This window comes from Lepus europaeus, chromosome 12 (assembly GCF_033115175.1).
Source record: "Lepus europaeus isolate LE1 chromosome 12, mLepTim1.pri, whole genome shotgun sequence".
In the NCBI taxonomy this organism is placed as follows: Eukaryota; Metazoa; Chordata; class Mammalia; order Lagomorpha; family Leporidae; genus Lepus; species Lepus europaeus.
In genome coordinates, this window is record NC_084838.1 from 85,386,636 (window position 1) to 85,457,502 (window position 70,867).

A 70,867-nucleotide genomic window follows, 5' to 3' on the forward strand; every position below is an offset into this window, starting at 1 on the left:
CCCAAGTCCTCTGACAGTGCTCTGGGAATGGCTTTATGTTGATTTACAGTGGAGTCTCGTATTTCCTCCCCACTGCCCCAGGACAATGTTGGGAGAGATTGGCTCTCAGGATGTGTGGGCAGCTGATTCTAGGTGACATTCCATAATTCCTTCCAGCTCTGTGAGTTTGGGACACAAACATACCCTATGCCTGGGCCTGGGCCTGCAACTATTTCTTCTTACCAATGCAGAATATATCCCTTTAGCAACATGCACCTTGCCAAAGTCTGTGGTGGACTTTTGAGTGGTTTTGCAAATATAGGGAAGTGGATCCAATGCAGATTGAATAGAAGTGAATGATGTAGCAATCTTCCATGTGCAGTGTCACTCATCACTGAAAACCTTGGCCTAGAATTGTCATCGCATAGTGACATGTTAGTACCCGACAAGGCGTTCAGCCTCAGCAGAAGGAGCTTGGAGGTAGACAGGCTGTGGCAGCCACAGGCTCTCAAAGTTTGCAAAGTGGCTTCCTAGCATCTTCCCCGGGCTTCAGGATCATCTGACCCCATCCCACTCCCATTCTGTTATTGACATTACCAACTTTTCAAAAGATGATTAGCAAGTTTTAAGTGCTCATTATTGGAAAAACTGAAGAAATAATCAGTACATTCTCCCCAAGCAACAAAGACTGTCGCATTTTCATTTATTTTCTTCTCTCTGCCTTGTCTGTTCATGAGACTATTTGTTCTATATTTGTGTGGTTCTGGGGCTACAGCAATGAGCAAGGCAGAGGTGGTCTCAGCTCCTCCAACAACTTACCTTCTAACGCGGGAGTGGGCAATTACGAAGTAGTACTGCAGAGACTGGTCAGTCATGAGAGAAAGAGGTAATGGTTGAATTAATAGGTAATGGAGAACCCAGTCTGGTATGGTCTTGTGGTGCTGTTATGAATTTGGGGTTTTTTCTGGATGTAGAGAGAAGCTGACAGATGGCTTGAATCAGGAGAGTTACAAGTTCCACTTTACGTTTTAAAAAGTTGACTGTGGGGGCCAGCGCTGTGGCATACTGGGCTAAGCCTCCGCCTGCAGTACTGGCATCCCATATGGGCGCCGGTCATGGCAGCTCCTCTTCTTATCCAGCTCTCTGCTGTGGCCTGGGAAAGCACTAGAGGATGGCCCAAAGCCTTGGGCCCCTGCCCCGGCATGGGAGACTGGGATGAAGCTTCTGGCTCCTGGCTTCAGATTGGCCCAGCTCCGGCTGTTGCAGCCATTTAGGGAGTGAACCAGATGATGGAAGACCTCTCTCTATCTTTCCTTTCCTCTGTTTGTAACTCTGCCTTTCAAAAAAAGAAATAATTTTTTTAAAAGAATGCATCTGTACTGAACATGCACAGACTTGTTTTTAAAAAACAAAGTCGACTGTGGTTGCTGTTTGGAGAATGGCTTCTTGGTGGGGCAAGGTCAGTACAAGTAGACTAGCCCCAACGTCTGGAAATCATGGAAGCAGGGACTGGGCAAACAGTATGGAGACAGAATTGGATGGATGCAGAATGGAGGTAGAATAGATTGGAATGAAGAAGGAGACAAGATAAAACCTCCCTTGAAATTGCTGAATGGGCTGGGAGATAATTTTAAATAATGGCAAGCAGTTTTCTGTCTCACAAGCAGAAAGCTTCAACTTTGAAACAAACCACTAGACTGTAAGAAAATCACAATAGCCCAGTATTTGTAAGTTCATTCTTTTTTTAACAAGCCTCTACTGTGCGCTTACACTGGCTAGGCACTATGTTTTGCATATCAACAAACCCAGGAAGAAAAAAGTTTGGCTGTCACAGAATTCGTATGCTACCAGAAAGGCAACAGATGTAATGGATGAAGTAAATATACGGGTATAGCCTGTTAGAAGGTGACTCATGCTTTGGCAAAAAGAGAAATGTTTTTCAGGGTAAGAGGAACCGGAGGCACATGTATGGAGGGGGAAGTCACGGTACTAGATGGGAGATGGGGCAGGCCTCATTGAAAAGAAAATGTTTGTAAGAAAACGATTCCACTCAAACACACCAAACACCAGAACCTTTTTTCCCTCCTATGTGGCAAGAATGCAATATTGGTTGAATGAATGACTGAATGTTGATGAATGAATCTGAGTGCATCTGGTAGTGGTCTGGTTTGGGACTATATATTGTCTAAGTTGGAGCAAGAATGCTGACTCCAAGGAAATGGGCTTTTAAAAAATTATTAATTTTGCTACTGGGGATATCTTTGTTATTTCTGGTGGTATGCAAATAGAGATGATTAGTTCTTGAGGTGATGGGAAGTAGCTTTTATTTTCATTTGTTATTTCACACAGAGCATACAAGGGTGTTTCAAAACGTTGATGCAAGGTGCGGTGCTGTGGCATAGCAGGTGAAGCTGCCGCCTGCAGCACCGGCATCCCATATGGGCACCGGTTCAAGTCCCAGCTGCTCCACTTCCAATCCAGCTCTCTGCTATGGCCTGCGAAGGCAGTGGAAGATAGCCCAGACCCCTGGGCCCCTGCACCTGCATGGGAGACTCAGAGGAGGCTCCTGGCTCCTGGGTTTGAATTGGCCCAGCTCCAGCTGTTGCGGCCATTTGGGGAGTGAACCAGTGGATAGAAGACTTCTTTCTCTCTCTGCCTCTGCCTCTCTGTAATTCTGACTTTCAAGTAAATAAATAGAGGCACCCCACCTCAGCCAACCTTCTGGGACCTAGAAGTAGTACAGAGCTAATTGAGGGAGGCCATGAAAACCTAGAGAATGGTGACAACTCAGTCATGTTTTCAGCAGATAGAGGACTAGTGGTCCCTACACCCAGCCTACCCCCTGGGACTGTGGGAGTACCTGGGGTTAGGGATTCCAGCAGTTGTGAAGGCAACTCCCTTACTCCCCTGGGGGGTTGGCTGCTATGGGTCTACAACTAAGATTTTTAAAATTTGTTTGAAAGGCAGAGTTACAGAGACAGAGAGCGAGTGAGCAAGAGAGCACTTCCATCTGCTGGTTCACTTCTCAAAATGGCCACAATGGTCAGGGCTGGGCCAGGCGGAAGCCAAGAGCCAGGAGCTTTCTCCCGTCTTTCGCATGGGTCCAGGGACCCAAGGACCTGGACTATTTTCTGCTGCTTTCCCAGGTACATTAGCAGGGAGCTGGATTGGAAGTGGAGCAGCAGTGGGGCGCTGGAACTTGTGCCCATATGGGATGTCAGGGCTACAGGCAGAGGCCTAACCTGTTATGACACAAGGCCAGGCCCTCCTCATTCAATTTTGCAAGGTGCTAAGGAAGGCAGTGACCTTGTACATTTCAGCTTTTTCTAGAAACTTCGCCCTCCAGTCCTCTAGCCCAGAGCAGCGTCTCTGCTCCTGGCTCATCCCAGCTCACCAAGCCCCAGCAAGGACACAATGCCAGAACCCCCAAAGGCACATTACAAACTTTCTCTGACTGGGGTAGCTGACGCTGTGGCTGGTCAAAGTCCTGGAACGGGTAACAATTTTACTCAGAGACCTGAAGAAATATATTTTTTTTTATGTCGAAACGAACTACGTTCACTTGAGAAGTAGAACACAAAGCGCACGTGAAAGAACTGAGGAGGCTCCAGACTTCAAAGCGACTTCCTTCCTGCAGGGAAGGGGGTTCCCTGCGCTCGGGAACCCACGTGAGGCTCCGCGAAGGGAGCTGGGGTGGGAAAGCTGGAGCAGCTCTGGCCCTGCGCCCAGCGGGTGTCGCGTTGCCGAGAGCGTCTCCTCGCGTCTCTAAAACTCACAGCTTATCAGCGGCTCCCTCGGTTCACCAAGAAGGAAATAAAGAGTCAGCGACTTTGCAGCACTCGCCGGGGTGGGGGTGGGGGTGGGGGTGGGAGTGGGGCGTCCACAGTGCCCCTCCCCCGTTTTCTTGACTTGCAGAAACTCGGGGTCCCTGTGCAAGCACAAAGGGCCGTCTCCACCCGCCACCCTCCGGGCCCGTCTTCAGTAGCTGCAATTCCACCCTGGGGGCCCCACCTCTCCACTGGGGTAGCTGGCTCGCGTGCTTAGAAACGTTTCGTGCATTAATTACTAATGGGTCTGGGACAAAAGTATCAGATGCCAGTCCCGGGACTGATGGAGGAGAGGTGGGTGGATAGGGCCAGGGGAGCTCACGTTACTGGGCAGCTCCGGGTCCCGTCCAGAGGGGCAGGGGGCTGGCGTGGAGGAAGCGAGACCGCCGGAGGGAGGATCGCAGGCCGGCAGGGGCAGCCTCTTCCCCACCCCACTCATGATCTCTGGGTGGGCGTTCCGCCGAGCAAGGAAGCTGGTGCAATCTCCCCCGCGCCTTGCATTGATTGAAAAGGGGTTGGAATACAAAAGGCGAGGAGTGACTGCTCCCGGACTCGGCTCGTGAGCGTGGCCAACGGGGACGCGAGCTCCCCGCTGCGAACCAATCAGCGCGGGGCCAGCTACAGTGGGCCAATGGACGCCGACGCGGCGTGGGGAGAAGGCAGGCTGCCAGCGCCCGCCGCACACTTGGCGCGGCGCGGCCCGGGGGCACCCGCTGGACACGCCGGGGCTCCTCAGTAGCTCACTCGCCGCCCGCACCGCCACGCCACGCCACGCCACGCCACGCCACGCCATGGACTCTCCGAGGCAGACTGTCAACTTCGGGCCGGGGCCCGCCAAGCTTCCGCACTCGGTGAGACCCCCACGAGCGCGTGCCGGCGGTGTGGCCTGAGGGAAAGCGCGCGCGCGGGGTTGCGCTCCTGCTCTGGGCGCCGCGAGTGGCCCCGCGCGCTTGGCCCCGACGTGGACGCCGGCTCCAGGAGCTCTGGCGCGGGAGCTCCTGGAAGTTTGCAGCCGGCGAGGGAAGCTCGGCGACGCGGGCCCGTGCTTCTGCCCCTGGAACCTGCTGCCTGTGCGGGACGTGCACCGTTCGGGCCTCCGGGGCTTGTGCCAGTGCCTCGCACCTGCGGACTCCCGGGCTGTGTCTTCTCCGGGGCCACGGCGGGGCCCCGGGCGCGGCGGGCGGGAAGGAAGTGCCTCGCGCAGCGGTGCTGCGAGCCGGGACAGTGCGGAGTGAGTGGATGTATGAGTGGGTTGATACTTGGGACTGAGTGGATGATGGATTTGTGTACCACCATGGAGCACGTTACCCGAAGGGGATTGCAAATGAGGGCCCGCGCGTGTGGTTGGGAACGTGGTGTTTAGAAATGTAGCTTCGAAAGTCTGCAGTTAAGTTTTGCCCTCCAGAACCTAAGCTTCCCTAAAGTCTTCGTCTCCTCTGGTTTGTCTTTGTTTTGAACCTGTCCGTCCCTTGGAGTCATCGGAGTATTCAAATTGGTAGATACCGGGCTGCTTAGGCCAGTTTTGTTCACTGTATGCTGGAGCGGATAGAGTGAGTGAGCGTGACCAGAGAATGCAAACGCAAGTGCGGGAGAAACTCAATCCCCGCCTTCCAGACCCCGGCCAGGTTCCAGCTCCTCTCCTGCCCCCACCAGCTGTGTGAAAGGCAAATTCCGGGGTCGGCCTTGACCCCTTTGCCGTACAAGCGGCCGCCCTTGCTGTCGTGTTTGTGTTTTGCTAACCGGGATAAAGCCGATAGTATGTTGTAGCAGTGTGGGTCACAGCCAAGGACTTCACAATTGTCTATTGTTGGACGGAGGAGAAATCTCTCCGGACAGAGCCTCCCCTGTGTTGCAGAGCAGAGAATGTTAGCACAGCAGAGGGGAGAGGACGCGCGCTTTCGGGGCGCTGCGCCCGGAACTGGGAGAGCAGGGCCTACTTTTCTCTCCGTTATTACAGTTCATTTTAGGGGACATTCCCTGACAGAACTGTGGACCGCCCCTCCCCGCTGCCGTGGTTTGGAATCTTCTAAGTATTTGGTGCCTGTGCATTTTGTCACGAATTTATTAGAATAGAGGTTGAGGTGGATGATATAGTCATTTACTTATTATTTATTTTCCTGGGGAGAATTTTTCCCCTCAGACTGAGTGTAATCCCAGGGAGGGAAGGTGCAGATGTTGCTTTCTGCGTGTCTTTTTGATGTAGTTGAATTGTAATTTTGAGAGCAGCTTTCAAACTTTATTTTTTGGGGGGAGGGATGCAACCTATAGGGAAAAATGTATCTTTAAAAATGACAAACTACAGGTGTATAATTATACTAGTAGCCTTATGAAGTAATGTTTGGTCTAATTACCTGTAACATACTCTTTTTTTCTACCTCTCTCTGGTCTGTTTATGTTATGAAAAAAATTTATAAGGAGGTACCAAAGCGGTTGCCTTGTGCAGTTTGAAAAAAACCCACTATATGGTGGGGAGGTGTGTTTTTTTGGGTAGATGTCTTTAAATCTCTTTGCAATGGTTTTGGTTATAAACTTTCACAGATGGATTTCTGTCTGTAAGACAGTCTTAAAATGAGCGCTGAGAGGATTCAGTCACAGGTGAAAGAATTCTCTCATTTATTTGATCAGCCAGTGTTAATAGCATTCAGCAGTTAAAGAAAAACCACATTCTTGAACCATCTTGTTAAGACATATTTTGTCTAATTTATTAATAAATACTTTTCAAAATAAAGATTTATTTGTTTGAAAGGCAGAGACACACACACACACAGAGATCTTCCATTTGCCATTTTAATCCCCAAATGGTGGCAACTGCTAGGGCTGGGCCAGGCCAAAGCCCGGAGCTGGGAACTCCATCCAGGGACCTAGGAACTTGGGCTACCTTCTGCTGCTTTCCCAGGCACATCAGGAGGGAGCTGGATCAGAGGCAGAGGGGCAGGAACTTGGATATGGGATGCAGGTGTCCCGAGCTTTGCTTACCCTGCAGCCCCACAGTGCCCACTCCTGAAATCCTGTGCTTTCAAACAAGTGGCAGGCATGCTGAGGTTGTGTTTCAGGGTCGTCCTCTCCTCCTTAGCTACTGTGTTTTTTAAGGAAAAAGATCTCCCATTTGTCAGCTTTCTCTGGTGCGATGCTGGCACCGAGGGTCTTTTGACTTGTTTAATATTCAATTTTATAGCTTTTCTTTTTTCTCTTATTAACATGGAAATCCTCACAATCACAAAGGACAGACAGCATAATGCAATATATAACGAACCTCCTCGGGTCTGTCTCCAGCCCAGCTCTCAGGGTTTGGCCGTCCTTGTTTCAGCACCCGGGGACAGATCTTAATGCACAGCCAGCTCTTCCTTCTGCCTGTACACCACAGCTGTACCACTCCAGCTTCCGAGACCAACAGAGGGGCAGAAGTTGAAGTTATCTATATCATTTGGACCTGACTGATTATTGTATTGTTTCTTCAGCCCAGAACGTTATGCTTTCTCTACTGACAGGTGGGGTTTGTAGAGGGGATATTTTCTAGGGAATCAGTGAATTTATGTCTTTGGAAACCGTGTTTCTTGGCACCAATCTGGTTGTCTAAGTTCTTGCTCAACTTGTGTGTAAGTTGCATCAGTGAGGCTCTGTGGGAAGGGGGAGGAGGGGACTGGAATGCGGTGGAGGGGACAGAACCTGGAACTTAATGGGCTCCTGGGTGGACTTCCCTTCTCCCTCCCTGGTTTGTAGGTCCAGAGGGAAGCGTGCATGACATACTGAAATCATCTCTTCTTTCTTTCCTAGGTATTGTTAGAAATACAGAAAGAATTACTAGACTACAAGGGACTTGGCATTAGTGTCCTTGGTAAGATTTACTTTTGGATTCTGTGAGTGTTTGAGTTTCAAAGGGAACTGATTTAAATGCATCAAGCCCAGGATTTCTGCAGGCTCTTCCGGTAGGCCTTTGTAGATACGAGTGTGTTTTTAAACTTTAATAACTTTGTGGTTGCATGGTAGATAGAAACGGTTTGGAAACAGCACCAATGCTGGTGAGCAGTTTAGATAGCTCCGCTTGCCGTTTCATAATTACTTTCTGCTTTCTTCTAAGCACAGCGTCTGGGACCAGAAGATACTGTACATTGCCTAGCGGTGGCCCCCAACATTTACAATATTGCTTCACATTCAGTTTGCAGTTTTTATTATACTTAAATACAAGCTTATACTAAATACTAGCTTCTTTTACAATTTTTTTATTTATTGGAAAGGCAGAGGGACAGAGACAGAGAAATCGTCCATATGCTGGTTCATCCTCAGAATGTCCACAATAGCCAGGGGTGGGCCAGGCTGAAGTCAGGAGCCCTGAACTCACACTGGGTGCCCCTCATGGATGGTAGGGACCCAAGTATTTGGGACATACCTGCTGCCTTCCAGGATATGAAATTATGAGAGAACTGGAATTAGAAGTAGAGTTGGGACTGAATCCACTGTAACCACAGCTGGCCCAGGCTGAAGCCAGGAGCCCAGAACTGAGTCTGAATCTCCTGTGTGGGTGGTAGGGATCCAAGTATCTGGCCATTACTTGCTGTCCTCCAGGAACAAGCTGGAGGGAAGCTGAAATTGGAAGCCAAGCTGGGACTTGAACCCACGCACTCTGACATGGGCTGCAGGTGTTCTGAGCATTGTGCCAAATGCCCGCCTCACAGGCTTTTTAAAAAGCACACAGGCTTTCTATGAAGAGCTTACATATTAATGATTTTATTGCTAAGTTTCTTTCCCTTACATGGTTGGCGAAGAGGACCTTAGAGAGCCTTTTGAGTTTTTTTTTTTTTTTTTTTTTTTTTGACAGGCAGAGAGGACAGTGAGAGAGAGACACAGAGAGAGAAAGGTCTTCCTTTTGCCGTTGGTTCACCCTCCAATGGCCGCCGTGGTTGTCGCGCTGCGGCCGGCGCACCGTGCTGATCCAATGGCAGGAGCCAGGTGCTTCTCCTGGTCTCCTGTGGGGTGCAGGGCCCAAGCACTTGGGCCATCCTCCACTGCACTCCCGGGCCACAGCAGAGAGCTGGCCTGGAAGAGGGGCAACCGGGACAGAATCTGGTGCCCCAACCAGGACTAGAACCTGGTGTGCCGGCGCCGCAAGGCGGAGGATTAGCCTAGTGTGCCGCGGCACCGGCCGGCCTTTTGAGTTTTAAAATTTACCTTCTTTGGCATTTTTTTTAAGTTTCAAAATCTGTATTTTTTTTAAAAAAAATTTATTTATTTGAAAGGCAGAGTTACAGGGAGAGAGAAATAGACAGAGAGCGAGATCTTATATCTCAAAATGGCTGCAACTGCCAGGGCTGGACTAGGCCAAAGCCAGGAGTCAGGAGCCAGGAGCCAGGAGCATCATCCAGGTCTCCCATATGGGTGGCAGGGGCCCAAGTGCTTGGGCCATCTTCTGCTGCTTTACCAGGCACATTAGCAGGGAGCTGTACTGGAAGTGGAGCAGCTGGGACTCGAACCAGAATCTTTTTGGGATGCTAGCTTTGCAGGTGGCAGCTTAACCTGTTGCTGCACAGCACCAGCCCCAGGCTACTTGATGTTAAGAGCCCATATAGGGTTAACTGCTAAATCTTGTCCTATGGGTTTGGGACATGCACTTAGGTTTCTGTGAAGTGAGGTCATAGCTTGGGATTTTGTGCTTTTGTCCCAAAGGGTAACATTGTGTCTAGATCACTGTCAGAAAGAGGTAGTACAGAGAGTCACAGTGAACCTGAAGTCGAGTTAATAAGTGGCTTGTTCAATGAATATACCACTTGAAAAATCACTGTGCCATAACCGTTGGCTCATATGTTTGCATTGTGAAAATCCATTTGGTTCATCCCCTTAACCCAGTGAACTGTGGCCTGTAATTTGAATGCAAAACAACTACAAGTTCCCTTTGCTGTTTGCTTACACATTTTTGTAGTTATTTCTGTTTGTTTGGTTCTGAACTGTTGTTGTTTATTTGTTCTTCTGCAGAAATGAGTCATAGGTCCTCAGATTTTGCGAAGATTGTTAACAACACAGAGAATCTTGTGCGGGAATTGTTGTAAGTTTGAAAAAAGACCTTATTTCATTACTTTTGCTTGATAATCCATAAACTTGTGTCTGTTACATTCTCTGCTACACTCTGCTGTTTGTTCGCAATACTTCAGAATTAAAACTCATCGTTTACTCTTAGTACATGTTTTTTTACTTGTTCCCTAGCCTGTATATTTGTATGTATGTGTGAGTGTGTGTGTGTGTTATGACTTTTCCAAAGAGTGGAAATCACTATATCTTGTTTCAGTACTGTGGTATTTAAACTGGCTTGAAAGGGATTTAAGTGACAAAAAATATTCTTTGTCAGCACAATTAACTGTGAGCACTCAGAGTTTCTTAAGTATGGGCCTCAAACCACCTATGGAGCCTTCTGGCTGGGGTGGTGGATTATTGAATCAGTGCTGGGCTGCGGTCAGTCCTGCCGTATTGGACACTGAAGACATTTCAGGTTAACGGTTCCTGTGAGAAGGCGTTCTGAATTCCAGCGATGGCTGCTGAAATGCAGCCTCCTACTTTATCTGCCCTGCCTGTCTACCCAGAACTACCTTACTCTTAAAAGTTTGCTATTCAGAAGAGAGCTTTTATGTGTTGTTATATATTCAGACACACATATGAATAGGGTCACCCTGAGAACCACTGTTCTCCATTCCAAAATGTAATGCATATTCATGGTAGAATGCTTAGGAAAAATAATCTTATGAACTAGAATAAACTGTAACCCCACCATCAAGGATAATCATTAATGTTTTAAATGCTTACTAGTAGAGTCCAGCCTTGCATTATTGCATTGACAAAGTTGGAATTGTGCTGATTACTTCATTACCTAGCTTTTTAAGTACCCTGATAAAAATGATCAGATGGAGGGACTTAAGATTTTTGTAAGGAGCAGTAGGCATCCACAGGTGTCTGTAGAGAGGCGAGAGTGCAGAAGCGGTGATTATCTGCTTGACATCACACACCCAAGTCTGCCTTGCAGGTCCCATGTCACAGGCACAGCAAGAATCCTGTAGATGTGGCATTGGACCACATGGCTCTGAGCCTCTTCAGATGGGCCCACCCTTATTCTTTCTTCTCTTAACCAAATTCCTACCTTGTCCCCTATGTCTGTGCCTCTGGTTTTTCCCTCCCATCCACTTCATGGCCTTGTTACAGTCTTCTGCTGCTGCTAAGAACTGTGTGGTTGGGTCTCCTTACACATCTATTCCCCAAGACCCTACCCCTTTGCCCTGCCCTTTAAAAATTTCACTTGTGTGTCTATGCTGGTGCTCTGTCTGTCTGGCCATCTGCCTTCTTATACCTAATCCTGAGCTCTGGTCTTACCCAGAGGCTTGTGTCGAGTTTCCCTGGGTGCATCCCTTCTATTGCCTGTAGCCATTCTAATCATCATCTGAATTTTGACTCCATATCTGGAGTTAAAGAACTTTACAAGAATCTCGATGTTCACCAGGCATGTGATTACATGACCAGGCCTGAAACATTATCAGAGATCCCTTCCCTGAAGGGTTCTCCTAATCTACCTTGTTCGTGGTGTGATGTTAAACATGCAGGACTTTTGGTTGTAAATGGCAGAAGCCCAAGTCACTGGCACAGGCGACACAGGGAATGTGCTGTCTTGTAGAGCAGCAAAGTGCAGGAGTGATTTAGGAGCTCAGGTGATGTCAGGAAGGCCTTTCCATTTCTGGGCTCTGCTTTCTCTTGTCTTGGCTTCACCTTGTGGCCCCCAGTGATATTTCCATTTGTAGGATGAGCTGCTACAAGGTTTTTCTTTCCCTCAGTAGAAACAGCTTCTCTTACCCAGAAGTTTGAGCAGAGGGCTTAGAACCACACTCCGTTGACCAGCTTGGGTCATCTGTTTGAGCTGGGGTTGGCTGTGGTTGAACCATGTGGACTAGGAGTAGCAGAGGGATGGTGCTTTAAAGGCCTAAGAAAAGGAGGAAGAGTTCCTGTCTAAAAGTAAACGTAGGCTCCCAGCATAGTCTCCAGGAATTAATTGACCAAGGAGTGCATAGAAACGGGGTTGAATTAGAGAAGACAAAGCAGTAGTGGGGCATTACCATGTTTGCTGCAGTACATCTAGCGAGGGGGAAGCACTTGGAGAAGCAGCACTGATTCCCAGTCTTTGACCTTGCGGGTCTGGGTATTCACTGTACCCCTTTTATCCGCCCAGAGCTGTTCCAGACAACTACAAGGTGATTTTTCTGCAAGGAGGTGGCTGTGGCCAATTCAGTGCTGTCCCGTTAAACCTGATTGGCCTGAAACCAGGAAGGTGTGCTGACTATGTTGTGACAGGAGCTTGGTCAGCAAAGGCTGCAGAAGAAGCTAAGAAGTTTGGGACCGTGAATATTGTCCACCCTAAACTGGGGAGTTACACGAGTAAGTGCTTGGAGCTCAGCTGGACAGTGAAATGCTGGCAACGGAGTCCCCCCTCCTTCCTCCCCTTGTCAGTAGTTAGAATGGGTGGCTGTACTGGTTAAGACTACTAACTAGCTTCTGCAAAAGGAGTACTCACAGGCTCACTTAGCAGAAAAACCCAGGGGCTGGGTTGGCTTTAGGTACGGCTTGATCAAGGGCTCTCCTAATGTCCTCAGTTCCTGCTGTCCTTCCCAATCTCCTCCCTGGGGGCTCCACAGTCCAGGAAAAGATGCCCCCTCTTTCTTGGGAGATGATTGATGCAGCTTCTGACCTTAAGATACCCCAAGTTGCAGTGCCTTTGCTGGAGCAAAAACTCGTAGATCCCTTTGGCATCAGTCACAGTAGCTGTGCCTCAGTCACATTCTCCCTCTGGGAGTTGGATTACATGGGCTGAGGGTGAGGGCTGAGGTCCTCAGAGGGAACTGCAGGACCGTCACTGGACATAGGGTTAATGGATGCAAAGTGACAAGAAAAAATCCCCGATATCCACTGTGCCATGTTTGCACCCAGTAACGGTCAACAGGCAGGATCAGTCGTCCTTGTAGGATGCTGGTGGTGATGATGGCCGTGGAGTACTGGTCAGCTGCTTTTGCTTGTGATGTGCTTTGGGGTCATTTAGTCCTCACTGCGGGGGGAGAGGTGTTAGCCTCTGGGGCGACCCCCATCTACCCAAGGAACAGGGAGAATAAGGAGGTCTCAGACTTGTCTTCTGTGACAGAAATCCCAGATCCAAGCACCTGGAACCTTAACCCAGATGCCTCCTATGTGTATTATTGCGCAAACGAGACGGTGCACGGTGTGGAGTTTGACTTCGTACCTGATGTCAAGGGGGCCATCCTGGTTTGTGACATGTCCTCAAACTTCCTCTCCAGGCCAGTGGACGTTTCCAAGGTACAGTAAGAGGAGACTAGATGGGAGGAGAATGTGGTGTTTCTGTTTCTTTGGGGACATTTGTTTATTCAATTTGTATTTATTTCATTTTACTTCGAAGACAGACAGAGGGATTCCTTCTGCTGGTTTCCTCCCTGAATGCCTACAAAAGCAAAGCCTGGGCCATGCTGAGGCCAGGAACCCGGAACTCAATCCAGGCCTCCCTCACGGTGGCAGGGACGCAAGCACTTGAGCCATCGTCTGCTGCCTCCTTAGGGTGCACAGTAGCAGGAGTCTGCATTGGAAGTGCAAGGACCAGGATTGGAGCCAGGCGCTCCCTTGTGGGATGCCAGCGTTTTACCTGCTGGCCAAATGCTTGCTTGGATGTTTTAATAAGTATAGGAACAGGAAGGAATGTAGGGTCCTTGGGCCTCTAGTGCCAGGGCAGCTGTCAGCGAGCAGGCTGGCTGTTGCTTATTGCCAGCTGTCAAAATGTTTAAGTCCTGCAGTCCCAGCCCAGTGACAGTGGTACCTCACTGAAGTGCCTTGATAGTCCGCACACTGCGAGTGACTTGTCCTTTTTAAGAGCAGATGCAGATTATCCAAGCTCACAGGACCTGTGTGAAGGAGTACCCCCCCCCCCCACCATTTTCTGCTGCCTTAAGCCCACTTCAGCTCTTAACACATTGCCAGGGCACGTAGACTTTAAAAGTAGGTCACCAAGCTGGGCAGCAGGACCGCTGTAGGAGGTCGGTGCGTACAACAAAGGGAAAGAGGTTGAGGAGTTAAAAACAATTGAGCCGAGCAGTAATCTGCCTTTTTAATAGAAGGTGTGGTAAGGTATATGTAACACAAAATGTACTGTTTCGGCATTAAGTGTACAGTCCATTGGCATTAGGAACATTGCCATCATCCATCTCCAGGACTCTCTCACCTTCCTGAACTGAAGCTCTGCCCATTCAGCACTAACTCCCCACTCCTCTAGGACCTCAGCCCCCGCAGTCGCTGTTCTACTTGGTATCTCCTATCTGTGGAGTGATGCAATACTTGGCCTTTTGTATCTGGCTTATTTCACTTAGTGTAATATCTCCAGGGTTCATCCATTGTCACATGTGGGTTAAAGCTGTTTTCTTTTAAGGTGGAATAACATTTCGTTCTGTGGATATACCATGCTTGATTTGTAGTCTGCTTTTTTCTCTCGAGGCCCTGGCAATTCTAAGTAACGTCAACCATAAATCCTGCCCCCAACCCACCACTGGATTTTCCCAGAGGTTTCAGGGAGAGACATGGGAGAGTGTTCTATATCTTGCACAACAAATTTTCCTAAGTTATCTTGAAATGTTTGTTGTTTTCAAAAACTTCTTTTCCTGGGGCAGGCATTTGGTGCAGCAGCTAAGATGCCACGTGGGACAACTGCATCCTGTATCAGAGGCCATGGTTCAAATGCTCGTTCCAATCCTGATTCCATCTGCCTGCTAATGCAGACCTTGGTAGGCAGTGGTATTAGCTCAAGTACTTGGGTCCCAGCTACCCATGTGGGAGACCCAGGTTGGGTCTGACCCAGCTCTAGCTGTTGCAGATGTTTGGGGAGAACCAGTATATGGAAGATATCTCTCTCTCTCTCTCAGTCTCTGTCTCCCTGATAAAAAATGAAGATTATAAACATTTTTAAAAGTGCTCTCCCTGTGGCAGCATGTCCCATTGCTTCTCATCAAAGCAGTCCCTTTCTCAGCGCCTGATTATCCCTTTATACACAAAATAAAACATTTAAGTAATTTAAAATTTCAGTAGTTTCAAATATTTAGTCTGATTTTAATTCAAACACTATTAAAATAATAAATTTTACATTTTTCGTGATTTCCAATAGTTATTAAAAAACATAAAACAAACTTTTCTCTTAGTTGCCAAGGATGGTTAGAGGCCCCATTTCCAGGACTGGTTTGCATATGGAAAAGAGATGTACAGGGGCCTGCCCTGTGGCGTGGTAGGTTAAGCTTCCCCCTGCAGTACCTGCATCCCATATGGGCACCAGTTCGAGTCCTGGCTTCTCCAGCTCTGATCCAGCTCCTTGCTAATGGCCTGGGAAAGCAGTGAAGATGGCCGAAGTGCTTAGGTCTCTGTACCCATGTGGGAGACCTGGAAGAAGCTCCTGGCTTCAGACAGACCCTGCTCCGGCCATTGTGGCCATTTGGGGAGTGAACCAGCAGATGGAGGACCTTTCTCTCTCTCTCTCTCTCTCTCTCTCTCTCTCTCTTTCTCTTTCTCTCTTTCTGTTTCTCTTCTCTCTCTGTAATCTTGCTTCTCAAAAAAGTAAATATATCTTTAAGAAACATATGCCAAGTGGATGGGAGTGGGTGCACGGATCGTCCAGGTGGCATCCCCAGGCCTGCCCTGCCGTCCAGTTCTGCTGTCCAGGAGGAGATGCCTGTAGAACAGGACATGCTGTCTGCCCGGGAGTAGAGAAAACTGTGCTTGCAGAAGAGGTCGGGAAGTTTGTGTGTGTTGATGAAAACTGCCCAGGTGCTTCTGTCATGTCGTCTTTCTCTTTCTCAGTTTGGTGTGATTTTTGCTGGCGCTCAGAAGAACGTGGGCTCTGCAGGAGTCACGGTGGTGATCGTCCGCGATGACCTGCTGGGGTTCGCCCTCCGAGAGTGCCCCTCTGTCCTAGAGTACAAAGTGCAGGCCACAAACAACTCCTTGTACAACACGCCCCCGTGCTTCAGGTAACCCTGGGATGGAGTCTCACGGTTCCCCATCAAAGCGGAGGTGGCTTTTTTGAGTATCTTCACCCCACGTGTCCCGTCAGGATCCTCTGCTCGACCCACCTCTCCCTCTTGACCCTCTGTCCTCTGATGGATCACTCTGCTTCTTGCCCTTTACTTTTTGGGGGGCAGGGGTGTTGTTTTTCTTTGATCTTAGTATTCCAGGCCCTGTGGTTCACCATTAACCCCAGAGCTGTCTGCAGCTGAAGAGCCGTGGCCTGCATCGCGAACAACCAGGGCCGCTTTGGAGGAAGCACTTTCAAAGGCTGGGCCTCCCTCGCCTTCCTTTCTTTTGCCTGCTGAGCCTGTGTGGAGCTGGCTGCCTGACAGCAAACGCGCTGGCTTGGAATGCTTTTCTATTTTTTTTCTTAACCCCATCTGCAGATGTCCCTGTTTTTTGTTAGCTGAGCGGGAGGCTGCGGTTCATTCTGTACCGAGTTGTCTTACTTCTCAGATTCAGGTATTTTGTCCCAGTACCTAGGATTTGACAGTTGCCTAAGAGGTTCTGTTTCCTAACCGCTGTGTGGCCTTAGGCGAATCCCTTCACCTGTCTGTGCAGTAGGTTCCTTTAGGAGTAGGAATAGTGCTCTCCTCACTGGGTTGTTGTGAGACGAGATACGTATTGTGTAAGGCTGTAGGTATGCATGCCTCTGTTTTGTGTTGCAAGGAAGTCCCCTAGAAAAGCTTACTTTCTCAGAAAAGTTTATTTTGGGTCATGGTTCTGGCCCAGGGTCAACGGGCTGTGTCTGGGGATGCTCGAGGTGGCAGAGTTCTGAAGTGCTGCGGGGCATTGCAAGGCGAGAGACAAGGAGCGTGCACTTGTGTCCTGGTCTCTGCCTGTTCTTACAGAGCCACAAGGATGTCATCACGCGTCACCAGCCTTGTGACTTTATCTAATCCTGAGATCCTCCCAGAGGATTCACCTTTAAACACCATTGCTAGGTTACCATTCTCTTCCTTTTTTTTTTTTTTTTTTTTTTTTGACAGCCAGAGTTAGACAGTGAGAGAGAGAGAGAGACAGAGAGAAAGGTCTTCCTTTTCCCGCTGATTCACCCCCCAATGGCCGCTGCGGCCGGTGCACCACGCTGATCCGATGACAGGAGCCAGGTGCTTCTCCTGGTCTCCCATGCAGGTGCAGGGCCCAAGGACCTGGGCCATCTTCCACTGCTGGGCCACAGCAGAGAGCTGGATTGGAAGAGGAGCAACCGGGACAGAATCTGGCTCCCCAACCGGGACTAGAACCCCGGGTACCGGCACCGCAGGCAGAGGATTAGCCTAGTGAGCTGTGGCGCCGGCCTCTTTTTTTTTTTTTTTAAAAGATTTATTTATTTTATTTGAAAGGCAGAGCTACAGAGAATCAGAGAGAGAGAGAGAGAGAGAGAGTTCCTCCATCCACTGGTTTATTCCCCAAATGGCTGCAACAGCCAGAGCTGGGCTGATCCAATCTGAAGCCAAGAGCTGGAACTTCTTCCAGGTCTCATATGCGGGTCCAGGGGCCCAAGGACTTGGGCCATCTTCTACTGCTTTCCAGGCCATAGCAGAGAGCTGGATTGGAAGTGGGACAGCCAGGACTAGAACCGGTGCCCATATGGGATGCTGGCACTGCAGGCGGCAGCTTTTCCCGCTATACCACAGCGCCGGCCCCACCTTTCTACCCTCTTAATACTTAACTCTGGGATTACATTTCAATTTTTGCAAGAGACAGACCATAGCCAAATCATAGCAGTGTGTGTGTGTGTGTGTGCATATTGCACTACTTTGTAAGACCCTGGCAACTGAGTGATTCAGCAGTGGTAGCCGCTGGCTTTTCATGGCTGCTGCTAGTTCCCAGAGCCTCAGAAGGGGCGGGCACAGGGAGGGACCACAGTGGATGGGTTTGTCTAGGGCAGCAGTGATAGAAAGCGGCGATACTTTGTGTGTAGGACGCTTTAGTCCTCCTCGCCATCCCACAAGGTGGGCACTGTGGTTATGCTTCTTTCCATTTTGCAAGTGAGGAGGTCAAGGTCATGTTTTAGGAAGTGGCCTTGCTGGGATTCAAAGCCAGGCAGCCTGCTCTGCTTCCTGGGTAGGTGCAGCCTCGGTGCTCTGTGGCTTTGTTGTGTGGGGAAGATTTTGTCTGAAGAAAACTGCTCACTCTCAGACTCCGGCTCTTCTGCCTAACAAGGCTTTCCCTTGAGGGGAGGGTGTTCTGACACCAAAGGAGGCGTCTCTGGGTAGTGAGTCGGTCGTTCCATCTGGGTCTGGGCTGAACACTTGCCTTCACCAGGTGCTGGGTCTCATTTTGTCCCCCTGACCTCTGCCCAGGGACCGGGGTGTTCTGAGGGCTAACTCTGCAGGTCATCTCTAAACTCCACTCTGGCAGCCCGGTTGAACACGTTGCTAATGTGTACATCAGGGTTGGTGGGCAGGGCTGAATCCTGTATCCTGCTCGCCTGTCTTGCCTCTGGAGTGTGGGCAGTGGGAAAACACCAGTGGTCACTGGCCAACTGAGAAAGGCAGAGTTGGGGGCCTCAAGTGCAGGGCTCCCAGAGTGGGTGCTAAGGTGTAGCTGTAGCAGGCAGGGGGAGGTGGCCATGGTCACCTGTTAGAAGGTGAGGCCATGGCCGGCGCCGCGGCTCAATAGGCTAATCCTTTGCCTGCGGCGCCGGCACACCGGGTTCTAGTTCTGGTCGGGGCGCCAGATTCTGTCCCGGTTGCCCCTCTTCCAGTCCAGCTCTCTGCTGGACTGGAAGAATGCAGTGGAGGATGGCCCAAGTGCTTGGGCCCTGCACCTGCATGGGCTACCAGGAGAAGCACCTGGCTCCTGGCTTTGGATGAGCACGGTGCACTGGCCACAGTAGCCATTGTGGGGTGAACCAATGGGAAAAGGAAGACCTTTCTCTCTGTCTCTCTCACTGTCCACTCTGCCTGTCCAAAAAAAATTAAAAAAAGGTGAGGCCAGGGTCTGCCTCAGTTAGATGAATCTTTCACAGGGAGGTCAAGGGCTCCCGGGGCTTCGGAAATGAGAAGGTAAGAGGACACAAAGAAGTTTTGTCCCTGAAGTGTAGCCTGAAGACCAGCGAGTTCTGATCAGGGTCCAGAGAGGCATACTCTGGATACCTAGCTCATCATCTTAACCATTTAAAAAAGCAGATTTATTCATTTGAAAGCCAGAGTGACAGACAGATGGAAAGACATACAGACAGAGATCTTCCATCTGCTGGTTTACTCCCCAGCTGGCTGCAATAGCTGGGGCTGGACCAGACTGAAGCCAGGAGCCAGAATCTCCATCCTGGTCTCCCACATAGTTAGCAGGGCCCCACATATTTGAGCCATCATTCAGTGCTGTCCCAGGCACGTTATTAGCAGGAATCTGGATCTGAAGTGAAGCAGCTGGGACTCAAACCAGCATTCTGATGTAGGATGCCAGCATTGCAAGTGGCGTCTCAACCCACTGTACTGCAGTGCCGGTCCCAGACACACTTTTTTTTTTTTTTTTTTTTGACAGGCAGAGTGGACAGTGAGAGACAGAGACAGAGAGAAAGGTCTTCCTTTGCCGTTGGTTCACCTTCCAATGGCCGCCATGGCTTGTGCGCTGTGGCCGGCGCACTGCGCTGATTCGAAGGCAGGAGCCAGGTGCTTCTCCTGGTTTCCCATGCAGGTGCAGGGCCCAAGCACTTGGGCCATCCTCCACTGCACTCCTGGCGCCCAGACACACTTTTACAAGCTGACGAGCACATTGATAGGTGCTTGTTAGTATCAGGGTGAGGGCCGGTTTGAGGGACCACTGAGGAAGCACGCCAGTCTGTCTGGTGGGAGATGAATGGAGGCCCAGAGATGAGGTCCTAGTAAGGTGTCCAGGCGTTGACCTGACATTGAGCCCCATGGGTGTAGGGACCCAGGGTAGGGAAAGGTAGGTGGCCCCTCCAGAGAGCATTCCTGTCCAAGGCTAGGCTGAGTCAGAAATCGGGACAGATGAGGTAACAGTTTCTTCCCCAGATGGATGGGTACCATGATAACCGGGGTCAGCTTGGGGTAGCAGTGTTTGTGATATGATGAGAATCTTGTAAATACAGAAAATGAAAGACAAGAGAGTCAGTATTTTCTGATCCCAAGGTACCCCCCAGAATACCCTCTGGAGGTTGCTTTGCTTTCTTTGACCCCAACAGAAGAGAAAGGTTGAAAAGCTTTGTTCTGTGTGATTGCGGAATAACCCCAGATGTGTGCATTCCTGTGTCAGGGTCGGCATTCAGGGTGAGATGGCCGGAGCTCACTTGGTGAGAACAGCGTCCACGTGGAGACATAAAGATCTACACACAGTCCCCTCCCCGCCTTTCACGGCGGGGCTCCTGAGATGCCCAGAATGACGTACATGACCTTGAAAACCTGCTCTCCTGTGTCATTTTAGTTTTGTACAAAAGACCGTAGGAACTTTGGGTGACCCTGCTGGGAAACTGGGCTTCAGATAGTTGCCTGCAGCCTGAAACGGTGAACTGGGGCGGAATAAAGGACCACAATATCGCTCTCTTTAACCCCTCAGTGGAACACCCTAATCCCAATTAATGCATAGGGAAAAAGATGCCCAAACTTCCCTTCTGAACCATAACATTGCTTTGACTTATGGCTAACAAGCATAAACTTGCTTTGGCCAATGGATGAGATGAAGAAATTAAGAAGAATGCAAAAAAAAAAAAAAAAAAAAAAAAAAAAAAAGAATCTCTGCACCCAGGCCACCTTACCTGTCAGAATAGGGGTTGCACATTAAGCTGTGGGCCTGCTCCTGGGATCAGCTGGCCTCAGGCTGCTTCCCCTTGCATGGGGTGGGAGAATGAGTCCTAAAATCTGCAGACAGGGGCTGCTCTGGGCCCATCTTTGGGAGCTGTTCTCGGAAAGAGTACCCAACCTGGTGGTTGCTTTCCCTGGCTCCGGAGAAACTTACGGCACAGCATCAACTCCAGAGGCTCATCCCAGAGCCAAACTTTTCCCAAAAGCCAGGGAGAGTTTTCTGGTGTGTGTGTGTGTGTATGTGTGTGTATGTGTGTGTGTATGTGTATTCTTGCTTCTAACTTAATTATCAGAGTGAGAGTTTCCCTCTGTTTGTTCACTCCTCAAATGCCCACAAAGGGCAGGGTAGAAACCAAGACCCAGGAACCCAATCTGGATCTCTTATGTGGGTAGCAGGGACCCAATTACTTGAGTCATCACTACTGCCTTCCAAGGTCTGCATTAGCAGGAAGCTGGACTGAGATGCCTCTTATTTTTCTTTTAACAGCTGTGTAGTATTCCACTGAACAAATGGACAGGCTTAGGTGGTAAACCTGTTGTGTTTGCAGATGGAATTTTAGAAGTGAATGCTTAAATCATTGAAAGTGTTGAACTGGGAGTGGGGCCAAATAGCCAACTTGTGTTAGCATCTTGGGGCCTCTGTGTTTTGGGGGTTTGGGATTGTAGGGGTGTAGACATGTGAGTTAGTACTAAACAAGGGCCTTGCTTTCAGGAGGCACAGGGGCCAGACATCAGTGGTGTGCGCAGGGCTGGGTGAGGCCACTCGAGGACTGTCTCCTGACCTCCAGGACAGCCTCTGCTCACTGAGCCTCTGCCCCTTGCTGTGGCTTCCTAGACTCGGGCTCCGGGGACTGGCTCTGGGCAGTCTATACAAGTGGCTGGGCTTCACGCTGCCCCTGCCTGCTCACATCCCATAAGAAAACAAGAGGCCGTGGGCAGTGAGCACGGACACAGCCACTGAGGTCTGGCTGGGACAAAGCTGCGGCTTTGGATTTGGCTGGAGAAATAGCAGCTCGGAACCCCTGCTGGGAAAAACGAAGCTGGGCCTTTTACAAGTACTGGCAGTGGCTCTGCATGGATCAGGTAGCCGGGCAGGGCGTTTCTGTGGTTCCCCAGCAGGGAGCAGGTGGCACAGGTGGGAGAGGAACAGTTTGGGGTTACATAGAGGATCTAGAGTGTCCTACGTCAGTGAGGGCCGCACGGCGTTCTCTGTGCTTCTGTGCTGCGTGTCCCGCAGCAGCTGGACTTGGTCACAGCCCACTCACCTCACAAGCTGGTGAGCTCATGGCTGAGGATCTGCAGCTCGTGGCAAACCAGAGGGCTCTGGTGCCAGTGGAAAGAGCTCATGCCGTGAAGTTAGCCAGACAGGGATTGGAATCCTGGCCTTATCAGCCACTTGCTGGGTGACTTCAGGCAAGTTAAGTTCTCTGGACCTTAGTTTTCTCATCTGTAGAATGGGATAATGGTGACTGTGACCTCAGGATTATTGTGATCAATAAAGCTATTACTGTGGACTTCAGTAAGTGTGAGTTTCTCTCTCTTGCTTTCTTCCATCTTTGTCCCTCTGACTTGTCAGTCTGTCCAGGGGGCCACATCTGAGCCTGTAAATTACCGCTCCACCCTTTTTGCCACCAACACCCTTGCTTTCTCCTCCCAGCCCTGTGTGGGGAGCAAGGCTGGGCACCTCCCGGAAAGGCTATTGGCTGTTGGCTGCTCTCTGCCCAGGCGTCTCTGGGCAGCCCAGCATTGGCTTCTGCTGCCTCCTGGAGGTGGAAGCTCCTGGGTCCTTGGCCTGCCTGGTTGGACCCGTGAACGAGCCAGTCCCTGTGAGGGTCTTCCCTTGGCAGGCCTTTGGCTGGGAAGAGGACTCTTGGCAGAGTCCATGAGCTACCCTCGTTGGAACTTGAAATTCCTGCCCAGAAGGGGATGGCCCAAAGCTGCAGGAAGTACCAGGTGCAGCGGGGCCCCTGGGCAGCAGGATGCCACTCCCATGCCATCTGCCTTCCCCGTCTGACCCCTGCTTCTCTGCTGGAATGCTGCCTTCAGCCTTTTCAACAGCCCTCTTCACACGTATGCTCGAAACATCTTTCCTGGGAGTCTCACAGTTGCATCTTCTTCCTCACTCCCAATTCAGAAAATCCCAGGGAAGCTTCTCATTGGTCCATTTAGGTCCCATACACAGCTCTGAGATCAGTGAGCAAGGGACCCTTTTTGGGCCTGCATGTTGGGTGACAGGGTAGAGCAGGGCAAGTAAAATGCCAGGTGCCCACCCAAGGTAAGTGGGTCCAGATGGGAAACTGAGACTCTGATTTCTAGTACTCTGTGAGAGTACTTCCAGCACTGGGGCTGGAAGCAGACCTGTGGCAGGGAGATGATGACTGTAACCACTGTGCCACACTGCTTCTCTCCCAGGGGGAGCTAGGACTGTGGGCCAGAAAAGCTGAGTAGTCCTAGCCTTGCAATAAGAGTATAGAGTCCCTATCGCAGGCACACAGAAATGTAAAGGAGGAAATGATTAAAATTTAAGGGAGTATGTACACTCCCTTAAATCCTGGGGATTTAATCCTTAATCCTGGGGATGGAAGAGGAAACACTGGGAGGGGGCCTGATGATGCCTTGTGGAGGGGCTAGGCAGGTGCGTGCCGGTGTCCCGAGGAGTGTACACTGGGGCAAGGGCTGCAGAGGGAGGGACTCACGTGCTATCAGTCCAGTGAGGTGTTTTTCCAATTCTGTTTGTTTGTTTCTTTGAAAGACAGAGTTACAGAGAGAGGGAGAGACAGAGAGAGAGAGAGAGCTGTTTTCCATCTGCGGTTCACTTCCCCACATGGCTGCCTAGCTAGGGCTGGGCAGAGCTGCAGCCAGGAACCTGGAACTCCATGTGGGTCTCACACGTGGGTGCAGGGACCCAAGCACATGAACCGTCTGCTGCTACTTTCTCATGTGCATTGGCAGGCAGCTGGATTGGACGTGGAGCACCGGGACTTGAACAGGGACTCATATGGGATGCGGGCATCACAGGCGGCAGCTTAACCTGCTGTACCACCACACTGGCTCCCAGCCTGTTATTCTGAGTGGCCTTCAGGGGTCTGGCTTGGGTTGACCCCATTGCCTCTTTTATCCTGTGCTCTTGCTGACACGTGGCCTGCTTTTATCTTGTCTGTTTCTAATATATCCTTAAGTGTGTTTTAATGCAATGTAGCAGTTTGCTTGCATGACTGTCCCCTTTTGCACACTGGACTGCACACACAAAATATTTTTTTTAACTCTTCCTTTTAGCATCTATGTCATGGGCTTGGTCCTGGAGTGGATTAAGAACAATGGTGGGGCAGCTGCCATGAAGAAACTCAGCACCATCAAGTCTCAAATGATTTATGAAATTATTGATAACTCGCAAGGATTCTACGTGTAAGTTGATTAATTTCATCTCACATTTTGTCTCTCGTGGATTTAAAACCGTGCATGCTGCATAGCTGTGGAAATCGGACATTCATTGTTCTCTGAGACGTGAAAGTGCTGGTAAGGGCGGGTGGTCTTGTGTCCCGTGCAGGCGGTGGCCTCTGCTTCCATGCGCCACCCCAGCCTCCCTATGCAGAACAGGTGCTCCTACCTCAGGACTGTGGCCTGTGAATGGAAGTGGTTATGGCCTGGGATGACACAACTTGAATGTGTCATGACCAAGAGACTAATGGATATGACTCGACCACTGGACAAGCATTGTAAGGACTGCAGAAATGTAGGGGGTTTGTGTTCATTTCCTAGGGCTGCCATGACAAAGGATGAAAAACTTGGTGGTTTCAAACAATAAAACTTCCTCTCCCAGTTCCAAAGGTCCTAAGTGGGGGGTCAGGGTGTCCTCAACACTCTACTCTTCCAGAGACTTTAGGAAAGAATCCATTTCTTGCCTCCCAGCTTCTGATGACTCCAGGTAGTCCTTGGTTCCTGGCTGCATCACCAATCCCTGCTTCTGTCCTCACGTGGCCTCCTTTGTGCCCATGTCTCTCTACAAGGACAGGTCACTTGGGGCCCCCTAGATAATTCAGGATGATCCCATCTAGAGCTCCTTCATGCAATTAGATCTGCAAAGACCCTTCTCTCCTTTCCTCTCCTCTCCTCCCCTCACCTTCCCTAGTTTCCTCTTTCTTCCCTTCCCTTCCCTTCTCTATTTATTTGAACGGTTGAATGACTGACAGAGATTTTCCATCTGCTTGTTCACTCCCCAAATGGCTGCAATGGCTGGGGCTGGTCCAGGCTAAAGCCAGGATCCCAGAATTCCATCCGGGTCTCCCATATGTGTGGCAAAGGCCCAAGCACTTGGGCATTAGCAGGAAACTGGGTCAGAATTGAAGCTGCCAGGACTCAAATTGGCACTCTGCTGTGGGATGGCAGCACTGCAGGTAGCAGCTTAACCCACTGTGCCACAACATCGGCCCCTAAACCCTTTTTCCAAAGAGGTTATATTGGCAGAATCTGGGGTTAGGATATGGACATGGGGGCCACCACTCTTGCCGCTATATCAGACTGTTTGCCAAAATGCCATGTATGAAGTGCCTGGAGCAATACCTGTGATGCATGGAAGTGAAACCTTTGTTTGCTCTTCACTCTCCCTCTGTGTGGGCACAGATGGACAGAGACCAGGCTTGTCGCAGTGTCTGTGCCTGTGTGTACGTGCGTATGTGTGTGTATAAACACACATGCGTGAACATTCATACTCATTTACCGTGTCAGGACCCCCCCATCTATAATGGTCACTATTCTGTGGAGTTCTGTTCATTGTAAAAATAAAATATGTGCCTGGCAGTCATGAGGGTATTTGCACTCTGAGAATTTCGTGGGCCACTGGAATAGAAAAAAACCACACCTCAGTCCTATTTAGGTTGTATATTTAGACCAAAACTTGCTAGCATAGCTCCATAAGCACTCGTGGGGCATACTTTTTGGACAGCCTAGAAAAAGCAATGTGCTCCTGCTACCTCCACCCTTACAGTGTTTACTTGTTGCCTGTTCCTGTGAGCTCTTGGCATGCAGTGGCCTTGCAGCCACAAGTGCAAGGGGAGATGGGAAAATCTTGGCTGGATGCCTTGGCCTTTGGACTTCTCTCCTGTGTGCCATGTAGGTGAAGGGATGCACTCTGTGGTTCTGTGCAACAGAGTTAAGTGCAGCCTGGGGGGTTCAGTCCCAGAGAAGCTTCCATCCTGGGCCCTCATGTATGAGGGGGAGCCAGGACGCTGGAGCCACTTTAGCATGCATGGTCGGTAGTAGATTGTCCAAGGAGCTCGGAGCCAAGGGCTAAAGAATGTGGTGTGAGCTTGGAACAGTGAGCTACTGTTTGGTAGGAGGGGAAAGAGGGTTTTTGTTTGAACTTGAGCCTTGGATGTGAGTCAAAATAGGCAGCAGGCAGAAGTACTTTCAGGAACTTTTAGGAAGGCAGAGATGGCGTTCAGAGAGGCACTGAGGGAAGAAAGTATGGTGTATTTAAGGAGCAGAAGGTGGGCTGCTTGGTGAGGATGGCTCATGCTGGGTTGGAAGGGAAGTCTGGAAAGGCATGCGGACATGCTTAGTCCACCTGTTCCTTCATCCATCTGTCTTTCCACCCATCTGCCCATCCATCCATCCATCCATCCATCCAATGGCTCTTGAGCACCCACTCTGGGATCCTGGGGTACCCAGAAGAGTGAGTCATCTTCTCTGACTCCCAAAGGGCACCCAGAACCTGAATGTGAATGGAAGCTCTTGGCAATGATTAGAGAGGAGACACATACTTTTCTGTTTGCTCTTGGTTGCATATGTTTCTCAGGACATGTACAAGTATGAAATCAGAGGGAAAGAATCCAGGGAATTCGGAACAAAATAAGAAGGCATAGAGGGAATGCTGGGAATCTCCTGCCTTTTTTTCCCCCTGAGCTTTGAAACCAGGCACTCCAGTATGGGATGCAGGTGTTCCGGACGCCCGACCCTGCTCCTTTTTCCTTCTGTAAGATGCACCCCTTCTGCGTCCCCTGGCTTGTAAGGCAGCCCTGTTATTGAGCACATTGGCAGATTCCATACCCTGCTGTGAGGTCACCTTCATCAACTTAGGGAGAGAGAAAGCAGCATGGATAATGGTGAAGACCTGAAGTCATTTCACAGAGGCACAGACAGGTCCAGGCTGCCACTGGGAGGAGCCATCAGCCAGGGTATGAACAGGGGATAGGCCACAGGTGCTCATTCCCTGGGCCCACGCTGCTCTTTATTGCACTGAGGAAATGGCAAAAATCAGTTTGTAGATGAAGTGGATTTATATATGAAAGATTCAAGAATCAACAGAAAAAACTTTTTAAGAACCGTCCGATCAAATTGTGATCCCTGACAGCATGAGGTGTAAGGGTCAGCTGGGGTCCACACTCCAGAAGTAACAAGACTGTAATGAGGAAGAAGGAGCCTATTCATAATAGCCACAAAAATTAGGACGCATCTGGAAATCAGTGCAAATTATTATCTGCTCAGGTTCATGCAAAAGGATAGCTGGAATTTTTTTAAAACAGAAAAATGTTAAGGGATGAACTTAACATACAGTCTAATACTATAAAACCATGTGAATTTAAACTCAAAAATAAATTTAAAAAATTTTCAAATTATTACTTATTTTCACTTTATTTGAAAAGCAAAGAGATAGATGGAAAGACAGACAAAAGAGAGGTCTTCCATTCACTCCCCAGATGACCACAACAGCCAGGGCTGGGCCAGGGCAAAGCCAGGAGTTAGGAACTCAGTCTGAGTCTCCCATGTGAATGGCAGGGGCCCAAGCACTTGAGCGCATTTGTGGGAGGCTGGAATTGGAAGCAAGAGCCTGCAAATGAATGGAAAAAGAGTAACCAAATAAAAACAGGATCAGGAGTTGGTTGCTAAACAGCGTGAGTAAACAACTCAGAAGCAATACAGCTGGATAACAAAAATGAAACATTCCCAGTTTCCTTGGTTCTTTAGGAAATGCAGGTTAAAATTGAAGTGATTTTGCCTTTGATTGGTGGAAATTATAAAGATTTGTAATATCTGGTGCAAAGGAATGTGCTTTTGGTGGGAGTTCAAATTTGGACCTAAGTTTGCACTATTCATCAGAACTCATTTGCCCCTTGACTAAGGGCTTTTATGTACCGACAAGTCCAGTGGAGGATGGGCCATTGAAAACCCAGGGGCAGCCCAAGGCTCCAGCTGAGCTGAGATGGCTGTGGCGGTACTGATGATGTCATCTTACTGGACTGCTGTTGGATATGCAGTCCGTTGTCCTTGACTCAAATGCTGTTACATGGCATGTGACTGCTTATGTATAAGGGTACTTCAGAGGGTTGTGGGAAGATGGATTCAAATGATTTATTTGGGAGCCAGAAGTTTCAAAATCTATACCTATAAGGGATCTTCACAGAGTTCATGAAAAACTATGCATGCATTTCAAATTTTTTACACCAAAATTTATCCTTTAATTTCATTTCTCATATGTGTATGTCCATATATACACCTGTATCATCCGTGTATACATGTATGCACATGTACATGTGTTTATGTATCTAAAAACACATTGAAGGATACATGCCAGTCTGTTAGTGATAGCCACCTCTGTGAGAAGGGCATGAACAGCTTCCTAATTTCACTGTAGACTTTCACAGTGGTGTGCAAATTAAAAGTATTTTTATTAACCAGATCAGGCAGTAAGGAGGGGCCTGTGTCTGTGTTTGTGGGCTTCTCTCTACCTTCAGGTCTTCTCAGCTTGCAGCTGCTTGACCGGGCCTGCAGTTTTCTGTTGGCCTTCTTCACCTGTGTGCCTTGGGTATCGCTTGCTGAAGCCGTGCCTTCCCACATAACCCCCACCCCATCTTTTGAAGCCTCCAGAAGACCCAGTGTTTTTCTGGGGGAGGGTCTCTAACCCTTTCAATGGGAACAGTTTTCCAATCAAATATGCTTAGGGAAAGCTGCGTTCCTGGAAGACTCCCTCCTGGGGGTCATGCACAGGAGCACATTGTGGGCTGCAGGAAGCCAGGAGTCAAGACCCCTGGTTAACTCTGTCAATGCAGCATTTCCTAGATGTCTATGGAGACCCATGGAACAGCTCTCACAGTGATGTCCATTGGCATCCTCCGCTTCCATGTTCCACCACAGGCATTGGAAGCTCTACCCTTGACTGAGCATAAGCCTGGGACCTAAACTAAACCTCTCAGTTGACCTTAGCCCTCAATCCATTCAGGCCACAGACCCTGCCTGCTTCTGAAATTTCACGTGGAATCCAGAGCTTAAAAACTGGGGAGTGGAGGCCAAATACAGCCCACCAGGGTGGTCAGTGTGGCTCACCCAGTGTTGGGGCCAGTATAGGGATGTTGGAAGATATGTACAAATCTGGGTTTCTCATTCCACGGTGCATATATCTCTGAACATGAGAGAAAGAAGCTTTGACTGGGGTGACCAAGGGTTTCAAGCAAAAAGGGAGAGCTTACAAAGGAACTCACTAAGTTCATGGAGACGTAGAACTCAAAGGTGCCAAAAAATGTTGAGATCCGTGCATGTGAAGGGTCTTTAAAAGGTTCATGGTAAATGCACATTAGGAAAAAAAATGCATGGGTTTCAAAAATTGCTTGTGCAAAAATAAAATGATTTCTTTAATTCTGTTTTTCCACACTTTGAAGTACCTTCCTGTTTCCAGGCCTTCAGTATCTGACCAAGGGAGGCGGTGGTGCGTGTTGCACTGGCCTGCGCCACGCATTTTGAGCGTGCTCAGGTGCCCTGCTGGCCTTGGAGGCGCCACCTGTGCTTGAAGCTCCCCAGTGCTCCAGCTGCTCACAGGCTCAGATTCCTTTGATTTGGAAAGTTCTTCATAAGAACTTTCTAGAAGGCCGTTCCTCCACCTTCCAAGTTCTTCATCCTGCCATCCCCTCTGTGTGCTGTAGTTCTTTTTAAATTATGTGTGTGGCTTGCACTATATTTCTGTTACATGTGATGAAATTCAGGCTGACTTTTTTTGTAGATTTTTATTTAAAAGGCAGAGTGATAGAGATATAGATAGATGTGAAAGAGAGAGAGAGAGAGAATCTTCCATCCATTGATTCATTCCTCAAATGGCTGCAATAGCCAGGTCTGAGCCTGGCTGAAGCCAGGAGCCAGGAACTCCTTCCTGGCCTCTCCTTTGGGTGGCAGGGACCAAGTACTTGAGCCGTCTTCAGCTGCCTTCCCAGGCGCTTTATCAGGGAGCTGGATTGGAAGTGGAGCAGCCAGGACACGAATGGGATGCCAGCATCGTAAGCTGTGGCTTTACCTGCCTCTGTAGTTATTTTTCTAAAATACAGATCTGGTAGTGCAGTGCCAGTCTGACTGTTTCTCGTTGCTCAAGGGTCCAGTGCAGACCCCAGCAAGCGTGCATGCACACGGCCCTCCATGCCTCGGCAGAAAGGTCTCTGCCACAGTGCCCTTCTCCTTGCGCCCTCACTCCCACATGCCCTGCTCGGAAACCTGTCAGCCTTCTCCCCGCAAAATTACTTATTCTGCTCTCTGTTCCTCCACAGCCCTTTGCTATCTCAGCTCTTCTCGGGTAGAATTGTGGTCCCCCTCCAGGGCCATCTCTGGGTGGACTGGGAGTAGTCTTTTCTCATAATCTCTCTCCAGACCCTTGGCACCTTCCAGGTGCCCTCCTGCCAGGCAGCCAAATAAAAGTGTGGTGATTTCTTTTCGATTTCTGGCTTTTATGACATTATTGCTTCGTGATATCTTCCACTTTCAGGACAGGATTGGTAAATTTGAGGGGGATGAACTCTGAATACTGATTCTTAATTCCTGCTGCTTTAAACTTCTCTCAAATGAAATACGCTTTTTGTTGCTCTGCCTCTCCAAATGGACCCTCGCCTTGGGAGGCGGAGGGGCAGAATCTCAGGGTAGCCACTGAGTGTTGAATTTAAGCGTCGGCCACAAAACCGACTTATGGAGAGCCGGGCCCCGGAATTCAGGTTCAAAGGCTGCTGCATGTATTCGTCCTGCTTCTTGCCTCTCTTCTGCTGGAAGTTGTGCACTTGACTCCTATTAACTTTAACAGCAATTGTGATTGTGCCCTCAGGGGGCTTCTCACACTGCTTTTATTTGCTCTTTAACTTTAATGAATGCCATCCCGTGGAAGTGTAAGATAAAAATAGGATCTACTTGAGACAAGGGGAAGAGACGACAGGGTTATTATGTGTTGTACTTTTCTTTTATTCTAGAGTGACTTGTTGGCTCTTCTTCCATTTATCTCCTTCTGTTGTCGATGGAAAATAATATTGGCTTTCATAGACAAAAATTCACTCATTCTTTTTTGTGAGTCTCTGTGTGTGTCTTAATGCAAGGGGTTGGGTATAAAAAGATGAATTTATTGTATTCAACAGATGCTTAATAACATTTCATATGTTCCAGACTTATATCAGCTATCTCTATTTTTAAAAAAAGATTTATTTATTATTTGAAAAATCAGAGTTACGGAGGGGGAGAGACAGAAAGGTGGTGGGGAGAGATGGAGATTTTCTACCTGCAGGTTCACTCCCCAACTGACCGCAATGATGTGGGCTGGGCCAAGCCAGAGCCAGGACTCTGGAACTCCATCCAGGTCTCCCAGGTGGCTGCAGGGGCCCAAGTACTTGGGCCATCTTCCGCTGCTTTCCCAGGTGCTTTATCAGGGAGCTGGTTCAGAAGTGGAGCATCCGGGACTCAAACTGGGACCTATATGGGATACCAGCATTGCAGGCTATAGTTTAACCCACTGTGCCACAACTCCAGCCCCTAAATTGTATCATCTGTTTCTGTGCATCACAGAACACTTGAGCACTTAATAGCTTAAAACAATAACCTTTTTTCTTGCTCAGAGAGCTGCAAGGCCTCTTGGCCTAGGCTTAGAAATTGCGCAGTCACTTCTGTTGCAATCTCCTGGCCAAAGCAAGTCACAAGACTAGCCACCTTCAAAAAGTAAAGAATTTGGGGGCTGAGTTAAGCAGCATCCTATATTAGAGTGCTGGTTAGAGCCCCCGCTGCTCTGCTTTTGATCCAGCTCCCTGCTGATGCACCTGGGAAAGCAGCAAAAGATGGCTCTTGCCATCCACATAGGAAACCAGGGTAGAGTTCTTGGCTTCTGACTTCAGCTTGGCCCAGCCCTGGCTGCTGTGGGCATTTGGGGAGTGAACCAGCAGATGGAAGATCTCTTTCTCTTTCTCTCCACCCACTCCTGTGCCCTGCCTCTGTCATTCTGCCTTTCAAATAAATACATCTTAAAAAAAAAAAAAAAGCGAAGCACTGTATTCCACCTGTTCTTAGGTTTCTTTACATCCACAGAAATTCTCTGTAAGCACTGACTTAGCTGAATCCTCCCAACAGCCTGAGGTGGGTTTCATAAGTCCCGCTGTTCAAATAAGGAAGATGAGGCACAGCGGCGAGATCAAGTAACTTGCCAGGGCCAGCGCTGTGGTGTAATATAGGATGCTGCTTCACTCCTTGGGCCCCTGCACCCACGTGGGAGACCCAGAAGAAGCTCCTGGCTCCTGGCTTCAGACTGGCGCAGCACCAGCAGTTTTGGCCAATTGGAGAGTGAACCAGTGGATGGAAGACCTCTCTCTCTCTGCCTCTCCTCTCTCTGTGTAACTCTGACTTTCAAATAAATAAATAAATCTTTAAAAAAAAAATTAACTAGCAAAGGCCACACAGCTTGGAACAACAGAAGATGATCAGTCCTTTAAAAGCTGCTTCTCCTTATTTTTGAGTCTTACAGCTGCTATTAGGACCAATTTATTATTTCTCTGTAGCCTCACAGAGAAAGAGTGCTTCAGATTTGCTGCATGGCTGACGTGTGTTGGAAGCATCATGTATGTTGTACCATGGATGTGTCACAGCTGGTCTGAAACAGAGGTATTATTGGTATTCCAGTATTCAGATAAGGAAACAGAGGCTTGTGGAAATTAAGTCATACAACAGAATGCTCACCCAACTGTTGCATCGGGAAAAGTCTGGTCTCTTTTTAAATAAATTATGGCTGCGTTAGACCTTGCGTATTTAGTATTAATCTCATCTGCGCATGTAGAAAAATGTTTAAGGAAAACCAAAACTGAAGCCTTGTTAGTGAGAAGCGCAAGCTGGAGTAGAACGTGTGTTTTTCAGCTGCCCGGTGGAGCCCCAAAATAGAAGCATGATGAATATTCCATTCCGCATCGGCAACGCCAAGGGGGACGAAGCTTTAGAAAAACGGTTCCTCGATAAAGCCCTGGAGCTCCATATGATCTCCTTGAAAGGACACAGGTGAGGGCACGGCCAATGCCGGAGCGCGGCAGCGAGCTGCCTTCGGCTTTCCAATGTGGAAACCAGGAGCCCACTCAGCTCGGAGCAGCACCTGTGGGACCTGTGGAGGAAACCAGTCACCACGGGGTCCGCCTTCCTCTGGCTGTTTATGGAACCGTAACCGGCTTCCCTGGCTGAGGGACAGCGGAGCCACCTTTGAAGATCTTAAACCTCTCTCTGAGCACAGAGGTTGCCATGCCGTGTGTCTCTGTTGAGGCCAGCTCCTGTCTCTCAGATCTGGCCACTGTCACTCTGGCTGAATGTCATGTGGAACAGTTAATAAATGTCCTCACCGGAGCTGGCCGCCCTGCGCCCGTGTGGCTGGCACTGCGGTGCAGGCCCGTGAACAGCCTGGTGGGCATCATCACCGTCTTGGTCCTTGGTCCCATTGAGCTTTTCTTCCCGCCTGTTGTCCCCTTTGTTAAAGGCCATTGTAATTGGCCTGCACTGGGGAGAGGATACTTTCCCAGTGACTGAGACACAAAGGTTTCAGACGGGGGGTTGGGGACCGCAGTCTTGGGTGGCACTCTCAGCAGGTGCCTGCAGAAAATTGTTTTGACGCTAACTTGGATGCTTTTGCCCTTAATGCTTGTGTCCTCGGTTGTTCTAGGTCCGTGGGAGGCGTCCGGGTCTCTCTCTATAACGCTGTCACCATCGAAGATGTTCAGAAGCTAGCATCCTTCATGAAAAATTTTTTGGAGATGCATCAGCTGTGAATACACCCTAACCAGTGTATCCCCTGTCCTTGAACCATGAATAAAACAGAAAGTAACTGGGGAGTGACCACCCAACTTAACATACAACGACTATGCTCATTATAGATCGTTTTTGCTTCAGACAGCAGCACTGATGGGACCACCGGCCAGTGGCCACCTTTATGCTGACTTAAACTGGAAGCTTTTTGAAAATAATCTCTCTGTTGCTTACTAACAAATTCCAGCTCATTTTGTCTTTGCTGCTACTTTTTCTAACTAGATCTTAGTACTTGCCTGTGGACCTAATTATGCAAGCTGCAATTCACTGTGTCTAGAGCGCTGGTGAGGCCCTCCAGATGCTCAGCCCAGATCCTAGGTTCTGGATAGCAGGGGGCCCCTGGACTCTGGCCCTGTTGATCAAGATCAACGCTGGCTGGTGAGCAGTGAGGAGGAATTATACACAAAAGAACAAACTGTAGCTCTTTCTTTATACTGATATTCTCATAGAGGGACAAAAATGACACACTATATATGTTTGTATAGCAATATCTGCTTTCTAATACACATAGTTTATATCTCTGTGCATGTATATTTCTAATAATAACGGTTCTCCATAATCCATGTAGGGACTTAGAATTTGTTAAATCCTTGGGTTTTATTCATTAGAGCACTACGTTAGCAATATCTGTGCCTCTCTCTATTCTTGCCCTCCTCTCAAGCTGCTCCACGCAAAGGATCTACTAGTTTCGCAGTTCGCTTGTATTCTCCTTTCGGTGGGTAGGGGAGAAGGTTGATTGGTTTGTTCTTTGTTTGACAATGATGCTGTTCAACTAAAAGTCCATTTAGCTCCCTTCTCTGTTCGCTGGGCTGCTTTCCCTGTGGTTTCTGAGAAGAGGGACACTGAGTTCCAGGTGTCTTTTCCCTGTTGTGAGTGTTTGATGTTGACTTCTTGAAGAACATTAAAGTCCTTTGACCTCTGAACCCTTGTCAGTGAGTTTCTGTACCTGCATTTGAGACAAATCATTCTTTTTTAAACTTTATGGTGGGAAAACTTGGGTCTACAAATAGTGTCTGATAAGAGTAATTTTTAAAAAAGTTTTATTTTTATTTGAAAGAGGAGGGAGAGGAAGAGAAAGAGAGATATCTCCATCCACTGGTTCGTTGTTTCACTGGTTCACTCCCTAAATGGCTACAACAGCCAGGGATGTGCCATGTGGAACCCAGGGGCTTCATTCAGATCTCCAATGTGGTGGCAGGAGCCCAAGCACTTGGCCATCTTCTACCACTTCCCCAGGCACATTAACAGAGAGTTGAATTGGAAGTGGAGCAGCCAAGACTTGAACTGGTGCCCACATGGGATGTGGTGTTGCAGGTGGTGGCTTTACCTGCTTGCCACAATACTGGCACCAAGAGTAGTTTTTGAAAAATGTTTATTTTTGTTTATTTTAATGTCTCTAGGGGCTGGAGCTGTGGCATAGTGGGCTAAGCCTCTGCCTGTGGCGCTGGCATCCCATATGGGCACTGGTTTGTGTCCTGGCTGCTCCTCTTCTGATCCACCTCTCTGCTAATGGCCTGGGAAAGCAGTGGAAGATGGCCCAAATGCTTGGGCTCCTGCACTCATGTGGGAGACCTGAAAGAAGCTCTTGGCCCCTGGCTTTGTACTGGCCCAATTCTGGCATTGCAGCCATTTGGGGAGTGAATCAGCACATGGAAGACCTCTCTATATCTCTGTCTCTCAAATAAATAAATAAATAAATTTTAAAAGAAAAAATAAAAAAGACTCGAGAGAGGGAGAGACAGAAAGATCTTCCGTCAGCTGATTTTTCTCTCCAAATACCCACAACAACTGGGGTGGGGCCAGGCTGAGGCTGGGAGCCAGGAACACCACCCAGGTCACCCACATGGGTGGCAAAGACCCAAGTGCTGGAGCCATTACTTGCTGCCTCCCAGGGAGCACATTAGCAAGAAGATGAAATTGGGAGCAATCCAGGTACTCAATATGGGATGTGGGCATCCTAATTGGTATCTTAAATGCTGGATAAGGTGCTTGTCCTGATAAAAGGAATTTATTTCTACCAAGGATGTAAGACTTGAGTCTTGTGCATCTGTTAGGGAGGAGATTAGAAATTAGCCCACGTGTGTGAGAGGGGCCTTAGGAAAACAAAGGACCTGCAGAAAGGAAAGAGCAGCGTCAGAAGCACACTTCCGAAATTCTGCCCCAGAACCCAATAACTTTATAGGTGCCCCCCCCCCAACAGGAAAGACACCTTAGGAGAATTCTCTCTGCCCAGCGCCAAGTGGGCTACCCAGTCTGGTAACACTGGGTCATGAGACCTTGGGAAGAATTTTACGAGTTTCACACCCAGCAAGCCATTGTCCAGGAGAAGAGGGCGGAGAGAAGGAGAAACGGCTGGAAGGACTGGACTCCATTTGCTCTCAGCGCCTTCCTGAGAGCTGGCCTGGCTTATCAGGTGCATTTCTCTGAGCTCAGCTCTCAGTTCTTTGCGGGGATGCCTGGCCTGTCAGGTGCACTTTCCATTAAACTCTCTAACCTTGCTACCCCAGTCCGAATGGCTGGGCACTCTCAGATTCCATCTGGAGAGGTGCCCATTCGTTCTGACAGATGCCCTACCCCATTAAACCTTGCTACCTTGCTTCCCCCTAGTCTGTCTCTCACCTTTCTTGTGTGAAGGTAAGAAGCTCTATTCCAGCCTTTTCCACTAACACATCCAGTTTTTAACAATGGTTCAGGGCTGTGTGGGGGCTTTACTTTTGCTTTGGGTGTGGACGTTATCTGCAAACCATCTTCCACTGCAGCTCCTGGTGTAAAGTTCTGTGACCTCTGTCCCACTGCCCCCAGAGACATGCCAGCAGGACAGCTTTGAGCTGTTTCATTTGATTGCATAATGAGGACTTCACCGATTTCTCATCATCCTGGCTCTGTGTCCATTAATAGGGTCCCCTGGTCAGGTCTGAGGCTGCCAGGCTCCATCCTCTGGTCTGTAAAAGGGGGATTGAAATAATGGAATAAGAGCTTGATCAGGATGTGAATAATGACCCCAGGAAGCCGTATGATGGCACAAGCCAGTCCCTGAACTCGGTGTCAGGGTGGAATGATGGCAGTGCTCCATGCTAGCCTCCCCGCCCCAGCCTGGCTGTCATCTTTACTGGTCCCGCCCGTCTTGAATCTCTGCTTGTGGGATTAGGTCCTAGATTATGTCAGCCTGCTCGGTCCCTCCCACAGTCAGTGGCCCTGCCTTCCCCAGTGCTTCTAGTTGATTCCTGAGAAAGCCCTGGCGGTCACCACCGTGTAGCATATGGTCTGGTCTTTTAACTTCTCTCCTGAGTTTGTGGTTCTTGGAATGTGGGGTGCATTTGCCCACACTCAGTAAGACCTGCCTTCCTACAAGTCACCTGCTGGCCCCCTCCTCCAGACCTTGTTTGTGTCTGCTCCATTTGAATGGTGATGTCTCCCATGTTCTTACCAACTTGGAGCCATCGAAGTGTCTCTGTTCTGTCCTTTACTGTGGTAAGGTGACTGCTTCTCTGCCTTCCCATAAAGCAGCATGGAAGGAACCGGGGCTCTTTCATCCAGCTGGCATCTTGCCTCGCCCTTATGGGGTCCTGAGTAATTGACTACTGAAGGAAGACTTAAAAAATTTAGGGCCTGGCATGGTGCAAGAGCTGCTGGCATCTCAGAGTGCTGGTTCCAGTGTTGGCTGCTCTACCTTTTTTTATTTTTTATTTTTTTTTAGATTTATTTATTTGAAAGTCAGAGTTACACAGAGAGAGAGGGAGAGGCAGAAATATTCCATCCACTGGTTCACTTCTCAAATGGCCACAATGGCCAGGGTTGGGTCAGTCCAAAGCCAGGAGCCAGGAGCTTCTTCCAGGTCTCCCATGAAGGTGCAGAGGCCCAAGCACTTGGGCCATCTTCCACTGCTTTCCCAGGTGCATTAGCAGGAAGGTGGATTGGAAGTGGAGCAGCTGGGACTGGTTCCCACATGGAATACAGCACCAGCCCCAGCTTGACTTTTGATCCACTCACTGTTAATGAACCTGGGAAGGGACTAGAGGATGGCCCAAGTCCTTGGGCTCTTGACACTCACATTGGAGACCAGGATGGAGCTCCAGACTCCTGGCTTCAGCCTGGCCCTGACCAGGCCGTTGAGGCTATTTTGGGAGTGAACCTGTTGATGTTTCTCTCTCTTTTCCCTCTGTTGCTCTGATTTTCAAATAAATAAATAAATCTTTAAAAAGTTTAAAAAACACATTTAAAAGGCAAAGAGACAGAGATAGGCAGAGATCTCCTGTCTACCCATTTATTCTGCAGATGCCTGCAATGGGCAGGGCTAGACCAGTCTGAAGCCAGAGGCCAGGAGCTCAATCCTCATCTCTCATGTGTGGAAGGAATGCAACTACTGTTGTCTCCCAGGGTGTACGTTAGCAGGAAGCTGGACTCGAGCAGAGCTGGGACCGGGTCCCATGTCTTCTGATTTGAGATGCAGGTACCCCAACTGGTATCTGAACATTCATCCAAAACTCTTGCTCTTGCATAAAGTCTTCCATAGGTCATAGGTCATGCTGGCTTTCCTGAGTATAGCAGACTAAGCTTGGCACAGGCAGAAGGCAAGAGGGATGTTCAGAAAATTTGTAGGAATGTATCTAATGGAATACCGATTTATGCTTTTCAAGTTTTTTTTTTTTTTTTTAATACTAAAACAAATCTTGGAAATCCATTTTCTACAGAGGGTTTGAAGTACCCTCATACAAGCACATACATGGATTTTTTTCAATTTCCAAAGGCTTAGTCTACAGTACAATTTAATTTTCTAACACGGCCAACTGTAAGCCTTGGTTGAATGGGGAAATAGAAAGTCTTGGAGGTTGCCCAGGTGCATCTGAAAGCTTTTGGAGAGCGGTCAGCAAATGCCTACAGACAAAGAAAAAGCAATGTGGTCTGGCCACAGCGGGAGGTTCTGGGCACAGACAGCTGGGAAGGATCCATCCGAGCGAAGAACTTGACCTCTGCTTGTCTCAAAGGAACGGACTGTTGCCATCTGGAGAGTGGAAGATAAGGGTGCAGGCGTCTGGGGCAGTGGGCCGCGGGAGCTAGAGCAGGCTGAAGACTGAGAGTAAGGTAGACAGCCGGAGTCCTGGGGGCCCTGTGGAGGCCACGCGAGGGGCTGCCTCTGATCCGTGAGATCCTCCGGGTTGTACTTCCCCAAGTTGAATTTACAGTTTTATTTTCCTCTGAAAATTCTTTACGACACGTAGTTGTTCTAATGCCATCCAAATGAGAGAAAAGAAATTTGTTCTATGTGCCTTACTTTTATCTCCGCACACCGTGTTGTCTCCAATAGTGCAGTTCTGTCTTTTAAACAAGAAACAGAGTCGGGTTCTGTCCCTAAGTCCTCGCTCTCCTGCTAGTTGTGATTCTCCAAGGACTCACTGCTGTGTCACCCACCTGAACTTGGTTCATCGGTGAACCATGCAAAGCAGCAAATAACGATTCCTGCCTTCCCCTTGGAACTGAAGGAGCCGCTGAGATCCATAAACATGGACAAGACTCCCCGACAGAGTAGAGGCCCCACTCTGCCAGAAGCATTACCTGGTCTGGCCTTGTCTCACCTGTGATTAATGTTTGTTGGAAGGAAAATAAGACGAGGATGAATTTTCACACATTTGATTGGAATGAGCATAATTAAAAAGTGGAATGCAACCGAATGTGCTCAGAAATCAATCACTTTAATTGGAAAAACGATTCCTCGCCTCTGTCGGTAATTGGGCTCTTGGTAATTTAAAATTGGAATCCCTGACAGTTTGTGATAAATTGGCTCCTTTTGGGCTAAAGGAGGTAAGGAGTCCTAATTACCCCTGGATTATTCCAGAGTGGATGGGAAATCTTGATCAAAGTGATCCTGGCAGAGAGATAGAAAAGCCAGCAATGAACAAAGGTTTCTTGGAATTTTTTTTTTTAAAAGAAGCTAAAGAATGAAATAGTGCATTTAATATGACAGGACAAGGGTTTGTGGTATTTGAAATCCTGGAGATGAAAACAAGGAACTGCATATTAGGAAAAGTTCACATCCACAAAATATGTATTTTTATGTGTATCTCTATTATATATATATACACACACACACATATATTTTACTTTGGAAGCAAGAAGTCATTTATTTAAAAAATCATTCAATTAATTCGCTAGTGAGGCAGAGAGACACTGGTTCACTCCCCAGATGCCTGGCCCGGGAGCCAGGAGCCAGGGTGGCAAGGCCTGATCTCTTTGTGCCATCACCTGTTGTCTCTCAGGATGTGCTTTAGCTGGAAGCTGGAATTGAGAGTGGAGTTGGGAGCTGAACCCAGCCACTGAAACATGGGATACAGGTATCCCAACAGCTAGGCCAAAGGCTTGCCCCTACACGGTTACAGAGAAATTAGCCTCACCTACTTGTTGGGCAACCTTGGGCCTCCCCAGGGGAAAAGTATGGGATTTGTACCTTGAGCATTACGTTAAAGGAAGTGTACAGTGTTTCATTCAAGCTGAACCGTAACTGAGATCAATAGGAATGCAGACAGAGTCCATGGACTCCATCTGTGCTGGCCGTCTGACCACTGTTCTATACATTCTGCCTAAGAGCAGAGGAGGAAGCTGGATTTTAGGTTCATGTGCTGGGTTATCAATTTATTTTGAATTGTGTTTATTTTCTTTATATCTATCATCATTTATCAAGTGTACGTATAATTTCAAACTATCAGAAAGTTTGCAAGATGAAGATGGGGGCAGGTGTTTGGCCAAGTAGGTGTTTGGCTTAGTGGTTAAGCTATCAGTTTGGGGTGCCTGCATCTCCTATTAAAGTGTTGGAGTCTTGGTTCTGCTGTAGATTCCAGCTTCCTGTTTTATTCCATTTGTTTGTTTTTAAGATTTGTTTATTTGAAAGGCAGAATTACAGAGAGAAAGAGACATAGACAGATCTATTATTCCCCCCTCTCTCACTCCCCTACTCTTTTTTAAAACTTTTATTTAATGAATATAAATTTTGAAAGTACAACTTTTGGATTATAGCAGCTTTTTCCCCCCATAACCTCCCTCCCACCTGCAACCACCCCATCTCCTGCTCCCTCTCCCATCCCATTCACATCAAGATTCATTTTCAATTATCTTTATATACAGAAGATTGATTTAGTATATACTAAGTAAAGATTTCAACAGTTTGCACCCACACAGACATACAAAGTATAAAGTACTGTTTGAGTACTAGTTATAACATTAATACACATAGTACAACACATTAAGGAAAGAGATCCTACATGGGGAGTAAGTGCACAGTGACTCCTGTTGTTGATTGAACAATTGGCACTCTTATTTATGACGAGAGTAATCACCCAAGGCCTTGTCATGAGCTGCCAAGGCTATGGAAGCCTCTTGAGTTCACCAACTCCGATCTTATTTTGACAAGGCCATAGTCAAAGTGGAAATTCTCTCCTCCCTTCAGAGAAAGGTAACTCCTTCTTTGATGGCCCGTTCTTTCTGCTGGGATCTCACTTGCAGAGAGCTTTCATTTAGGTCATATATATATATATATATTTTTTTTTTTTTTTTGCCACAGTGTCTTGGCTTTCCATGCCTGTGAAACTCTCATGGGTTTTTTAGCCAGATCCAAATGCCTTAAGGGCTGATTCTGAGGCCAGAGTGCTGTTCAGGACATCTGCCATTCTATGAGTCTGCTGTGTATCCTGCTTCCCATGTTGGATTGTTCTCTCCTTTTTAATTCTATCAGTATTAGCAGACATTAGTCTTGTTTATGTGATCCCTTTGACACTTAATCCTATCATTATGATCAATTATGAACTGAAACTGATCACTTGGAGTAGTGAGATGGCATTGGTACATGCCACCTTGATGGGATTGAATTGGAATCCTCTGGCACGTTTCTAACTCTACCATTAGGGGTAAGTCCGATTGAGCATGTGTAAACTGTATATCTCCTCCCTCTCTTATTCCCACTCTTATATTTAACAGGGATCACTTTTCAGTTAAATTTAAACACCTAAGAATAATTGTGTGTTAATGAAAGTGTTCAACCAATGGTATTAAGTAGAACAAAAAAAATACTAAAAGGGATAAAGTATTAAGTTGTTCCGTGACAGTCAGGACAAGCGCTGGTCAAGTCACTGTTTCTTATAGTGTCCATTTCACTTGAACAGGTTTCCTGTTGGGTGCTCAGTTAGTTGTCACCGATCAGGGTCACTCCCCTACTCTTGGTTATACTTTACCCAGATTCACCAATCATTAACTTTCAGCTTCATTAGCTTTCCATGTATACTATACATTCCCCCACCAGACTCCGCCCTGAATCGTTTAAGTTAGAGATGTTGTACTACTTTATCTCTAAATAGTATTTGTTTCTTAAGAAAAAGGACATTCTCTTACATAACCACAGCACAATTGTTTAAATCAATTTGTTTAATCTAGAGTCCATATTCAAGTTTTGCCTGTTATCCCAGTGACATCCATCCCAGCTGTTTTCTTTCCAAGTTATCCGATATCCAACATGCAGTATCCAATGCACTGTCAGGCATTGCCTGAGCTGTTACGTCTCTCGGCCTAACTATGAGGTAGTTCTTCAACCTGTGTATTCACATTATTGGCAGTTTGTGAGGTGTGTAGGCCAGGTTTGTGCAGAATGTGACGTGGTGTGGGCATGTTCTAATTTGTCAGGTGATGCATTCTTGGCAGGGGTCCTGCACAAGTTAGAGTGTGTGCTCAGTGCCTCCCAGCAGGAGGCACCTGGTGTCCATCTGTCTGATTGGTAATAATTGCCTCTGTTGTCTTGGTGAAGCGGGTATTCATGAGGTTTGTCCACTCTTAAGCTATTGTCTCTTTGTAATGAGTAAGTACTTTATAGGAAGATACTTTGAGATCCTATAAATATCCTTTTTTTTTTTTAAAAAAAAAAAGAGATTTATCTTATTTATTTGAAAGAGTGACAGAGAAAGAGGGACCAAAATAAATTTATCTTTTAATTCTGACTTCTATAAGCTTTTGGAAGAACTTTCATGTTGTCTAAGAACCCTAGGAGTAACAAAAATATTGTGAGAATATGAATCATAGTCTGGGCAAGTGTGCTTTTTGGTGAAAGAGGAAAAAGAATCTCCTGCCCAGGATACGGGGAATTCAGTTTGTAGAATATTCCTTCCCTGTCCAATCAAGTTTGTTTCTCTCTCAATATTTTTAGAAGTATAGACATCTGGCAACACATACCTTAAATCTAATCACCAGATCATGAACCACAGAGTCCGATGGTACTTTGAAAGATGTTATGTAACAGCCTAGACTTAAAGTCTCCTCTGATGGCTCCGGCTCAGCAAAATAGTCCCCAGGAGAAAAATAAAACCCTGGCTGCTATCTAGTCAGGTATAACGCCAAAGGCATCTTAAATGCCTGAGAAATGAAACTTGAAGTTAAAATCTAGGAAATGTACGAAGTTATAGGTTGTTCCCAGGGGAGATAGATTATCTCATCCAGGAGAGTTAAAGGCGGCCAAAGGCTGAACCCATCCTTTTTGCTCCCTTCCCCCAGTTTAAAATTCGTAGTTTGTTCAGGTGTGAAGTCCAAGGTTGAAGCAGAGAACTTTGAGTTCTTGGGAAATGTCAGGTGAGCAGGCACATAAATTCAGGTAGCAAACATTCTGTTATAAAACACATTGGAGAAAATGCTTTTGTATTTAGGATGCTTTTTTGGGAAAGATTTATTTATTTATTTGAAAGGCAAAGTTAGAGAGAGAGTGAGAATGGGAGAGAGAGAGAGAGAGATATCCACTGATTCATTCCCCAAATGATCACGATGGCTGGGGCTGGACTGGGCTGAAGCCAGGAGCTAGGAGCTTCTTGCAGTTCTACCATGTGACAGTGGGGCCCAGGCACTTGGGCCATCCTCCATTGGTTTCCCAGGTGCATTATCAGGGAGCTGGATCAGAAGTGGAGCAGCCAGGACTTGAATTGGTACCCATATGGGATGCTGGCATCACAGGCTGTGGCTTTACCTGCTATGCCACAATGCCCGTCCCAAGATTTATTTATTTATTATTTGAAAGAGTCTTACATACACACACACACACAGAGATGTTTTATCCACTGGTTCACTCCCCAGTGGCTGCAATGGCTAGGGCCCAGGCTCAGGCTGAAGCCAGGAGCTTTTTCCTGGTATCCCATGTGTGTGCACTGGCTCAAGCACGTGAACTCAAGCACTGCTTTACCAGGTACATCAGCAGGGAGCTGGATCAGAAGTGGAGCAATGAGGACTGAAACCGGTGCTTACAGGGGATGCTGGTGTGGAAGTTCAACCAGCTGTGTCACGACACCAGCCTGAGGGTGCGTTTAAATCTAGGGCAGAATACAAGCATTTTCTAAAGAGATTGGTTTAAACTGAGACCTGGTCCATAGTCTGCTCCTCCACTGAGCCACTTGCTGTTCCCCCACAGCACATATTCAGCAATTTGTTCAATATCTTCCACAAGCAAGGGTCTTGTGGATCAGGGGCAAGCAGAACAATCAATTAGGATTTTGTTGGTCACAGTAGCTAGAAAACTTGATCCAGACTTGCTGAAGCAACAATAATAAGGGGATTATGGGGTGATAAACTGAGAAGTCCAGAGGCAGGGCCAGCCCTGGATCTGGTTTGCTTCAAAGGGTCACCTTCCTAGGGCTCCACGACTTTGCGGCTCTTCCCAGCTTGTTTCCTAAACCTCAGGAGCAAGTGCAGCCCCTGCAGGGCTCTTTATACCACGCTGCCCAAGTGAGAACAACGGGGCTGTAACTCTGCCTTCCCATGCCCATGCCAGGGCTGCTCAGACTGGAACATCTCAGGTTGGGTTCTCACTTCTGAACCAGTGAGGAAGAGATAGGCTAAGTGGCTGGAATAAATCAAGGCCCATCCTTGGAGCTGAGTGTGGGGCCAACCCCATCTAAAGTGTGTTAGCCTGGGTAGCTTGTCAAGTAAATTCTGCTTTCTGTGGCACTCATGTGGTTTAGAGCTAGGCCTTTGAACAGAGATCTGAATCAAGGAAAGGGATTAGGGAGAGCAGTGAGAGGAAATTTTGGCATTTTTAGGGGACTTTCTCTTAAGAAAATTGATGTGCGGTGTGCAAAATATTGAACAGCATGGAACCCTACAGAGCCTGCAGTTCTTCCATGTGGCCACAAGAGGGAGACTGCAGAAAAGTTCTCCTCCCACCCTTCTATCCCTGCTCCCACACGGAGGGAAGTAGATAAATAGGTTAACTACTGGTACTCAGAACAGGTATGTACCTGCTGGATTTCAGCCCTGAGGGCACCTTGTTCTTCTCAGCCTCTTCCCACTGTTGGCTGGCCATAAATCAGCAAGTGATATTCAGCAGATGATAGCCAGGAACAAACAATCGACCTGCTTGCCTGGCTGATACTGACACAATTTCTTCCAAGCACACTAAGGAAGGCTTCCTAGATCCCCCGGGGCATGGTGAGTGTTGAGGCTCTACTAGAGTTTTCTGGAAACGGAGTCAGCATCTGCTCGAGGTTTCCAGGGTGAGCGGATTTCCGCCTGGAGATGCATGTTGATTCTGTTGTTGTATGAACTCATAGCTGTGTTTTGTTGAAGCCAACAAATATTTGTTGTGAGTACTGAATTCAAAGAGGCAGCTTGCTTGAAGGGGTGGAAAATCTGGGTGTGTATTCTAGTTGTCTGGGACCGGGAGAGACTTCCTCTTTGGGCAAGGTGTGCTGTAACTGGCCGTTCTTCCCCCTTGCTGACCTCTCTTGTATCTGGCTCTTGGGTACTGGATCTGCAAATAGTTAGATTTAAGCTTTGGGTTAGGAAACCATCCCAAAGTAAAAAAAAGATGTCATTTCTTGAATCATCCCTGGCACTACCCTTCTGGCCTTTTCATTATTTCAACCACTGCAGCAGGAATGCAAGAAGCTAACTTTATGTCTTTGTGAGGGACTCTCAAAACTGAGCCGGGGGGACTGCTTAGCCTAGGGGTTAAGATGCCCACATCTTTCAGCTGTGTTCCTGGGTTCCATGCCTGGTCCTGCTCCTGACTAATGCAGACCTTGGAGACACCACTGATCGCTTAGGCGATGAAGTTCCTGTCACTCACGTGGGAGACCTGGATTGGATTTCTGGCTCCTGGCTTCCACTCATCCCTGGTTGTTGTGGACATCTGGGGGAAGTGAACCAGTGGGTGGGAGATCTTTGTCTCTCTGCCTCTCAAGTAAAACAAACATTTAAAAAAATTATCATCAATCATCCTTTTTCTAAGTGGCTCATGCATGTAACTCATTAGGCAGAATGGGGAACAATATTGATGTCCTCAAGGGACTGGGATCCTAGTGAGAAATGTAAACCCATGATTGCAGTATCTTGGGACAAATGGCCACAGAAGGCACTGCCCGCTAGGACACGGGGTGCACAGTTAGAGGTGCACAACTTAATTGTTGAATCTGGTAAGCCTCCCAACTGGGGGAGGTGCCAGGGTAGGGGGACACATCTGAGGGGGGCTGGGTGAGGCTTTCTAAAAGAATTGACATCAAGGCCAATGTGAGCTGGGGGCAGGCAGAAGAGGGAGGAGGACAGAATGTGCTCCATGCAGAAAGAGAGACGCCCATGTGATGGGCCAGATCCCAGAGCTGCCACGGGGGATTTAAGGGATGACGCCAAGGAAGGCTGGAGAACAGGGTGAAGGAGGTGGTCACAAGACAAGAGGCCGGGGGCCGGGGGAGGCAATGACCCCTCTGTGGACTCTGGTCCACGATGAGGGGCCGTGGTAGGACTCTGAGCAGTGGAGCAGTGGGAAATAAGCCTTTGGGGAAAGTCCTTCTGGCTGGAGTGTGGTGGCAGATCAGATTCGATGGAAGCCTGGAGGTGACAGCTGAACAGAGAATGGTTATTCCTGTCACAGTAATCGTGGTGGCGACAGCGGTGCCTTGAGGGAGAGAGAAGTGCAGAAGCCGCTTAGCGGTGGAGGATGGGTTGTGGGAGACGGGGTAAGGGAAAGGCCAAGGCTAGCGGTGAGGGGGAGACAGGCTGCTCCCTGACTAGGAAATGCAGGAAGAAGTGGGTTTTGTGCCTGCGTGCTTCGTGCGCACTTCCCATCTGTCCACTGAGCTGCTCGTGGTCACGGGGGGGGGGGGGGGAGGGCTGCTCCTGCAAAACCCGCCTGTCACCTCCTTGCTGCCTCCTCCAGGTAGATCCAGCAAGGAAAGAGTGAGCAGGAGGAGGGGGCTGGGAGGGATCGAGAAGCAGGCTTCTCCTCCCTGTGTGCTCAGACTGGTGGCTGCTCCGCCCTCCGCACAGCTGCTCCCTGGGGCCACACCACCTCTTCTTTGCTCGGCCAGGCGTGTGGCCCCCGTGGCTGCCAGCCGCTGTGCCTGTCTAGGCTGTCTTGGCATCCTGTGTGGCCTTTCAGCTTTTCCATGCTGTGTGCAGTGGTTTTCTGACCAGATGGTGACTAGCAGTGACAAGTTGAGTTCAAGGTGCTGAGATGAGATCTTTCCAAGGAGTGTTTTCACGGGAAGTCATGTTCTCAGATTGAAAACCGTAGAGTGTGGGCTTGGATAAAGACAGCTTCCAGTGGTAATCGAAATAAGGTGTGGGTGAGAGGAGGGCAGGGACCTGTTGAAGAACCTCAAGGAGCACAGAGACTTGGGGGTGGGGGGGCATGGCCAGGGAGGAGAAAATGTGGGGAGGGCAGGGATACATTCAGGAGAGAGGCATTGTTTAAGGTGGTGCCCTCTGCTGGCTGGTCATGAAAGATAAACATTGAGAAGGATTGCGCTGGGCTTGTCAGCAAAGAAAGCATCAAGTACTCCAAGGAGAGCAGTTCCTTTGATCAGTGGGTCACAGAGGACTTAGGGAGGCAATCACAGACTATCCAAGAAATCCAATGGTGGAGGGAAGAAGGGAGAGGCAGAGGGGGACCCAGAGAATAGAGGCAAGGGAGGGCACTTCTCCCAGGGAAGAGACTGGTGACTCTCCTTTATTTTTAAAATTTTTATTTGATTGAGAGTCACACACACACACACACACACGTGTGCAGAGCTTGCATCTGTTGGCTTACTTCACAAGTGCCTGCCATGACTGGGGCTGGGTTGGGGCTCAAGATCTTGGTCTCTCACATGGGCGGCAGGAGCTCAGTCACTTGAGCAATCACCTCTCTCCTCCCAAGTTCTGCATTAGCAGGAAGCTGGAGTCAGGACCTGGAGCCAGGCAGCAAACCCAGGCATGCTGATGTGGGATGTGGGCATGTCTTAACCACTAGGGCAGCCTGCCCCACTGTTGACTATTCAAGTGTGGTGGGAAGGAGTCAGCAGAGGAGGAGAGTGTGAAGATGCAGGAGAGACATTGGCATCTGAGCCTAAACAGGGCTGAGCCAATGTCTTCTCTAGTGTCTACTGACTGGATGGCCCCTTTCTCAGCTGGCCACACTGACTCTGTAGAGGCTGCCCCTTGATTCACTTGCCAGTCCTGCCTCTTATCTCTCAGTACCTCTGATCATAAGTTATGTGAAGGTTTGTACTTGAGTCAGTGCATCAGATAACAAAAAAAATCCTCATGATGGTTAAATTTCTTGAAAAATCCTCTAGACTCATGCTGTTTTGGGGATCTACTTAGTGTTTCTTGGAAAGCCAACGTGGCCAATATTTTCTCTAGCATTGGGAGAGACTGCTGTTTCTTTGAGAAGCAGATGAAAATTAACTTGTTCTTAGGAATGAGGTTGCCTGTGTAGAGCAGACAAACTTTTATCTCCAGTCTTAGGATCCAGAGTAGGCCTGAGAATTAAAATGATGTAAGATGGATAAACAGGAGAAAGACTTCTAGGTTGTATGCAACATGGGAGCCCTTATAAGGAAATGAAGACCAAAGAAGTAGCAAAACCTAAAAGCTTTTATATTAGGTTGAGCAAAGAGAGGCAACCATAGATAAACAACTAAATTATGTGGAAAGGCTAAAGGAAGATACAAATTATTTTGGCAAGATCTGTTCATATAGAATGCATGCTTGTCTCTGATTCCCCACTCAGGAGACCAAAGAATGCTTGTCATCTGCTGGTTCAGGGTGGGCATCTTTCCCATGGTAGTTTTTGATCTCCCTGTTTTCAGGAAGAGGCGAATAGAATGTCCTTCTTGCATTTTTTTTTTCTTAAATGCCTTTAGCTCAACCTAATTCTTGTACTAACATGACATATTTTGGGATGCCTATTTTGTCACCCTCCATTGGTGAAATGTGAAAAGCGAGAGGCTTCTGCAAAGAGAGGAGCCCGAGGACTGAGACTTCAGATTTGCATCTGTTTCTCCCTGACTCTGGGCTCTGAGCTCACCCCGTGGAATGGTTGATAAATTCACTGCCATGGTTTAAATGTTGGCTGTTGCCAAGTTGCTTTCCTTCCCACCCATGGTGGTCTCACCCTCTCCAGTGCCTATAAAGACCAGGGAGAGGAGTTTACTTCCGACAGGTGACTGTCAGCTTCACGGATGGATGGAGTGACCTAAGGGAGCCAGCTCTGAGTTATTTACCCTGATGGGTGTTGAGAAGAATGGAAGAGGCAGCAGCTTTCCAGCTCCTGAAGCTTAGAGCCACACTTGCTTGCATTCACACACGAGTATTGTCACACACCCAGCCTTGCCTCTGCTCACTTGGGTTTCTACTCTGTTTGTCCCCTAGGAGAGGTCTGTATCTACCAAGGGGCTATGCCTGCATACTTCCTGCTTCCAAGCCCTAGCTGGGCTTACATATCCACCTCTTGGGCTGTCCTGTCACTCATTTTAACATGCAAAGTGGTTTCGTGCCCTAGCTAAATCTTCTATCATTGTTCCCTACTGATGATCTTAATGCTTTGCGTTCTTCCAAGTATATACAAATCATATAATGCATTGTGATCAAACCATACAAAGAACCAGCCCTACTTTCCCCTATACTCTTGTGGAACTAGTTAGTGTCAAGTTGACCCCCCCCCCTTTCTTTTTTCTCTGTTCTTATTCTTTGGACTGTTTTTTTCATCAAATCTTTTTTTCTTTAGAGAATTGTCCACAAATACTGACGCTGCTTGACTTACAGTTGGGCTATGTCCTAATAAACCTATTGTGAGTTGAAAATATTGTTAAGGCAAAGATGCATTTATTACATCTCACCTGCAGAAACATGCTGGGTTACCAACATAGAGCTCTGTAGTGGATCTGTTCTTTCCCCTGGTAATTGTGGGGCTGACTGGGAGTTGCAGTTCATTGAAGGTCAAAATTCACAATTTGAGGTACAATCTCTACTGAATGCATATTATTTTTGCACCAATCAAGTTGAAAAATTGTAAGTCGAATCATTGTAAATCCTGGGTCATAGGAATATAAAATATATAAATTTGGATATACTAATATATTTTATTCTCACTTTTTTTTAAAAAGAATGTTTGTTTATATATTTGAAAGGCAGAGTTAGAGAGAGAGAGAGAGAGAGAGAGAGAGAGGATCTTCCATTTGCTGGTTCAGGCCAGGCTGAAGCCAAGAGCCAGGAGCTTCATCTGGGTCTCCCATATGGATGCAGAGGCAATGGACTTCTGCTGCTTTCCCAGGTGCATTAGCAGGAAGCTGGATTTGAAGTGGAGCAGCTGGAACTCAAACCAGAGCCCATATGGGATTCTGGCTTTGCAGGCCACTACTTAATCTGCTGTGCCACAGCGCCAGCCCCATTCCCACCTCTTAATGGGAGAAGACATACAGTCGCATTTCACAGAGTGAGCATAAAAGGAGGATTTCAGTTGGAGCCTTTTTTTTTTTCCTTTCTTTTTTTTTGCAATTATGGGAGACAACGGCTACCTTATCCATGAAAGTGGTCAAAACTTACACTGTTCAGACCTCCTGGATTTCCACAAATTTTGGTTGTCCCTAAAAGAGGGGAGCATTTTGTGACAAGTGTTGTTCTAAATGAGTAGTTCTTTTATTGGCATTGGAACATTCCTCATCCATTATTTATTAGGTATTCTTGTATGTATGTGCAATTATATTTCTGTGTATATTTTGGGAAATAAATCACACAGATCCCTTTTCTTTCTCACCCCCTAGAGATGTTATAGAGGCAGTAAAAGTGTCCAAATTTGTGAAAAATTGGAATAATCAAGAGTCACCTGAATAGAATGCTATTAATGATAGCAATTCACACTCATGTACCTTTCATGTGAGACACTCAGGGTCTGTTAACAGATTAAAAGTAGTAAAAGACAGCGATCTAGAGAATTTTCATTATCTTGGGCTCTGAAAACTCAGATTCTCATTGGTTTGAATGGGCCTGAAAATACATTTTTATTGCTAGGGGCACAGAAGCCTCTAGCAGTGTTCTTAATAAAGCAAGGTGAGTTACAAGCAATCATCTGATGAAGGGTAAATGCACCATACTCCATTTTAAGAAAAATACAATATAAAAGTCTTACCATGGAAGAAAATCTTTATATGATCTTTTAAGAAAACTTTAAAAAAAATAAAGACATGACACTATATTAAATTTAAAGCCAGTGACTTATCAGCAAAGAAAAGCAAAGACAGTCTGATTAAAGCCGTTGCATTGTTGTGGCACTTTTTTATGTCTCACCCGCTTCTCTGGTCTTCTTAGATCATAAGCTTTTAGGGCGCACAGAACAACTCCATCCTGATGTAGTACTGAGCAAATGCAGCAAGAGGGTCTCAATAAACAGGCATTAAATTCTAAGTCCAGAAGGGACCTTGAGTTGCCCCCTGTTCACTCTCTGGTACTTCTGGTTGTACTGTGTTTTCAGCAGCCCAGAAAAATGGAATTTTTGTCTTTAAATCTCCAAAGACAGAGACTCCACAGTGTGAATTCACTTCTAACCTTTACCTTGTGCTCTTTGGACATATTTTTTATTGTAGTAAAAAACATAAAAATGACCATTTTAGCCATTTTTAAGTATGTAGCACAGTGACATTAGCTGTGTACAAGTTGTTATGCAGCAGAGGTGTGCAGCTCTTCATCTTGCAAAGCTGAAACCCCAGGGCCATTGCACAACCTCTGACTACCCTTTGCCCTGTCACCTCCTGCCCTTTGCCCTGTCTCTACTGTTCCATTTGCTGTTTCTTTCTTACCTTTTTAAAAAAGATTATTTATTTATTTATCTATTTGAAAAGTAGAGTGGCTTTCCATCTGCTAGTTCACGCCCCACAAGTCCACCAACCAGGTCTTGACCAGGCTTCAGTCTGGAGCCCAGAACTCCATCTGGATTTCCCACATGGGTGGCAGGGGCTCAAGCAACTGGGCCATCTTCCAGTGCCTTCTCAGGAGCATTAACAGGGAGCTGGATTGGAAGCAGAGCAGCCAGGACCCAAAACTGGTGCTCATATGGGATGCTGGCACTGCAAGTGAGCTACATACCTGACCCATCAACAGGATGATTTGTGATTGGTGGGGCCTGGGGCAGGACCAGGCTGTAATGTGTAATCCGGATCTTTCTGCTTATTGTGCAACTTTTGGCTCGTGTGTGTGTGTGTGTGTGAGAGAGAGATAGCGAGAGCGAGAGAGAGCGAGAGAGAGCGAGAGCGAGAGAGAGGTGGGGGAGGTGTAACTGGTTTCTGTGTCACCTGTGGATCCCAGTCTTCCTTTCTGTGCACGTGTGGTTCGACCTTTCTCTAGCTGAAACTGATGGAGGCCAGCTTGGTGGTGAAGGCTGTGAAAACTAATGGAGAAACATTGAATGAGTAACCTGATTTACAGCTGCAACCTGTTAAAGCATAGGGTGGGGAATTTTTTCTGGGAGGGAACCAGGGAAACACAGCAGGGGCATTTGAATTTCACAGGTGTCCAGGGGAGACCTGATTAGGAGATACAACCTGTGCTGAAACAGAGGCTCCCACAGGAAGGGCAGCGTGCGGTCCTCTCCCGCGTGGACGTGGACGCGCAGGTGGGAAATGGGCCACTAAGCCCACACACAGGCCCACTTGTGTACAGCAGACGGGTCACTGGAAGCCTCGTGGAGCAGGGTGTCAGCCCCTGTCACTCAGGCCTTTCCTCCGAGCCTTCCCCCTCATCTTTTGGGGGTGGCTTTCTCTTTTATTGCAGGAGGAGAGAGGGAGTCGCGCATGAAAACAAGCCTCTGTTTATTTGGAGACTTTATGACTTTTTAAATTGAAAAAACTCCTGACCAAAAGAAAGCATCGGATTCAGGGATTCAGGATGCACTTTAATTGGCTATTAGAGCACCTGCTGGAAGTGGAAACTGCCTGGCCTTTGGCTTCAGGCCAGGGGGGCAGGCATTAGCAGCCCATTAATGCATACCCTGTCGCTGCTTTATTTCCTAATTAATACCGCCTGCTTTAGGGATAAGGGAATGCAGCTATAAAATTGTTTTAGCTATTGCTTCAGCAATGAGAGAGAAAAAATTGTTATTAGCACCCCATTCTTGTCACAGAAGAATGGCTAGACTAGGAAATCAGAAGGTTCAGCCTGGGTTTTATTTTCTTAATCTTTACCCCAGGGTGGAGAAAGGTCTGTCCCAAATTCTGCCCTGAGTATGGGTCAGGAGGCTTGAATTCTGATGGCGCTGTCGGCTCTTAGATTCCTTTTAGCATCTTAGAAGTTTATGAGGTGGAAAGGAATGAGCCAAGGGAGGGAAGATGTGCCTCTTTCTCCTTGCAGGCTTGAAGAGAGGAGGGCTGCCATGTGCAGTTGGGCAGATTGTACACTGTGCAATCCAGAGGGCTCCTCCAAGGCAGCCCAGTGCACATCCCAGCTGTAGAACATTTGCATATATCATTGCAACTTTCTGCAGACGGAATAAATGTCACGATGTAACGTCTTCTGTTTCTCTGATAAGGGAAGGAAGTCCTCAACAGGAGTAATTTTGTCTCCTAGGGGACATTTGGCAGTGTCTAGAGACACTTGTGGTGTGTCACAAATGGGCAGTCCGCTACTGGCAGCCAGTGTGCAGAGGCCAGGGAGGCTGTGCAATGTCCTGCAGTGCACATGGCATCCCCGCCACAACCCAGCCAAGAATCGTCCAGGTCGAAATGACGCCAGTGCCGGGACGGCGCAAACCTGGCCCTGAGGGAGGAGGGCGAGCCCCCCGGAATCCTAATCTGAAGTCTTTTCTCTGCTTGTCCTGGAGAAATGATTGCTGGGCAGGGACTGAGCCATTGACTCTACAGTCAGTATGCCCTACTGGCCCTATGCGCAGCCGGAGTGTCCCGAGGGGCCAACATGAATGTGCGAACCCAAGGCCACCCAGCAGCTGACCCATGTTCCTGGCCGGCTGGGGGTCCCGGGGAGCAGCTGCCCTTGGAGAGGCCTTCCTGCCTCAGGACCCTCGGGTCACCGGCCCTGGTGCCTCTTTCTTCCTTGGGCCTCTGAGGGAGCCAGCTTTCCTTTCCCCCCAGGCTTCTCAGCTTGTGGCTCCTTGCCTCTTCACACCAGGACGCCGTATCCTCAACTCTGTCTTTGATGCTGCCTCTGAGAGCAGTTTTGGAAGCTTTTGTGGCATAGTGGGTAAGCCGCTGCCTGCAGTGGCGGCATCCTGTGTGGGTCTGCTACTTGTTACTTACACTGAAGCACCTGAGAGCAGCTTCTTGGGGAAAGAAGAGGCCAAAGTTGATTTCGGTTTGTATTTGGAGGTCTCCCAGCAGGCCCTCCTCTCAGATGCCATAGTTAGACCAAGTCTCCACCCTTAGTCCATTAGCCATTAGAGTTTAAACATCGACATGTGTGTTAGGGAGACAAGTCCTACTCAACCCCTACCAGGGAAATGGAACAGAGAACTCCCAGACTGGTGACTGCAGTCCAGTTCAAACTTTTGTATATACCAGGTGCATGGCCTGGCCATTCGTTGAACCTCTCTGTGCCTCAGTTTCCTTGTCTGTAAAATGGGGATAATAATGGTTCCTGCTTCATAAAGTTGTGGTGAGGATTGCACCAATTAATGTGATGTGTACACAGTGCTGGGGGTTTGTAGAAAATACCATGCAGGTGATGAGTATATCCTCTGGGCATCGTTCCATGTTTGTTTCTGGGTGGGTGCTTCTCTTCCTTTCTCCTCCTCTTGGGGATATGTTAGAACCATGCATTAGATCTCAACATACCTTAGATTTTTCTCAACAGTCCTGGTTTCAAAATTTCTATCCAGTTGTCCACCTCAGACCCCCAGTATTTTCACTTACCAGATTCCAAATTTAGTTTAGAAATTATGGCCATGGTGCCTAATATTTTTTTAAAATATTTATTTATTTATTTGAAAGATAGAGTTACAGAGAAGCAGAGAGAGAGAGAGGTCTTCCATCCACTGGTTCACTCCCTAGATGGCTGCAGTGGCCAGAGCTGTGCCAATCCGAAGCCAGGAGCTTCTTCTGGGCCTCCCATGTGGGTGCAGGGGCCCAAGGAGTTGGGCCATCTTGTACTGCTTTCCCAGGCCATAGCAAAGAGCTGGATGGGAAGTGGAGCAGCTGGGACTTGAACTGGCATCCATATGGGATGCCGGCACTGCAGGCAGCAGCTTTACCTACTATGCCACAGCGCCAACCCTCTAACATTCTTAAGATAGCAACTTTGAGGGTTATGTAGGGAGTGGCAGGGGACAGATGGGCAAGGCCAGTGGCCAGAAGAAGGAGCAGAAAATCCCTAATTCTTGAACAAGTTCCCAAATAATTTACTGCAGCAGTAAGTGCAAGCCTCTAGTTTACTGACAAATCTACTCTTCTAGTGGTAAAGCATTTAATCCAGAGTTCCTAGCTGTAAAATGGAAATAGTATCTGCTTTTTGTGTTTGACTGTTATTTCAAGGAGCAATGCTCGCATCAATAAAGCCCTCTGAAGGTGCACTAAAGTGAGGAGGGCTTTTGGTCTAGTGGTGAAGTCGCCCACGTTCCATATCAGAGTTCCTGGGTTCCATACCTGGCTTTTGCTGCTGCTCCTAGCTTCCTGCTAATGCAGGCCCAGGGAGGCAGAGGTGATGGCTCAAGTGGTAGGGTCCTTGCCCTCCATGTGGAAAACCTGGATTGAGTTCCTGGCTCCTGGCTTCAGCCCTGGCAGGGACTGTGGCGTGCATTTCGGGAATGAATGAATTGACGAGAACTCCGTCTCTCAAAATAAAATAAAATAAAATTTTTTAATGAGCTAAAGTAACTTGGACGGTATGACTTTTCCTCTCAACCACTCTTCATCGCTCCCAAGTGGTGGCTGTCTTTGTCTTGAATCCTGGGAGTGTCTCTGAGTCTTGTACGAAGTGAGTCTCTTTAAACCTGCATGGTACTCATGTGCAATGTGTGTGGTTCTGGCTCAGCTCTGAGGCCTCATCTGTGAACAACTGCGTTATGCATTATGATATGCGTGATATCAATATGCGTTATGACATCCTCAAGGATCTGGCAAAAGCTCACAGATCACTTTGCTGAAGGCATTTGTTAATTGGACGGCAGACCCTGAGTGGCAAGAACAACACACTTGTCAGCTGGGAAAAGCCCCCCTGAAAATCAACAGATGCAAACAAGGCAGCCTTAATGGGGAACGCTGATTACAACATGGCTTGTATTTTGGACAATAAACCGTATTTATGATAGTCTCCCGGTCGTTAAGTATCTCTGCTGTAACAGAAAACTGCGGCTATTAACTTCTTCAGATAAAACCAGGGGGAAGAGCGATCATTTCTTTAATAAGCAGAAGGGAAGGTTCTGCTCAATAAAGATCAATTAAACATCTCTGTTAAAGGCTGCTTGGGAGCCTGTGCCAATAGAAGTTCCACTGTCACTCTCACTCCCTCCAGTTCTCCCCACCACTGAACCTTGCCCCCGGGAGATTGGAGGGCGATGAGACTGGCTGCCACAAGTGCTCGCAGGAGCCAGTGGCTCTCACCTCCACGGCGGAGTCATCTCTGCTGATGGGTGACTTTTCACGCAGTCCACAGGGGCAGACTCACAGAAGAGCAGGCAGATCCAACACTTCTCTGGATTCAACGGAGCATCAGCTGTCTTCATGAGGGAGTGAAAACGAGCGCCCTAAAGTAGGGGCCCTGGGAGGGCATTTGCTGGCCAGAGCTATGACTTCTTGGGATGCAGGGACAGCTTTGGGCCCTTGCTGGTTCCTTGCATGAAGCATGTAATCCAAAGCCCTTTGTTGTTGTTACCAACACTTTCTGCTTGGAACCTCTTTCCAGTCCTTTCTTTTTATTTTATTTTATTTTTTTATTTGACAGATAGAGTTAGACAGTGAGAGACAGACAGACAGAGAGAAAGGTCTTCCTTCCGTTGGTTCACCCCACAAATGGCTGCCACAGCTGGTGCTGCACCGATCTGAAGCCAGGAGCCAGGTGCTTCCTCCTGGTCTCCCATGCGGATGCAGGGGCCCAAGCACTTGGGCCATCCTTCACTGCCTTCCCGGGCCACAGAGGAGAGCTGGACTGGAAGAGGAGCAGCCAGGACTAGAACCTGGTGCCCATATGGGATGCCAGTGCTGCAGGCGGAGGATTAACCAAGTGAGCCACGGCGTTGGCCCCCTTTTTTCCAGTCCTTTCAAATACCATGGCTTCTATTCCTTCATTTGGGCTGTGTCCTCTCATTCCAATTCCAACTTGGTCCAGAATTAACTGCCCTGTTCCGGAGCCCTGATGCAACTTCTCATACTTCAATTACTATACTTGCCTGGAAGTTACTTTTGCAAAAATCTGCTTCTCATTCAAGCTGTAAATGCCTCATCTGTCTTTCCATCCCATCATCCATCCAACCCTGATAACTGGTGTGAGGTTTTGGGCATGACAGGCATATTGGAATAAGCCACAGGTTGGTCTTGGTGAAGCCTCACTGTGATCAGTGTCTACAGATCCACACTCCTATGTACCTTGGCCGGAGTTAGGTGGAGATTCAGATTGAATGAATGCATGAATATGGCTCTATGGGGACACATGCATCAACACTGAAAACTGGAAATTACTGGGCTTCACTCCCAGTAGCAATCCAGACCTCACAGCCCTTGCCTCTCTGTGCTGTGTTACTTTTCTTTTATTCCTTTTCTTTTTAAATATTAATTGATTTATTTGAAATGCAGAGTTCCAGAGACAGAGGGAAACACACACACAGAAATCTTCATCTGCTAGTTCATTCCCCAAATGGCCACAATGGCCAGGGCTGGGCCAGACTGAAGTCAGGAGCCTGGAACTGCATCCAGTCTTCTATGTGGGTAGCAAGTGCCCAAGCACTTGGGGCATCTTCTGCTGCTTTCCCAGGCCATTAGCAGGACGCTGGATTGGGAACAAGGCAGCAGAAACGTGAACTGGTGTTCCTGTAGGGGATGCCATCGCTGCAGATCGTAGCTTAGCCTGCTGTGCTACAGCGCCGGCCCCTGAAGTACATTTTTATCTCATAGTTTCTGTAGGTCAGAGTCCAGGTACGGCATGACTGGATTCTGTGTCTACTGAGGCAAGGGGTTGGCCAGGGCTCTGGCTCTCATCTGGAACTTGGGATCCTCTTCCAAGCCCATTGTTAGAACTCCTTTCCTTACAGCTGTAGGACTAGGGTCTCCTTCCTTTCCTTTAAAGGTTTATTTCTATATTTGAAAGGCAGAGTTACAGAGAGAGGGGAGAGAGAGAGAGAAAGAGAGATCTTCTATCCACTGGTTTACCCCTTGGACAGCCTCAATGTCCAACGCTGGGCCAGACCAAAGCCAGGGGTCAGGAGCTTCTTCCAGGTCTCCCACGTGCGTGGCAGAGGCCCATCCATTTGGGCCATCTTTCACTGCTTTCCCAGGCTGTTAGCAGCGAGCCAGATAGGAAGTGGAGCAGCCAGGACTTGAACTGGCGTCTGTGCAGGATGTTGGTGTTGCAGGTGGTGGCTTAACCTGCTGCGCCACAACCTCGGCTCCAGGACCCCTTTTCTTTGCTTTTTAAATTTCATTTGAGTTACAGGTTTCATGTATTTCATATGTACAGTTTTAGGAACATAGTTATGCTTCCCTCCCTCCCTTCCACACTCTGACCCCTTCTTCCTCCTTTTCCCATTCCAACTCTTAATTTTTACAGAGATCTATTTGCAGTTTACTTAATGATCGTAAGGTTAACCCTACTCTAAGTAAAAGAGTTCAACAAACAGTATGAGAAAAAACAAACAAAACAAAACAAAACAAAAAAAAACAAAAAAAAAAACCACTGTTCCTCAACGGAAGAGACTTGGGCTGTAGACAATCATGGAATCTCCGAATGCAGGACCCCTTTTCTTGATGGCTGCCAGCCAGGGACCCTCGGCTCCTATACGTTCCCCACATTCCTTGCCATGCCATTCCCTTCTCTCCGCACGCAGTGGAGACTCTCCCCACTGTCAAATCTTCCTCCCATTTTGATTCTCTTGTTTGTCTCTGGGACCTCTCTAGACTCAAGTTCAGACAGCACAGTTACTTGATCAGGCCCACCAGAGAAGTGGTCAGCTGATTTGGGATCTTCATTACAGCTGCAGAAAACCCTTCAGCGTGGTGTTTACATTAGTGTGGCTGAGTCACGGGAAGAAGCTGTGTGTGCACCAGGTCACCCGGACACTACCCTCGTAATCTGCCGGCCACACTTACCAATAGGCCTGGTAGAAAGCTTTGCTTGTCTGTCTGCGTCTGTCCTCATGTCCTCCCCCTATGTCAGGCCATTGTGTAGACAGAGGAGGTCACAAATCCAGGTCTCACATTAAAAGTGCTGCTGCCTGGGGAGAGAGGGAAGACCTGGTCTTGACTATTCCTGCATATGAGTGATATTTCATGGTGTTTGGAGGACGCTTGTGTAGATCAGATACCTGTTTAAGATCAACCTCAGTGCAGTGACAAAGAGCAAGGGTTATCGTCTTTTAAAAATAGGGCTATGAACAGTCTATGGTTGGAGTCGGCAAGCCACAGCCGCCACTTGTTTTTTAAATAGCGTGTGGAATCACAGCTATGCCCATTCATTTGCGGTTGGTCTCTGCTGCTTTTGTGCGTCTACAGCCTCCATAGCCATGGCAACTGTATGGCCCACAAAGCCAAAACCATGACCTGGCCCTGCTGACCTTTGGTCTGAGACCATTCATAATGTGTCCTGATGATAAAAATCACCTGGGTTATTTGTTAGACAACTTCTGGGGCCAGGCCAGTTCCAGCTGGTCAGGATCTCCCCGGCGGGGGCTTAGGAAGCTGTGTTGAACATGCTTCCCACATGATTCTTAGCCATTGGCAATGCGGGCCTTAGGTATGCTTTCCTGCTAGGCCAGGTAGAGCCTTTATAAGAGAAGTGGGTTCAGCGTTGCAATGCAGTAGGCGAAGCTGCTGCTTGTGACGCTGTACTCCCTGTTTGTGTCCTGGCTGCTTGGTGTCTAACGTTAGTTCCTTGTTAATGCTGCTGAGAAGACAGTGGAAGATGGTCCAACTGCTTGGGCTGCTGGTACCCGCATGGGTAAGCCCAGATAGAGTTCCTGGCTCCTGGCTTTAGCCTGGTTCAACCCTGGCTGTTGGGGACATTTGGGGAGTAAACCAGAGGGTAGAAGACCTGTGTCCCCGTTTTATTTTCTGTCACTCTGCTGTTTAAATAAACTCTTTACACCAAGTGGTGCAGTCACCAAGATCCCAGGCCTGGGGTTTCCACTCTCTGGGCCTGCATACCTGTGCTGCCATCTCAGGCAAGTGACTTATTTTTCGGTTTCCTTGCTTGAGGAATGAGAAGGAAGATGGCTTCTTGTTAGCTTGTGTGTTCCTGTGAGTTCTCTAATCTAATGTGCGTGCTCCTGGGGGGAACCATTTGCTGAGAGAAGACTCTCTCTACTGAATGAAGGTACTCTAGCTCCCTGCTGATGTACCTGGGAGGGCAGCAGAGGAAGGCCCAGGTGCATGGGTTCCTGCACCCATAAGGGAAACTGGGAGGACACTCCTGGCTTCAGCCTGGCTTTGCTCTGGCCATTGCAGCCATTTCGGGAATGAATTGGTGGATGGAAGAGTTCTCCCTCTTCCTCTCTGTAATGCTGAGTTTCAGATAAATAAGTCTTTAAACAAATATGCATGGAAAATGGAATTAAAAGGTAAACTTAGGGCAGGTGTTTGGTGTGGTAGTTAGCATGCCTGCATTGCTTATCAGAGTGTATGGGTTTGAGTCTTAGCTTCACTCCTTATTCCAGCTTCCTGCTAATGCATACTTTGGGAAGCAGCCGTGATAACTGATAGTTGGTCTCTGCCATACAAGTGGGAAGCTTGAACTGGGTTCCCAGTGCCTGGCTTCAGCCTGGCCCAGCCCTAGATGTCTGGGGGAATTGGGGGCATGAACTGGCACGTGGAAAATCTGTGTAGGTGGATCTCTGGTCCTCTTCTCCCTCTCTGCCCCCCATTGTGGGTCGGTCACTCTCTCCCTCCCTTTCTCCCTCTCTCCCTCTCCCCCTCTCCCTCTCCCTCCCCATCCTTCTGCCCCTCCCTTAGTCCCCCTCCCCATGGGTGTTCTCTTCCCTCCCTCTGTGTGTCTGTCTCTGGCTGTTGAAGTTTGGGAAGTGAAAGATCTCTGTCTCTCTTTGTTGCTCTGCCTTTGAAATGAATAAAAACATACTTAAAAACCTTGAGCATAGATTTCAAAACTACTTTTGCTCGAAAATGTACTTTAAATCTCACTTTCTATGACTCTTTTTAAAGGTCGCCATAGATCAGAGGAGCTGACTTGGGTAAACGGCCCAGATATAAGATGTGCCCAGCAGTGTTTTAGACCATATTCCACAATGCGCAGGCAGCTTCAAAACAAAGATCCCATGTAACACAGCATTGCATTCTTGAGTACAATCAGGGCAACATAAAGCCTTTCAGAAGTTCCAGACTCTGTTCAGATCATTGAATATTATTGCACGAGGTCGTGATTGATTAGGCTATAACCGAATTTTCAAAGGAATATTTAATTTTGTGATTGAGAACCCTGGTACTTGGCAAGACACTCTTCCCCCCTTGCTTTTGTAGGGTTAATGCTTTTAAAAATCACCTGATGAGAGCACGCAGATGCAGCCATCTGAAAGCTGTTGAAAGAAGGTTCTTAGATAGATTGCTATGCTTTTGCCACATAAATCCTTATAAGATACGGGACTCCAATAATACTTCAAGTTACCAGGGAGTTTCATATTTTACTAAAAGGGGAAAAAATCAATCTTGAATCTCTTAGTCCAGTGACCAAAGACTCAATCCATTGATTTTGCTCCCTCGGGTGGGTGTGTAATTTATCCTGATCTGATCTGATTTATAGTTTACTTTTGCTGGAGAGTTTTAATGCGAGTGCAACATGGACAGTGCTGTGATACCTGCCCTCTTTAGGGCCACTTTACACAGCTTATGTAAACATTCCAGGGTAGGGGGTTTCCTTTCCCCGTTTTCTCAGGTTCAGCACTTGTTTGCTGTGCGTTATTCTTCCTTTCAACAGAAGAGGGAGGCAAAGCCTTGTCTAAGCAGGCCCCTGAGCTTGGGCCTAGAGGGAAAAGGGAGCCTGTGCCTAGAGGCATAGATGAACAGGAACTGGGTGGATCTTGCCAGGGGTGGGTGAAATTTTCAAAGAAATCATGACTGGACAGTGAGTATGTCTTGTCAATCTCTTGGTTCTAAAATTTAAGAAGGGATCAGTTGGGAGTCAAGAGGGCACTGGTAGGCCGGCGCCACGGCTCACTAGGCTAATCCTTCACCTGCGGCGCTGGCACCCCGGGTTCTAGTCCCAGTTGCTCCTCTTCCAGTCCAACTCTCTGCTGTGGCCCGGGAAAGCAGTGGAGGATGGCCCAAGTGCTTGGGCCCTGCACCCGCATGAGAGACCAGGAGGAAGCACCTGGCTCCTGGCTTGGGATCGGCACAGTGCGCTGACCATAGCGGCCATTTGAGGGGTGAACCAACAGAAGGAAGACCTTTAAAAAAAAAAAAAGGAGGGCACTGGTAGAAAGTGCAGTGTTGGCATCTTGCTGATGCCCTAAAGCACAGCTGGATGAACAGGTTACTTGAGGGTGTGATTGAACAGAACTCCCTAAGCAAACTTGGAGGCCACCTGGCTGAGCACCAGGCTAGTGGACACTCGTGTTATAGTGTTCCTTTCTACTCTCCTTTGGAAGATGCTGGAGCACTGACCACTAGTAGCTATGGGAATGGTTGTTGGGAATGACTGGCTTTCTTAAATGACTATCACCTGCAAAAATGCTTGCCCAAAGAGTTCCTATGGTGCCTACCTGCTGCTATCAAGCAGCCAGGAACCTGCTCATAGGCCCTGCCTTCATCAGCTGCAGCTGATGAGTTCCGAGGGCCCCTCCTGATGGGGCAGCCATCTTGGATAGAGTTGCCCTACCACCCAAGGGCTTCTGCCTCCTGTAGTTCTGAGGGGGGTGAGGGAAGATGCAGGACCTTATTTGACAAGAATTAGGATTATAGGGGTTAGTTTGACTCCCTGATTGATTCAGAGATAAAAGAATGCCATTGTCTTGGGTCTGTTGTCATGGAAACACTAGGGGGTGGCGGTCATTGGAGGGCGTTGCACTGGCTTGAGTTCGCCAGCACCTGCTGGAACGTGATCTTGGAAATGTCTGTTCGCCTTGGCCTTTCATCTGGAGAAGGGGAATGAGAAAGCTTGACTCAACTTCCCAGAAGTTGGGAAGAGCCAGTGAAATGTGTGTGGGTGTGGGGCAGATAGCATCCTAGCCTGAATTTTGGTGAGATTCAGAACTGTCAGTCATAAGATAAAGGCTAGGCAGGGCCAGGACTGGGTGAAGCAGCAGGGTGAACTAGGGTGCAGAACTTAAGGAGGCAGTCCCTTAGAGGGGTAGTCACTTGCTGCCTCTGAGTGTATAAAACCCTGAGAACAAGTTTTTGCTTAAATGTTGTATCCCAGCTGTCCTGTTAGCTTCACCCACCCTAGTCTTGGTCCTGAGTGTAAGTTAAACACATGTTTGTTAGAGTTAACATATAATACATTTATAACAAAGTCCACCACTAATTAATCTCATTTTGCACAGGTAACCTCTGGGACAGTTTCAAGTGCCTCTCACATTTTTTTTCATGCGTTAACAACTGTTTTGCTCTCACCTTGTGGGTAGCAAAAAAGTAAGCAGATCCCCATGCCTCACGGAAGTTCTAGGTCTTGAAGAGTTTACTTGGCAGACATGGTGTGTATCACAGCCAAGCATGATCAAACTCTGCTCTGCCCAGCTTTCTCCACCGTGGTCCAAGTCTTGGGGCCATTGCTATAGGATCTCTATCTGCCCTTTCTAAAACTCCCCATACCTCCTTTCTTCCACTTTCTGGCAAGGTGCCCATCTTCATCCACTGCTTCCCCTTCGACCTTGTCTCCTCTAAGACAATTTGGCCAATCACGGGTTCTGGTCCCTGTGTCTCAGAACCTCCCAGGTTGGTTCCATCAAGCATCTGAACAGTAGGAGAGTGTGCCTTGTTGGACAGGGAGGAGAATAGTTGCCAAGTTTTGGTCTGTACATATCCAAGTACATCTCCCCTCTTACTTTTTAAAATGAGACCTTGCTATACCAATGTCGTCTGATTGGTTTGCTTCACTTTACAATAGATCTCAGACCTTTTGCAGGAATACTTACAGGCCGACCTCATTGGTTTTAACAGCTGCCTATATTTTAGGATATCATAATTAAACCATTTCTTAGTAGATATTTCTCCTCCTTTTTGACTACTGTGAACAGTCTGTAGTGGGAACCTTTACATTTCTTTGTACTCTTAGGTGTTTCTTCTGAGTGTGCATTTTGACAGGAGACCATGGGACAGGTCGACTGTGTACTGTACCGTGCAGCATGGGATCTGCCCCTGGTGTTTTCCTCCTGGACAATCTCCATTGAATTCATGTTGAAATACTGCGTTTTTGTTTATAGTTTAGGGGCTGTAAGTAAAACCTGGAAGAGTTATTTTTCTAAAAAATATTTCTCAGTAAAATATTGTGGCACAAATATGACCGTTTTGGGAATAACAGCTCAAAAGTATGAAACGTTTCCTCCTGTGCCGTGAAAACCACTTGCAGCTTTGGTCTGGTGGGCCCAAGGTAAGAGCTGGGTGATGCTGCTGTGCAGACACAGCGCCACCACCCGGTGACTTCTGGGAGAGGACGATGTCTGTACATGCACAGAATCCCAGGGAACCGCTAGAAATGCCACAGGGGGAGGCATTTTCCTGGAGGCTGAAGCCCTGGTTGAATGGCAGGGGAGTTTGGAGCCAGTGACATATGGGTTACTGTTCAAGTGACTGGATGTGTAGCCATAGGCTGGTGCCTGGGGCAGTTGGAGTTTTGCTTTTGAATGAATTTGCATTTGATGTTTCACAGTGTATCTACATATATTAGAACAAAATAGTGGCGATATACTGGGAGCAAGTCATTTGCTGCTCTCTAGGCAATGCTAATAATAAGACTTCAGGGACCTCTGCATTCTCCTGTGGCCCAGAAGTTGGGAGCCACTGAGATGGGATATTGAGAAGCTGAGTGCAGATGACATGATTAACTCAATATCTGGAGGAGCCTGCTCTCAAAAGGAATCCTGGGGTGAGTTCTCCCTGTACTAAAGGAACTCCTGTGTCTTGTATTCGAGACCACCCCCCCCCGGACTCTGCTTTGTAACAAATGGAGTTCATGGGCATCCTGTTACCCCTTCGTCCCTCTGAATGTCCTGCCCAAAATGTAATGAGCCCAATTTTCTATGGCTCTGGATGAGGCCGTGGGCTATCACGACACATGATGCCTGCTTTTGCTTCTAATTCTTTGTCTCCAGCTCTCTGAAGTGCCACCTCTACCCCTTTGTTTAAATGCCCTTCTTAAAGCCCCCAGCATTCTGCCTATGGGACCTTTCCTTAGGCAATTGCTGTCTGAGGCTTGAATCTTGGTGTCAGACATTGGATGTGGTCTTTGTCCTGGGCATGTTCTTTTGTTTTCTGAGCCATACAGCGAACTCCAACGGTGGTGATGTTTAATGTCTTCATGGCTTCTTGGAGCAAGTTGCTGCACAGAAGAGGGTAGGAGTGTTTAGATAACTTGGTGCATAGTGGGAGGGGAAGTCCAGTGAGTCTTGTGGGTAATTTTTTTGAGATGATGAGCGAGACAGACACCCCATCTGTTGGTTCACTTCCCGAGTGTTCACTTCAGTTGGAGTCGGGCACTCAACTTAAGGTCTTACGTGGGTGGCAGGGACCCAGCTGTCTGAGCCATCACTGCTGCCTCTTAAGATCTGTGTTGGTGGGAAGTTGGACTCCAAATTGGCTGGAGGTGGAAGAGGAACCTAGGCACTGTGATAGGGAACACAGGGGTCTTAACTGGCGTCTTCACTGCCAGGCAAAACACCCACCCCTTGGATAAATTTGAATCTTCAAATACTGGATCTGCTTTAAGCAGCTTTAATACACTGTCGTCTCTTGTCCACCCATCCCTTCATAAGTGTGTATGAAATGCTAAGCACATCGGTATTTAGCAGAGTGGAGAAAACCCCCGAGTCGGCAAGAACTGATAAATGGAGAGCCTGTACCCTAGAAGGGGCACCGATGACCTGCCAGCAGTGGCCCAGATATTTGTCCTCTAAGCTCTTCACCTGTGCCCTGCAGACCTAGATTAAGTCTTTTTAAAGAGGCTAGACCGAGGCACAGAGCAGTCTTTTCCTTGGAGTAGAGATGTGTTCCTGTGAAAAGCTTGCCAGATAACATGGAAAATCGAGCCAGTTGCTCATAAAACCTGAGCTGGCTGGCGCCGTGGCTCACTAGGCTAATCCTCCGCCTGCGGCGCCAGCACCCCTGGTTCTAGTCCTGGTTGGGGCACCGGATTCTGTCCCGGTTGCTCCTCTTCCAGTCCAGCTCTCTGCTGTGGCCCGAGAGTGCAGTGGAGGATGGCCCAGGTCCTTGGGCCCTGCACCTGCATGGGAGACCAGGAGGAAGCACCTGGCTCCTGGCTTTGGATTGGTGCAGCAAGCCGGCCGCAATGCGCCGGCCATAGCGGCCACTTCGGGGGTGAACCAACGGAAAAGGAAGACCGTTCTCTCTTTCTCTCTCTCTCTCACTGTCTAACTCTGTCTGTCAAAAAACAAAACAAAACAAAACAAAACAAAACAAAACAAAACAGAAAAAACCTGAGCCAATCTCCAGTGGTAAGGGATTGAGGTCCTAGACCACTTGGATGCTATGTCTGCTTTCTTGGCTTCAGTGCACTGGTCGAAAAGTGTCGGTAGGAGAGGTGCTTATACTCCTGTTGGGGGCAACTGCATTTGCTCTGCTTTGTGCTGGATTTTTCTGTGAGAATGCTGCTTTGATGGCCTCCAAGTTAACAGTAGCTATGAAATGCACACAGGCCAATGGATAGGTGCTAAGTCCTCGTAGTTTAGGGGATTGAATGTCTTGGGAGAATTTACACCAATTACTTAGCTACCTGAATACCAAGTTCCTTCATATTAGCTTTATAATAAGATGAGCTAGGTCTTAGATTTATCCCAAGAAGACAGACTTATCCAAATCATCTATATTTAAGCAGGCAGTACCAAACTTGAGGCCTCAAACACATTTTAAATAATTCTTGCCTTGCTATATATCTTAAGTATCATTAAAAAGCCATTTTCTTTTAAAAATATGTGTGCAATATATTTTATGTAACCTATAACAAGTCTATGAAAAATTGATTATTTTTTCCAGAGGGACACATTCAAATGATTTCCATTCTGCTCACCCAATGAAAAGTCAGGTGTGTGTGATGCCCGTATTTTATTTATTCCCTCTCAAGGGTGTAATTGCACTGTTCCCAATAAAGAGAAATGGGTTTGGGTAGCCAAATTTCCTGTGGTGGGCGAGGGGCTGATGCAGATCTAAACCAGGAGGCAGGGATTCCCTTTCAATTACCTCATTTTCCTATTCTGCTCCTCCGTGCTGCGGGCGCCCTGTGTGGTGGGTCCATGATACGAGTACTGAAGCCAGTAGGAGTAGATGTGGGCTCCTGTGGAGAGTTCCTGTGCTGATTGTAAATTTTTCTAGGACCCAAGACAGATACCAAGAATTTCATAGCACAGATAATTGTTCTGTGTTTTAGCAGGTTTTTTGTTTTGTTTTGATTTAAAACTATGTGCCATTGCCCATATTTCTTATGTCCTTGTAGCTGTCTGGTGCTCATTGCTGTGAGAGTCTTCAAAAAGTTCATGAAGGAATGGGTGTTCTGGCAAAGTGCATTAAAACCCCTGCTTGGGATGCCTGCATTCCATGTCACAGTGCCTGCAATGGGTCCCATCTCCACTTGATGGCCCAGATACTTGGATCCCTGCTGCCTATGTACCCTATGGGAATTCTTGGCTTTGGTCAGGCTTGTCTCTAGCTCTTGCAGGCATTTGGGGAGTGAATCAGTGGGTGAAAGATCTTTTTCTCACTTTGTTTCCTTCTTGTTCACTGTGCCTTCCAAATAAATACTTGAAAAAATATCTGAAATGTTCATGGAAATGCATATTATGAAAATTTACGGATTTCAATTGTTTTGCACCAAAGTTTATCTTTAACTCAATTTTGCTGTGAATTTTTGAAACATCTCATGAGCTGTTCGTGGCAGCAGCTGCCTACCCTAGCATCCATTCCCTCCTTTTTGCTGGGGGAGGAGGCAGGAGGCATGCTTCCATTGAAGAGACCTGGGCATTTGTATGAATGGGTGGATTGCACAGCTAGAGAAATGGCTGTGGCACAAAGATAGAGCCTCATCTATAACGAAGATGGAAATAGGAGTAGCCCTATTAGGTTATGGTGCTGGTTGAGCACACCTCCCTTGATTAACATCTGCATAGGAGACAGGCTCAAGGGATTTTATCATTAATTCTGAGTACAGAATATAGTCTAGTGAGGTAGAATTTACCAAGCAGAAGGAACATGGTGGAATCAAGTGTGCCCATGCCTGACCCCATGAGAAAAGAGTGGGGTCAGATATGGCTGGTGTGGAGGGCCCAGGGGCGACACACACTTAAACTAGGGCTACATTATAGAGGACTTCAAAGGCTGTGATGGGGAATCTGAGTTGATTTCTCACCTTGGTTATGGCATTGATCATGGAGGGTACTCTATCAAGGGGACACCGATGGAGGACGAAAGCACAAGAAGGTGGAGTATTCTGTGAAGTTAACTTGACTGATATTTATTGAATGTTTTTGGTGAGGAGGCAGCAGTTTTGGTGTTGGAGATTGGGAATCAATGAACCCAGCAAAAGCCCCTCATGTCATGGGGCTTGCATTCGAGCAGCATAAACCTTTGCAATCCAGACCTTTTAATAACTGAAATGTTTTTGTTTTTCTTGGGTTCATATAGCCCAGGAGGATGCAAAGTTTGCATAAAATATCCTCGGATTTGGAAATGGAACACTCAAGACTACTTATGTGCCTTTGAAAAATGGTTTATAAAAATAGATACTAAAAATGGTGCAGAAATACTTGGGCTTTCAGGTTGAGACAAGTTTTCAGAGAAAAAGTTTGCAAGTCGATTTATCTCAAGTTCTTGTTCAAGAGTTGTGTGTATGGTACAGTTCATCCCATTTAGAACTTGGCGAGGACAGCATAGGGCTTCTTGTGCTTCAATCAGCTGTCAGGAGGAATGTGGGATTCCACCCACCTGTGCCTCTCCAGGGCTTTATCCTTTCCTCCTCAATGAGAGCAGATGACATTCAGATACTGATAAAGCAGAAACAGGCCTAGCAGTGTGGGATTAGTGCCTTTGGGGAAGAAAATAGGAATTGCCATCAGACCAGGATGCATTGAACTTCATCTGTCAGGTTGGGGACTTTCCAGCTAGAAAAAGACCTGCCATCCAGGGCTCTTGTATTGCTTGCTCTGCCTTTATGACATGTTAACCACGGTCAGAGCAATAAAGCGTGACATTCTTTGCTCAGATCTCACCTGTATGTCATTGGTACTTCTCAACATGACACTTCGAGGTAGCTCTGCCTGGCAGTCAGTGATGAAGTACATCCTGTCTACCATCAAGTCCTGCTGATGGCTGTTCAAGCTGCTAGACCCCATCCCTGGCAGCCATTGCTACTGTTTCTTGGCTGTGCAACCCCCTGTTATGTTCAGGTAGGGTGGTGGTCTCTTGACCTTTGTGATGGTCTTTCTTCCAGACCTATGGGTGAATTATGAAGGCCTAGAATCGCATTCTCCTTTGCTAACCTCTTCTTTTTTCTTTTTTTTTTTTTATTTTTATTTTTTTATAGGCAGAGTGGATAGTGAGAGAGAGAGACAGAGAGAAAGGTCTTCCTTTTTGCCGTTGGTTCACCCTCCAATGGCCGCTGCGGCTGGCTCATCGCGCTGATCCGAAGCCAGGAGCCAGGTGCTTCTCCTGGTCTCCCATGTGGGTGCAGGGCCAAGCACTTGGGCCATCCTCCACTGCCTTCCCAGGCCATAGCAGAGAGCTGGCCTGGAAGAGGGGCAACCGGGATAGAATCCGGCGCCCCAACCGGGACTAGAACCTGGTGTGCCGGCGCCGCAAGGCGGAGGATTAGCCTGTTAAGCCATGGCGCCGGCCCCCTTTGCTAACCTCTTCTGCAGCTGTAAATGACCATGTGACACTGACCCATGAATCTGGTGGCAGTTTTCAGGAAAAATTTTTGGTTTCTAGATAAAAAGGCAGAGCCTTAAGAGGGAAGAACTTTGTGCCCACCCCAGCCTCCTGTTCTTCCGCTGGTTCACTGTTGTGCTCTTATCTGGAACAGTAGCGGCCAGTGTACAGTGCACAGTGCTTCTTAAAGATTGGAGAGAAGTTAGCTTGGTACCTGTCAGCACAACTGGGCTGCCTTATCTCCAGTCTCCTGTTAAGAGACAACTAGATATGTTTACCAGGTTGGTTTGGCTGTGTTCCTGGAGACTCAAAGGAGTTCACATCACACATGGGTTTCTATGATCCTGGCTATTATATAACCAGGAGGACGTGTGGCCACCCTATCCTGAATCACTGATTTTTTGACTTGGGTTTGTCCAGCTGTAGTGCAGTGTTTGCGCAAGTGTTAGAAATTTTGTGTTTCCTAAAGCAGGTGCTTTAAAAAAAAAGATTTACTTTATTTCTTTGAAAAAGCTACACAGAGAGGTAGAGACAGAGGTCCTCCATCTGCTGGTTCACTCCCCAGATGGCCGTGAACAGCCAGAGCTGCGCTGATCCAAAGCCAGGAGCCAGGAGCTTCCTCCCGGTCTCCCACGTGGGTGCAGGGGCCCAAGCACTTGGGCCATCTTCTATTGCTTTCCCAGGCCATAACACAGAGCTGGATAAGAAG

At 47.9% G+C, this 70,867-nt stretch overlaps 1 protein-coding gene across 1 annotated transcript; it reads left to right on the top strand.

Annotated features, from left to right (window-relative positions):
* Positions 1–4,491: 4,491 nt before the first annotated feature.
* PSAT1 (phosphoserine aminotransferase 1) lies at positions 4,492–34,626 on the top strand. The gene is made up of 9 exons (XM_062208454.1): positions 4,492–4,657; positions 7,581–7,641; positions 9,774–9,843; positions 12,004–12,209; positions 12,967–13,139; positions 15,672–15,841; positions 23,921–24,049; positions 32,774–32,911; positions 33,561–34,626. Exons 1-9 carry the CDS (start codon positions 4,598–4,600, stop codon positions 33,664–33,666), a joined length of 1,113 nt encoding a protein of 370 aa, XP_062064438.1. The 5' UTR covers positions 4,492–4,597; the 3' UTR covers positions 33,667–34,626.
* The last annotated feature ends 36,241 nt before the right edge of the window (positions 34,627–70,867 follow it).

Excerpts from the sequence above, each read along its gene's own strand:
- PSAT1 (XM_062208454.1), top strand. The coding sequence starts at position 4,598 with ATGGACTCTCCGAGGCAGACTGTCAACTTCGGGCCGGGGCCCGCCAAG. Across the intron at positions 4,658-7,580 it reads CCGCCAAGCTTCCGCACTCG|GTATTGTTAGAAATACAGAA; the intron begins GTGAGACCCCCA and ends TTTCTTTCCTAG. Across the intron at positions 13,140-15,671 it reads GGCCAGTGGACGTTTCCAAG|TTTGGTGTGATTTTTGCTGG; the intron begins GTACAGTAAGAG and ends TCTCTTTCTCAG.